This window comes from Lepisma saccharinum, chromosome 6 (genome assembly GCF_977018435.1).
Source record: "Lepisma saccharinum chromosome 6, izLepSacc3.1, whole genome shotgun sequence".
In the NCBI taxonomy this organism is placed as follows: domain Eukaryota; kingdom Metazoa; phylum Arthropoda; class Insecta; order Zygentoma; family Lepismatidae; genus Lepisma; species Lepisma saccharinum.
The window spans coordinates 32,219,850-32,291,938 of record NC_139234.1 but is presented as its reverse complement, the minus strand read 5'-3'; positions in this window follow the sequence as shown (position 1 = coordinate 32,291,938).

Here is a 72,089-nt window from a genome sequence, read left to right as displayed (position 1 = left end):
TCACCACAAGATGTTGGTGAACTCCCCAACCTGCACTACTGATCATATATGTGTTTGGGCTGAGGTTTCGTATCTACCTGCAACATTATTTTTTTTCTTTTTTCTTGTTATCTGCTTTCTATATTTAACATTAGAAACAACACATTCCCATTAACAATATTTCATGTTATGCAAAACATTTAAGTTTATACACCATCAGGGTGTGGGATTGCAACAACATTACCACTACATCATCCGACAAAAAGCCAGAATCGGTATTGTTATATTTTATTGCTCAGGTCATTTCATTTTTTAATATGTATAGCTATAGTGAACATACTAACTTAAGCCCTCAGACTCGTAAACCAACAAAAATACACCTCTCTCATTTCATTTTTTAATATGTATAGCTATGGTGAACATACTAACTTAAGCCCTCAGACTCGTAAACCAACAAAAAATACACCTCTGTTAACTGTCTTGTATTTGGGGAGGGAGTAGCTGTTGGTGCAATACATTTTGAAGTTTTTGTTTTCTAAGTGCCACACATCAATTTCATCATAATTATCATTATTCATCCTCATCGTTGTTATTAGCTAAAATTGCCTCTTCTTTTTTACAAATTTTCGTACTGATATCGTCTTCGCATATTCAAATACACACCAGTGAAGGGAGTTTATGTCTCATTAGTGATTTTAAATTTGTATTTTTGGGACCATGCACACACTTCCTAACATTGTTGCTTTGTAGTCGATGAGTTGTGCGGGTACAGATGTGAAGTAGTTAATAAGACCCCACACAGACAAGCCCCCCACCATTATTTCCGACATAGTTGTTGTTTTGTTACTAGAAAATTGTTATGATTACAGTACACCTGTATCAGTATAGAATAACATAGTGCCATTTTCTGTTTCTGTTGCCAGCAAAAGCAAATCTGCAGGTCACAGGTTCGAGAAACAAGATATTTTTTAAAAATTCTCCTGCGGATAATATGGACCACCTATAGCGATGATATAATATAGATAACATAACCCTACAGCTCTACAGCACCATGGCGAGCCTTGGCTTACCTACCGACTGCTGGTCTCCCTCCCACACTGTTCCGCCGTCACCTGTTATAGCGTGGAGGTCTCAGACCAGTGTTGGGGTGACGAGTGATCAGCCCGACGAACCCCCAGCCGTTATTGTAGGTCTTCTTGACCAGGTTACGCTCACTCACTCGGAGCTTCCCAATTTCCTCACGATGGTGGGTTGCCACCGGCCCTATACGTAGGCCGAATAAATTCCAACCAGAGCCGGATTCGAACCTACGCCGTCCCGCAGCGAACGATCTCAAGACGAGTGAACGCCTTAACCCGCTCAACTACGGAGGAGGACATATAATATAGATCGTATTAACAAATATACTTCAAAGTTATGTAATAAAATTTTGGTTTAGTATTTAATCACAGCAGCAAAACAAACTCTCCATTCGCTTCACAACTGAAGTTAAGTGCATTTTGCATACATGCAGAAACATAAATTTACGCCCCCCGAGGTGGTTGTTGGAAGACTATATACAATAAAACACACCGTTTTATTCTTTACAATAATAAAAATATTGAATAAGTAAGCAGTAAAATAAAATCCTTTGTTTCATTTTGATGTGAACAAAAATTATAGTTGATCTGAACCCCCTTGTCCAAATAAAAAATAAGCTCCGGTCCCATCTGGAGACTGCAAAACTGATATGTATGTCTATTCATAAAACCCAAAAGTTTTAACATCCATGCACATTACCGTACTGTGGCTGTTGCGCCCCACACCCATGTGTAATGTTTTATTTCTCTTGTTGGCTGAACGCGAAGATGCTCGAGACTGCTTTCAAAAATTATTTTCGGCCTCGCTTCACAATACAGCCGTATGCATGTAAAACTAGTATATCACACACAGGCAGAGGGTAACATAGCAAAAATAACATTATTCTTTCCCTCGCTTTTGCCCATCTTCCAGTGTTCGTCTAGATAGCGTGACTAGCAAAAATATTGAAATCGAAATAAGAATTATCCGTTATGGTCTCCCTCCCTTCTTTGCATGCATGTTGCGCTGACATGTAAGTAAGCGCTATGCTTTAATAAAAAAACAACCATTGTACAACTGTATAGGTCCTCGTTCATCTCATGCCAGGGACTGGGTATATCTTGTGTACAGTTTATAGTGGCATCATATTCCTTCACCAGATATCAAACTCGAGAAACTTGCAAGACAGCTCAGGTTATAACTTACTACGAGGTCTGTTTCTTTAAAAAATAATAATCGTCAGTCCATATGACAATGCTTGCTGTTTAACTAACAGTATTCGAATCTCTGAGGGGGCCGGGGCATTCCACATTTACCTTTGCTAGAAAACGCAGTGCAATAAATGTTCTTTTTAAGTTATGCAATAATTTTGACATTATATTCATGTCCATTCCCCAAGACTAGATTTATATACACAACCAACTCTGATGCGACATTGTGAAAGGTTCTCGTATGTTCGCGAAACAGGAAATACACGTCATAGCTTCCGTGAATCGAAAGCAAGGTTACTGGGGCACGCAAAATACCGTAAGAAGAATTATATATTCCAAATGCAGGCATCATCATTTTTCTCTTGCACAAATAGAATAATCGGGCTGAATTTCCAGTCTAAAACCACCATGTTCTGGCAGCAAGTATCAAAAACCTGTGGTAATTTTATTATATGACAGGAGGTGAGTGAAATGGTTGTTGCAAGTTACCTTTTAAACCCAGTACGTGTGTAGGAAAAACTGCGTATAAGCTGTATCACACTCTCTCTCTGTCTGTGTGTCAGGTGGTCGTGTCGATCGCTAGTTGTATGTCACAGCTTAACCCGTACTAGGTAATATTTTTACATGAGGTAAGTTGGCATACTCTGGTTTCAAGCCTCTAGCTGTAGAGCCTATTTGCAAAAAGTAAGTTTGGTAACACTACTCGTCGAAAGCAGCTCAAACAGTGTTGCTAGCTGTGGGTTAATTTTCCCCGTTATACAATTGCAAGAGGTGAGTTGCTTATAGCCTATCTGGAAGGCTTGGTGTGTGTGTGTCCATGGCTTATGTCGTAGGTTAATAAAATTTGCAATAGATCTTGTGTGTGTTGGCAACCGTCAGCATGTGACATGTGATATAGCAGTTTTACTTATTGTAAGACATAGTGTGTATGTATGAGTGGGGGAGGTTAGTTTAGTTCACGATAGATCGACCTGTCACGCTATGACCAATTTCTGCTTTTGAGTCACCTGTAAGGCTATATGTGGGTGGGTGAGGGAGCTTAGTTTAATTCACGATAGATCACATTTTAAATTTGTTAGGTTAGTTTTTGTAGAGCTCTCTTTTTACATCTTTCCTCTATACAGTAAAGACACAATTAGCTAACCTAGCATACAACACACCTTCCTAATTAATATGGATATTGTCACACATTCCTCTTATTTTATACTGTTGTAAATAGAAAAGATTATGTACGGTAAATGTTTTGTACATTATAGGAAAAAAATGCAAAATATCCTCCAATTTTAATTCGAATTTTATCGAATTTTTACATATTTCCACGCCGCCACATATTGTCCTATTTGCTTCTTTTACTTGCCTGGCTTAATTAACTCTCGCTAATTAGCATTTTTTTGGAAGAAGTCAACTAGAAGAACATATGGCGGTATGAGAAATATGCAAATCAAAGAACATTTTAGCAATATATGGGCCCTAGCAATTAGCTTTATCGACTAAGAGTACTCTTTCAAACGTCTTCTGCTGATCGTATTACTAAACGACGACGTTTAAAATTTTTGGGTGTTGAAAAAGTTTGACCCTACTTTTTTATTTCTATTGTTTGCTAATAGATGGCGCTAATAGTACCCCCTCCCCTCCCCTCTCCCCTCTTCTCCTCTGCTGTATGACAAATAGCACAAACATAAAAATCAAGATTTTGGAGAGCAAAACATAAAATTTGCATGCATCTGATGTCGAACCGGGAACTTTTATCTTTCGGGGAGTCAACATTATTTTTTACTCAGTCGTCATATAACATGAACACACGCAAAGATTCACATGTGCTTTTATTATTTTGTGTTCGGTAAGTACAAGTATATTCTTACATAAATTATTGTTTAATTTAATAAATTATTGTTTAATTTAATAAATTGTAAACTCGGAACCTGCTAAACTAACACTCCTTCTGTGTTTCATTAAACTATTGAAAGCGAATGTTGCGTGCGCGCGAAAATAGCACAGAAAAAAAAACCGGATGGAAGCAATTTAAAATCACTGGGGCAAGGTCAGTATTACGAGAGCGTAAGAACACGTGCTTCCATTCAAGTTCGAAAAATAAGAATGAATGTGTGCATACAGAACACATATGCTTTCTTTTCACAGTTGTAAAATCATATAAATTGCGCATGAAGTAAGTTGCGGGAAGGCTCTCTTTTTTATGTCTGTGTATATGTTGTACAATTAGGTACAAGTATTGTACAATTAGGTACAAATTGTTGTACAATTATTTTCCCCAGTTGTCCAGTTGGAGTTGGGGGGGGGGCACAACACTGGTATTATTTGTAATCACAGTGCTTATTCATGTATTTTGTTTAATATTTTATTTCAAATTCACTGTCAGAAACTAGTGTTGTTAGTTTCTGCATGTAGGTTTATTTACTCTGTTGGTTGTCACTGTCAAGTTTTTAGTATTCGTACAGCATAAAAAGTTATAACCCCCCCCCTCTCAAAATATATACATTGTATACGCCAAGATGTCCAATAGCCTGGCAACACATCATGAAAAAACATGCCAAGAAGACCCAGTGGGTTTATAAGTCAGTGCTGCCAATTCCTATTTGTAGGTTAGCTTAGCCAGTGAAAGATCATATAGTAGAATTTTTGTAGAGTGGGTGTTTGCGAGTTCCACGACGCGCTGCCCGAGGATACCCTATGCAGCGTCATCCTGATTGCAGAGAAGTCCTTCGTCCACGACGTGAAGAACGAGAGGGTGACGGAACAGTTTTAAATTCATAAAAAATTGCCACATACTAAAAAATCAACATCCAACACATTTTAGGTTATATAAAATTTGTGAAAACCTTATAATACTGAAATATTAAAACAAACGGAGTCCCCCTTGTAGGTTAGTTCGGTGCGTAAATAAAAAAATGATAGGTTAAGTTATATCACTTAGGATCGTAAGAAAATTAAAAAAATCGTAAAAAAAAAGATAGGTTAAGTTGTATCACGTAAGATCGTGATATACCTACCAAGTACGAGTGGGGGAAAAAATGAGTGCAGTGAAAATTTGTACTAAAACATCGCTAAACGCTATAACATCGACAAAAAATTGTCAAAATATGTCAAAAACTTATATTCGATTGATAAAAAAAAATACCTACAAAATATGATCCTCAAATAATAACGTTCAAACAGTACCTAAATAAAAAAAATGATAGGTTAAGTTATATCACTTAGGATCGTAAAAAAATTAAATAATCGTAAAAAAAGGATAGGTTAAGTTGTATCACGTAACATCATAATATACCTACCAAGTACGAGTGGGGGAAAAATGAGTATAGTGAAAATTTGTACTAAAACATCGCTAAACGCTAAAACATCGACAAAAAATTGTCAAAGTATGTCAAAAAGTGATATTCAATTGGTAAAAAAAAGGCATACCTACTAAGTACTACTTTGAAACAACCCAATAGCACTACTCACAAGCATTCACAACTTATTCTTTTTTAAATACTAACGTAATAAAACGTTGAAATCTACTTTTCTAATGGTGTTCATTTCAGTCATAGACATTGGAAAGCAAAAACTTGTTACAACAAGTAGCTCAGGTTATTGTTTATTAAATAAAATTATTATTATTAAAGGCTTTCATTTTTGTGTTACAAATTGTTATGGTTGCTATAAAAAGTCTAATGTCAAAATATTATTATTGAACTGACATCACAAGTTAGCTTGAATGAAGCGGTGTCTGATCACTCATTTTGATAATATCGTTGCATGTAAAGCATGGAAACTACAACGATTCCTTGAACAACCCTCAAACAAATCGCATGTAACACCACCGAAAAAAGTAATTAGGATGAAATATCATGTTGGTTTGATAGTAAACATACAAGTGAATCATATTTGCTGTAAATAATTTAGAAATTTATTTTAATTTGTAAATCAGATTATTTCGAAACATCAACTTTCAATATCTCGAAACCATGTTTTAAACCCGAGCTCTTCAATTAATATTTTAAAAAAGGCTTTTTTTTTTAAAAAAAAAAATCTAGTAGGGACGCACAATTGATAGTTGCGGGTGGACGCAGAGCGTTTTAGTTACGCTACTGGTCCCTTCATAAATTTAATCGTAATGTAAGGTATGAAAATACAGTACAATGCAAAAAGTTTGCCCAAGTTTTTTTTGTCCACTTCATGCTCATCCTCAAAGTCGCGATCAGCCAAAAGTGGCAGAAAAGTGACTCTAAATAACAAGAATCGAATAAGAAAATCAAATCCTTCTGCTAATAACAAGAAATCGTGTCCTCCCCATCCTCTTGACGATCTAACTCCTGCTACAACATTTCCTGGAACGGTACTCAAGATTACGAGTACTGTCAGTTGCAATTGAAACTAAATTAGTTGTCATTTTGCGGGCTGAATGAAGTGGCATCACAGTATGCCTCATTCATCAATCTGCACTTCGTTACAGGCAATGGAGGGAGGAAATCGGATCGTTTTTACTCCAGGGAGCAAGAACACACAAAATCAGGGTTTCCAAGCCAAGGAAAATTCCCCTGCACTAGAAAATTCAGTTACATATTTTCATGGAAATGCTATGCAAAATCTGAATAGCTTTATTACACAGAAATTATACAGTACTGCAATCTGGTCATAGTAAGATGTATTCATTTCTGTAATTTTGAATAATTTTATAATTTTAGTGGTGGTTTGGCACATTGAGTGATAGATCAAGAATTGATCATTCCAAAGCTCTGTGTTTGAATCTCGGTCAGGGCATTGTGTTCGCTCTTCCTTCTCTTTCACATGGCCAACGCTCAGCCTCATAGTCTCGATTAACCGAAATAGATTGATAATTAACAGTTAAATAAACAAAATACAAACATGGACAGTAATTATTAGACGATATTATTTTAACCTTCATCTACACAAGTGAGTAATATTTAACAACTTCACATTGATCAGAAGGCATTTCATCATTGAACAATGGCATTCTATATGATGAAAAAAAATACGCTTTCATTAATTTTAGAAGGATTATAATAACAGAAATAGAATGTACAGTCAACGGCAAAGATAATGGTAGGCCAATTGTCCATCCCTATTTTAATTACATTTTATTCTACAGTCTGTGTTATTTTAAGGAATGAAACTATGTTGGTTCGAAACAGGCATTGTTCTCTGCTTATGGACGCCATTATTTCAATTCATTGTCATCACGTGTAATACAGACCGAATTAAAATGGTGGTACTACTGTTTCTTTCGCCGTTGGGTGTACTAGATTAGTAAGATAAAATACAGTAAACTTTCGTCAATCCGAACTTGAGCGTGTTATTGGATGTACGAGATTAATCTTTAACATTCTGTATAACTTATAATGTAAGGTATAAAAATACAGTACAATGCAAAAAGTTTGTCAAAGTTGTTTTTTTTAAGTCCACTTCATGCTCATACAGCGTAATTGGGACTGGACCTGCAGTTTAAATTGGGATTTAAACTATTGTGCCAACCCTGGACCCTTTGATTACAAAGTAACATCTGTAAGCCTGTAACATCTGTAAACCCGCACCCACCCCAAAATATTTCAGGCTAATTAAAATTTACAATTTAAGGGGTACTTTTGTTAACCTCCTGGAATCTGAGGTTCACGTTCTGACCCCTCCTTTCACAATTTACGCTGATCAGCATTATCGCTACGCTGTCGGGAAAGTCCTGTATGTGTTGTGTTGCTTACACAAACACAGTGTATGTTTTATTGTGTTAATACTATTTTATTTATGTGAGATACGATTTATCATTGCCTCTTCATGAAAAACATTCACTGTATTTTAATGGAAAAACTCAATTTTTCTTAACTGTTTCCTTCTACCTCTGGAGTAATTGTAAAGTACAATTCCCAGTAGTTGCGTATGTAGAATGTGTTTAGGTGATATAGAGGTGTCACCAAGTTTATGGCAGTTCCTTTTTAGGATAGTCATATGTAAGGACACAGCGTTGCAAAGAGAAGTTTGATTCCAGAACTTTTGGGAGGGGTCAAATTTCGTATGTTGAGGCGGATAGAGAAGGGAAATATTTTTGTAGCAAAAGGTTTTTTTTAAAACTCACACCATGGCAACACTTGCTATTGAAGCTTGACAAGAAACTAGACCCGAGGATGTCATTTGGGTCCTCGATGAAACACGACTCCAAGACAAGCGTAACACTACCACCGACGAGGCAAGGGACGGGACGGACGTCTTTGCCTGTGTCACCCCTGGCAGGGGAAGTGACTGGGAGATTAGCATCACTCAACTGGGAATTCTAAGACACTGAAAGATATGGAGTGAGAGATCGGATATCTAAAACCCAGCTTAACTGTTGGGAAGACAAATAACCTTCTCGGCCTGGACTTAAACCTTTGCTTCCACAATAGTTCACATGCTAGAGTGTATTGTGAAGATACCTGGCATACTTTTATTCTACCTTGCAAGCTGACGTTTTCTAAAGATACTTTCACTACTCTGATCGGATTGTACATCATGCAAGAATTAATCCGATGAAATATTCAAATTCTTGTGAACACATAATGTAGCAGTACGAAAATGAATCGTGGCATGAGGAAATTCCATGATTTTAAGCCATACAAAAGGATATTTGTTAGAGCCTTTCTCAAAAATTTTTGTGAGCTGTTGAGGTAAGCCCTTAAGTCCTCCTTTATTTCGCTATAGTTCTTTATGAAATTTATTTACGTTTGTCTTCAATTACATTTAATTTCGTGGTTTAATAAAATATTTAGTGCCTTGTAAAAAAGTTTCGAGAATCGCAGCTTTAAGACCGCTCATTTTTACTGCCATCTATCAACCTGAAAAATGACCATATCCGTTTTAAAAGTATGAATTGTATTTCTACGAGTATTTTTGTTATTGCTGTGAAACGGTCCCTTACAATAAAATATAAAAATAAGTTAAAAGTATTTGAAAATAAAATCCTTAGGAAAATATTTGAACCTAAAACGAATGAGGAGACAGGTGAGTGGAGAAGGTTACATAATTTACAACTGCACAATTTGTATTGCTGTCCAGACATTATTAGAATAAATAAATCAAGAAGACTTACTGGGCAGGCCATATGGCACGAATTGGAGAGGAAAGAGGAGTTTACAGGATTCTTGTTGGTAAGAGACCTGTGGGAAAGCCAAGACGAGGGATAATGTTGAGATGGACATAGAGGAAATCGGTAAGGATAGATTGACCTTGCCCAGCATAGGGCACATGGAAGGCTTGTGTTGCTGCAGTCATAAACCTTCGGGTTAGAGAAGGCTAGAGAGTTAATTACCAGTAGTTTTTTAACGTGGCTCTTCTGCCAATTTTGGCTAATCATGACGACAAGGATAAGTGAGGTTTAGATGAAATTCGTGAAGAACAAAAGATTGGTCGTGCCCAAGCAGGAATCGAACCCGGAAACTTCGATGCTAAAATCGAATGTCGAGTCACTTAATCAGCCCGGTCACCTGCCAGTATTGTATTAAGAGGCATTACATAGTTAACCTAACTAATGCAATTTTTATGCTTCAGATTTCAAATGTATATTTATGTTGCACGCAACTGCAATTTATAATCCATTATCTATATTCATGCAAAATAATCGAATTTAAAACTGAAAATATTTTAATTGTACTCAGTACTGTACTATAGGCCAGTGTGTGTGTGTGTGTGTGTGTGTGTGTGTGTGTGTGTGTGTGTGTGTGTGTGTGTGTGTGTGTGTGTGTGTGTGTGTGTGTGTGTATGTATATATAACAGGTAAGAGTGTGTGTCTGTACAGTAAAACCTCGTTAATCCGGGGCCGCGATAAGCAGGACTTCGCTTAATCCGGACAGGCAAAAAAAAAAAAAATGAGTGCAGAATGCAAGGTTTTAAAAGGCTAGGAGTCAACCAGAGAACTTCCCAAAGAAAAGGCAGTCAACCACTGATGAAATTCTGTTTCTGCAGACTTTGTACTGTACTGTATAGTGTATTTAGGCTTATGCCCTTTAAATACACCATAATAAACGTGTTTTGTTGCTATAAACGGAGTTTTAATGCACTTTCTATTGTTCTTTTAGGTTATTTCAGTTAATACGGACTTTCGTTAAACCGGTCAACTTATCCCCCCCCCCCATTAGTCCGGATTAACGAGGTTTTGCTGTATTTCATATTATAAGCGGTTACCGACACCATGTTTATTTCTCGTTCTAAGAACAGCACATAGGTGGCGGTATGGATATATCGGGGCCCACGAAGAAAGGTTAACTCGCAGATACTAAAATTTTAATGTTAGGATATTGAAGAATTTACAAAGATTTTCAGCAGTGTTGTTCACTGTAGATCTGTTTTTGAAAAAATAGTTTGGGACAATAATGTCAATATTCAAAATAGAGCTTTTAGGTGTTCGTGTATGAAAAAGTTATTAACAAAATGGAAAAATATTTGAAAGCCAGGGGGATTTTATTTAATGAAAAAGAATTATAACTTTATACTTTTAAAAATTCATGGAACCATTTATGCATTTAGTCATTGAATTTCCCGTGGGGCAACATCCCGTAAGAGCCAGTTCGTACCTACCAACTGGCGGCCTCACTCCCACATGCCTCAGCAGAGGTTGGCGATCATCCAACCAGTTGCTGGGTGACGTGTGGTCAGCACGACGAACCGCCAGTTGTTTTTGGTTTCTTTATTATTTGGATTATGAGTTTGAATTTTGGAAATATGAGGTTCTCATCTGAATTCTGCATTGTGAACTCAAATTTTCGATCTAACCTCGCATATTTAGTATAGCTCTTTTATTTAAATACTAATAAATCAACGAATCTTTGATTTCTTAATTTGAGCGCAGGCAACGGACTTGTTCCATCCGCTCTTGAGACGGCCATGGGCGCTCTGGTCATGGAGAATTTTCAATAAACATGTTTTCCTTAAATTCGTGTTCAATTTTAGTCTCCAACCAGGTACGTACCAAACTATTCGATGTGAATCTCCATAGAGGTTTTCCGCACCCATTTACTGCAATGCCCTCCCTCGAGCACATCCTTTTTTGTGGTCGGTAATTCCCTCCATCAGAGAGTTCCCGAAGATTGACCGGTTCCTTTGTCCATCCTCAGTACCGAACAATGGCGCGTTGGATATCGGCACGGAGGCTCCAGACAGACAATCAGGATTCATTCTTTCCTCTGCTTTGTCCGGCTTTGTTACATATTCGCATCGAACACCCTTCCTCGCAAATTGCGAGAGAAGGGCCTTGTCTTCGGTAATTGGTCCCGCTCCTTGCATTGTGTGCAACAAGGTGCTTCTGAATAACCCGGCTTTGATCTCCCAGAGGGACTGGCACGAAACGGCATGTGCAAGGTTAATTAGTAGTACAAGGGTCCATTATGTTTCGTAATGATACAAATTACGTGTGTCAGAGAATGTGTGCTCTCTTGGGAGAGTTATATATTTAAGGAACATGTTTACTAAGGGCTTCCTAAATAATATATTGTAATTTAAACATGCAATCTTAGTTGGTATTGTCTTTGTGTCTCACCCTATTTTATTCTCTTTTTTTTACATCACGTTCCGCGACCGTCTATTCTATCATCGTGATGTCGCTACACGGAAAAAACTGGTTTGTTTGGAATTACCAAAAAAGTTTGGTTGAGCTGTTTGGTTATGATTTTTGTTTCCAATAACTAAATGTTGCTTGTAATTACTAAATAACTTTGTTTAAGAATACCAAAAAATTTGGTCAGACGAAATATGGTACTCGTAAACAAAATGATACATATGTAAGTAAAGAGAAAGAAAAAGTTTGGTTAAATTTACTATATGTGCGTGAGCGTGCTTCCGAATTTGAAATAACGATTGTCCCGTTTCGTCGAATGTAGTATGAAAATCTCTTGTCGAAAATTGAAACTCATGTAGATAGATTATTACTCGAAGCGAGTCTTTACGTTGTTGTGTAACCTAATATTCTGAAAAAAATGCTCAGAATATACTTAGTTTATACTGAGTTTCCTACACCGGCCGCTAGATGGTTCTGTCGAAATGTATAGAAGAAACATAAGTTTTTGTGCAACAAATAATGGTACATACATTTCAATGTAATCATAGTGAAAAATTGTGCTTTAACACTCTTCGAAAGATATGTGAAAATTAAAGCTACAAATTAAATAAGAAAATACACTGCAGTGAATAAAAATTAATCTCCCATGAGCAACCTTTTTGATTCTGGACGATATAAGTAAAAGCTATGTGTGGCGCAGAAAAACATACACGATCCAAAAATGGTTATTTCATGTGAACTTTCTATTCTGAATGTGTATTATGAGATCAGTTAGTTTCTACAAACTATCTAGTATCATCCGTAGCTAAAATTAGCCACATAACAATTAATTATGAATAAATTATTTAACAAATCGTTTGGTAATTTTGACTAAATTATTTGGTTTTGCTAAACAAATGGACTACATTTTGTTAGATTTACCACAATAATATTTGGTTTTGGTAACCAAAAAATTGTTTACGACAAACAAATAGAACTTGACCAAATCTTTTGGTACTGGTGAACTATTGTTTGGTTGATGTCTATTTAAGCAAACTATTTGTTCACCACTACCATTTTTTTGGTTAATCCAAACAAACATTTTTCTCTGTGTAGGAAATTTTCTAAGTGGGGAAGGGGTTACATGGTGAAAAAATTATTTTCGGTACAGATATAAATAGGCGAGGGGATCATAATGATTCGAAATTAAAACTGAAATTACAGAAGGATCAGTATACGCTCGAAGCCCAGTAGTGCATGGATAACCATAATTTGTCTGGTAATGGTTTCTCAAATATGGATCGTCAGATGAAAGACGAGTGAAATTAACACTTAAGTGAACATAGTCATCATCTCCATGTTAAAATGTAGTTTGCTCTAACCTGCCAATACAGTAATATACAGGGACGTCGGAACCGGGGGGGGGGGCAGTAGGGCGACTTGTCCCCCTACTCATCATCTAGGGGGGCAAAATAGTATTTTTGCCCCTCCGGTCGCGTGCTAAAAACGAGACTATATTTTTCCAACTTTTGTTTCGTTTTGAAAAAAAGTAAGGGACAGATAACAATCGCAGCCACGTCTCTGCAAATTAAGTGTAAGGTGGAATTATCCCCTTAGAAATTCGCCGCTTCGATTTTAGTGATAGATGCGGTAGGTGTGAAACAATAAACCCCGCGTACTCCGATGGGAAGGGGGCAGAGAGCAGCCTAATTTTAAATCTCTTCTTTTCCATCTGCAACTACAGTCCATGGGTGCAAGGGCTCCGAACCAGAGGGCAGGTGGAGCTTGAGCCTTCTAGGTAAACAGGTGAAGGTGGGAAAAATTCGAGACGAATGCCCTATCCCCACACCCCTTAAATGTGCCTACATGGAACGGTGCTATTAGCACGGGTTAAAAAACAAAATCACCCGTGAACATAAGAATGAACGGTGTTACCTCTCTCTGAGGTCTAAAACTAAGCCATCAGCCCTGAAAGTTTAAAACAAACAGTAAACTTTTAATAAATCTAAATGGCCAAGAAATGAAAGTTCCTCCTCTACCCACAAGTGCTTTCAGTATTGCCTGATGTTAAGATGCCACAGAGGAGGGGCAAGATTGTCTTTTTGCTCCCCCTCCCCCCAGTCGCACCCTGAAAAATGAGACTACATATATTTCAACTTATCTTGGTTGTGAAGAATATTTGGAAAAATATTTTTGCACTATAGATTTGCGAAAGAGCACTCAAGTTTCCGTTAACAACAAGAAGCAAGTGACATCGAAGTCAGGTCTCTGCAAATCAAGTGTCCCCGTATGAATTCTCTGATCCTGTTTCCAGTTTTGCTTTGAAGCCTGCCAGGTTTTGTACCTACAAGTGCGCTCGCATATAACAATGCACCGGGGAGGAGCACAGAGGACATTTTAACTTTAAATCTTCCGGTGCTCTTTTCGAACACAAGCTTTCTTTAGGGACCCCTTGCTGTCAAAAAGGTCATCGGACATGAGAAAAAGTGCACCTTGTAAGTTCTTGGAAATTGAAGCCTAGGGTAATCTCCCCCTCCCTTTCCAAATTTAGACTTGGTTAGACGACCCGGTCATTGTTCAGAGTAGAATAACTGCAGAAGGCGTGTTTCGGCATTTACTCTGCAAATTGTAGTGATGAGTTTGGATTTCCTTCCACACCAAGCGATATAACTGTGCATATATAGTTTATATACATTTAAATCATGTGCAGAAAGTAGACCGACTGCCAAGGTCGCGCATCAGTGCACTGCAATTAGTCGCCTGATATAGAATCAAGAGATTGGTAAGTGTTACTTCTCTCCTTACGTTTTCTTTACTAATTTATATTTTCTGTGTGAGAGGACATAAAAAGACGAGACTAGAGACAGACAAGAATCGTTCCGATACACCATCAGTTCTCTGCCCTTTCGGGCTTCAACGCTGCAAGCTTTGGAGTGTATGAACCATCTCCTCTCGTGGGAAGGCGGGGAACTTTTATTTCTTGGTCATTTTGACTTATTAAAAGTTTACTGTTTTATTTTAAGCGTCATGTTTAGGGCTGATGGCTTAGTTTTAGAGCTCAGAGAAAGGTAACACCGTTCATTCTTACGTTCACGGGTGATTTATTTTTACGTTGGGGGGTTCGTTTTAGGTGGCAAGGTCGGGTCATGATCGATATTTTAGACTTCTCGGGGTGGGGGGTAGTGGGGGGGGACGCCTTCAGTCTTAGGTTCTTCTCTCAAATCTGAAACATCTAAGATGGGCTATTGATCTGAAAAGACATGTAAAGCTCAGACTGATTTCATTCAAACGCAATACCAAGTACCTACCTGCTTTGATAATTACAGATCAAAATATCTAATTTTAAAGCTGTTGGCGTAGCGTGGCGACTTGCCCCATATTTGACACCTCGGCCCTCTTCAACCATGCACTATATTTGAAAGCCTTCGTTGCAAAACTTTAGCCTAGAAATAATCTAAAATTTCTGATTGTTTCATTTCTTAATCTTAATCTCTGAATAGCAGTTTGGGATTTGAAAATATCAGTAAAAGGTTTTGTTACGCCATTTTAGAATGAGAAATGTTTTATATGTTGAAATATGAAAAATATAGCGCTTACCAAATAAAATATACCATATTGCCCCAATCTCATCGACTGCCTTTGCGATCAGCCAAAAATGGTAGAAAAGTGAAGTAAAATAAACTATAATTAAATTATTTCCTTTTAACTCTTTCATTCACGTAATTCTTCTTTAGTATGCGACGTTTTTGTTAAAATTATACTAAGATTTATAAGATGACGAAATGAGAACACGGCCACGGGAAACTTTGTTTTTAACACATCGATCAGAAAGCTTCAGAAACATGGATTTTCTCAATACGTTTGCACGTGTACTTCGCACCCTCTTAAAAGTAGTGCGTTTTCTGTTATGTTACTAATCATTAAAGGAATGGCTCAATACCATCATGCTTCACTGCATGCGAAGATCGAGTACCAGGCAGGGGCGGAATTTTGCTGTAATTATCGTAAGACCTAAAATTTCGGTTTTCATGTATTAAGCGCCGTTTAAAGGAATTATAAGTAATATAACATTCCGTAACAGAGGTCTCTGGGCCTTCTCTTATCTCTTATGAGGCTTCATCACTGTGGATCAGGAGCGTATATTCTAGGCTAGCAAGGCTATCTTCGAAGCCTGAAGTCTAGAGAATAAAATACAGGAGTAAAATCGATCAGGAATTGTAAATAATCTTATTCATATCAGTGAGATGATGATGCTGATTCTGGAGTTGGCAACCTGATTTCTTATGAGTTGGTAACCTGATTTCCTATGAGTTGGCAACCTCTTTTCTTATGAGTTGGCAACCTGATTTCTTATGAGTTGGAAACCTGATTTCTTATGAGTTGGAAACCTGATTTCTTATGAGTTGGCAACCTGTTTTCTTAGGAGTTGGTAAATTTATTTCTATTCATAGCCTAGGACCACGTGACATAGTGAGATAGCCCAGATATTGGATTTAATAATTTAATAATAATTACTATATGGGGGGATGAGAATGTAAAAACTGATTGATAGATTTGAAAACCTACCCCCCCCCCCTACTCCAAAATACGTTCCGACGTTCCTGGTGATATATGAAAATGAAACAGATGATTGTAGGCTGAAACTACTAAGGTGGATATTTTATGTGTCTACGATTATTGTCACATTAAAATGATATTTTCATGAAACGCACCATAACTGGTGATGAGACATGGGTGTATGAGTATGACATGAAAACAGGTTAACAATCTTCAGAATGGCGCTTCGAAAATGAACCAAAACCCAAGAAACCACGCCAAAGTCGCTCAAAAATTAAGGTCATGCTCATTGTTTTCTTTGATTATCGTGGTGTTGTGCACTCAGAATTCCTTCCAGCGGGACAAACTGTGAATAAAGAGTTTTATGTGACCGTTATGAGGCGTCTGCGCGAGAATGTTCGCCGGAAAAGATCAGAGTTATGAAAAACAATTCTTGGATTTTGCACCACCATAATGCACACGTCGACTCTTGTTCGCTGGCCAAAAACTCAACACATGTCCTCGCCCAAGCCCCATATTCTCCAGATATGGTTTCGTGTGATTTTTTTCTCTTCTCGCGACTCAAGTTACCACTTAAGTGTTTTGAAGACTGGGTTAAGCGTTGGCATACAGTTGCATCTGATGGGGCCTATTTTGAAGGCGACAAAATAATTGTTGATGATTAACCACGTATTTTCTGTTTTATTCACAAATTCCGGGTACTTTTTATACGTAGTAGTAAATGCTCGAGCGTGGAAGACTTGGAAGAGTGAGAAAAAAGTGCTTCCATGCGCCACTCTAGTATTTTGTTTCCGGATTGAAAAGCAGATGTTAGTGGAAACTTTGCTGCGTGGTTGCATACATACAGGATATCAATTGCCATTTTTCAAAGGTTGTGGCATCAAAAGTAGGTTTCAATGTGTAAAACAAAGCATCTTGCAAGAATAGTTTTTCTGTGTATCTTTTACGATATGTGGAAGTTTCACCAGTGTGGATCTGTCTTGCCATGACAGAGGACTTGGCAACACGAACAGAATTCGCCCTCCTGTTCATTGCTTATTATTTTTTTTAATTTCCAGGGGGGGCTCACGGGTTATCAGGGGCGGGGGGCTTTATCAACCAAGTCCATTTTTTAGGAAATTAACAGTATTAAATTAAGGTAAATTATGTGTGGGGGGGGGGGCAATAAGTTATATAAAATTTATAAATATCACAAATACTACATCCTTCTACATCATTTAAAACATCTCTTGAAGTGTTCATTGACTGATACTGAAGTCATCCCATGCACACTCCATACTACGTACTTTAGATGATACATATATTTATATCACACAAAAAATGCACAATATTCAATCACAGTACGTACAGTACACCCCCACCCCCCCTGCCGAAGCAATGAAACTCCCCTTCGTTCCCAAAACTTGGGAGCTGTTGACCTTTGATGCAGATGCGAAAGGAATTTGCATGATCACATCAATGTCACAGATTTCTGTCTAAACGTGAGGTCGCAACAGGGGCAGTGATATTACAGTCCCCTATGAAAGAACAAAGTCTAGATAATCTTCTAAATACTTGCAGCTACTTAGACTTCTGCTCATAAACAAGATGAGCGAATGTAATAGCTGCTCTTCATGTTCTGTGGATTTATCCTTAAAGTTTTGAGCTGTTTACATTTTCACTCTTCACTGCAAACAAATTGCACAAAATAATTTTACCTAATGTAAAGGGGGGCTGATGGCAGTTCCAGGGGGGATGATGGCAGTTCCAGAAGGGAATGAGCCCCCCTTGCCCCTGCCTGGATACGGGCTGCGTATTAACAAACCCTATAATGCTGCAGAACCTCTAGCGATATGTGGCTCTTGATTGGCTGTTATTCCGGAAGTTAATACAGTGTTCCTTGAAGGTAACGCTAGATGGCAGGGATCAAATTGACAATATTGATTTCAGATATCCATCCCAACAAGATAAGAAACCCCTTCAAACTGAGATTAATTTTGAGCACATTTTTTAGAATTAAGGTTTTGAAAGAAAGAAAATCAGAATTCTTCTTGAAGTGAATGGTTTTCTTATTTAACGTCACATCAGTACAAACATTGTAACTACTTATTGTATATTTAAGATGTCACGTCAATGGTTGATTATACAGAAATGGATTTATTTCGTAGGCTGATTTATTTGCTAGGCTAAATTCCGAGATTTGAAATTTCTCCTTCAATGTAGTTATCACTTCATATATGTTACAAGTGCTTTTAGAGATATCAACCTTATTATTCACGATGGCTTCATATTGATTTTTATCACCCGAAGACGATTCAAAAACATTATTAACAGTTTCTTTTCCACTTCCGGTTCGCACAGCCAATAAGAGAGCGTTATATACATCTGGTTCTGTAGCACTCTAGGGTTTCTAAATACGGGCCTGCTTAGGGACCTGGCGTCTGGAGTTGCATCTCGAAGCCAACTACAGCGCCTTGAATGAATAACGTAGTGTGGAAAACGACCCAAGAAACTGGTTCCCGAGGCGGATGACAACATAGATGGCAGTTCGATCAGTACGGTTGCTAATTTTCTTATGAAAGTAATGCGGCTTAGTTAGTTTTTTGAATACCGGTTGGCCAGAATTAAAGTTCCCCAACTCAGAGCCCTTGTCGCAATCTCCCTAAAGCAAGACACTCATTGCATCACGCATGCGCGAACAACAAGCCAAGGCAACACATTGCAAGCGACACACAAGGGATAAAGCGACACGTGCGGCTTATCGTGTCGTCTAGATCTGTTGTTGTAACGTGCGGTTTATCGTGTCGCCTAGATCTGTTGTTCGCACAATTAGCAGCTAATACACTGAAGGCACCATGTCGCTTGTCACTTAGTTGGGAACTCCCCCTGTCGCGCGTCGCTTCGGTCTGAGCACCTTTCTTTTAAGGAGCTTTCTGACTCAAGTAACAAGTAGCACGCGAATACGACATATGAAAGTGTCGTTTGCTGTTTGGACCCGCATGCTCAATGAATGCTATTAAAAATCTGGAAGTGTCTGTGTCACTAGTCACATCAGTGTAAACATCCCGTGCCGCATGTCCCATTGGTCTGAAAGTTTCCTTAGACTCATGTCGATGGCACTAAGAAAGTTTTGTGGGTTTCCCCTTGTCGTTTCATTCAATCATCATTATCATCATCGCCGCGATTAATTTAAAGCGGAAGAAAAGATACCAAAAATACAAGTGCTTCAGTGTGTATAGGCTATCTTTAAAATAAATGATGATGATGATAACAGTAATAAACCTAATTCATACACAAAAAATTAGTTACGAAGAGCATTCCACGCGTATTTTTTCTTCCGTATTATTAATGAAAGTATAACGATAACAGGACGTGAACGACTGTCTAGAATGTTCGTTAATATCTTCACGACCACTGTACCAAATATCATAGCAATTATGACATTCATAGAAATAATTTATGTAAAAGAATCAGACGTTGCAGCGAAAACTCCATTTACTTCCATTATAAGCAGACCAATACCATGCAGCGATACCGACACCAGCGCCTCTAGCGGTATCATATTCGAGTAGAACCAGCCCGAGAGCCCAGAACAGTGTCGTTTTCCACACTACGTTATTCAAGGCGATGTAAAGCCAACCAATACAATCCTTTATGGGAATGTGTGTTGCCCTCTCTCTCTCTTGTCTTCCTGTGTACTGAATGTAGCTTACATCCTTCGATTTTTTATATATCGCCTGGTGACTTGGTTTTTTGATGTTTTTGTAAGGATTTCAGTTCCTATCAGCTGAAAACTGGTTTTAGTCTTTCACTGTGCATGATAAACATTCATGTTTTTTTAAGGTTAATAATTTTATTATTGGTAGTGTATGGTGTAACGCTCATTCTTCCAATTCGTTATTTAAAAATGTAACTCATATGTTCCTTTTTTATAATATAGTGAAGGTACTAGAGTCGTTTTCACGTTCAGAAGTCACAACGGCGCTTATGAAGAAACCGCACAGTGTTACCAATACAGCGCTAGCTCATGTCGCCGGGAAATGATGACCTTCCTTCACAATGAAGGTGTTACATATTTTTACATATAATGATAATTATATGTAAATATTAATATTAATATTATACTGTGAACGTTACAGTTACCCTTTTTACTATGATCCATTGCGATCACTACACACGCGAGTGAAATGCACGAATATGACACTTCAGAAATCACTTAAAAAAGTAAAAATCACTGAGAGCTCACACAACTGAAAACACTTTTTCGGGAGAGGGGAAAAGTCTAAACAGACCAAAGTAGATCTCTCACTCAAGTAAGGGGAACCTGGCACATGGGTTAAATTCAAGTTGCAACCCAAACAAACAAATGAGTTATGGCCCACGTGAACTGATAATACGTGAATGACTCAAGCAAGGCATGTCATATTTCTATCTTGAAGCCCCATATTTTGTCACGTGTTGGAAAGCCTTTCAAAGGTTAATATGGTGTCTATGAATTTATGTGTACTTTGGAAACTGAAAGGTGATCTTCATTTCAGTATTAATGTCGACAGTAATGTAAACGAAAACAACGTGTATTTGCGACAGCACTAATGTTGCTCACAACAGCAGCATTGGAAATAATTGTCAATTATTAAATTCAACTAATTTCAATTCTATTATAACAAACTGCATGAAGTTCATATTTTTACTGAATGGAAATAAAATAACAACTCGAAAACTTGGTGGTGATAGCCGGAATGCTGCGGTGAGTCGGCTCAAGATAGCCAGACAACGTCTCCTTACTTCGCGCGCGGTTCGGGTTAAAAAGAAACTCCAAATGCATGGAAGTAATATTTCTGGGAACCTTTGAGTGGTTATAAAAAATAATTTCATTATTTTCTCCACAACTTTGTCGCTGGAAGTTTTTACTTGGAATTACAGAACAAAAAATGGCCAGCGACGACATTTTCTACTGCACGAATATAAAAAATCTCCACATACTTTAGGTATTTGAATATTTTTTAATGCGAATATGCTTTAAAGTATTGATAAATTCTGAGTACCACCATCACCTATGACAATTAAAAAACAGTGTCAATTTTTTTAATAATGAATGCTTCAATTTTACGGCATGTTTCAACGTTAGGAATGAAAACAATGTAAAAATTGTGTTTTTACGGAAAATTTGCGTTTTTAATTTATCTAAAATTATGTAAGCAAGTTACCAGTTTTTTGTGTTCACCATCGTATTCTCTACAAAATTTCCTGCAAAACTGCAGGTACCGATTTTACTTAAGCTAAATTTGTAAATCCAGAAATTTCACAACAGCGCGCTCGTATTTCCCATAAGAAAAGCATTGCCCATAAGAGCCCATTGTGTCTTCTGAACGTGAAAACGACTTTTGTTTTTTTTCTAGTATAAATAGGCCTGTCATTTTCATTTGTCTCGGACAGATGTCACTGCTGCTTCATTTATTTCAACCAGAACCGTCGATAACTTGTGTAAAGTTTTTTTTAGTACAACAGTGTTAACATTGGTTCAATAAAATAACTGTTAGTTTCCTTAAATGTTTAAATTTCCTGTTATTCTTGTTAAACCTAACCGCCTTATAATCATGCTCACTCAAGGATGTAACGTTTACTTGCAAGTATGTTTAGAAGGTGTTAAACAAAAATGTTACGGAGCCCCCATGGCAGAGTGGTTAGCACATCGCGCCATGACGCCAGGGGTCCCGGGTTCGAATCCTGGCCTGGGCATGGATTTTTGGGAGTGTCCATTCTTCAATTTCATCATATCATCACTCATCCCCATCTTCACAAATTAGCCAAAAGTGACACAAAAGCGATGTAAAATAAATCAAGTCAATCAATTAACAAAGAAGTTACTTCCGAAAAACAGCGTAGAATCTCCCATTAGCAAACAATTCAACTACACGCAAACAAGAACTGACATTAACATACAATCGCAGGTCGTGTTCCGTCTTTTGGCTGTGTCTTTTCCAAGAACTAATTTATCGTGGCGCATGCTGGGGGCAGTGAGGAACCGCCGAGTCACTGCCTGAACGTCATAACCCTCCGCACTTGTGGCAGGATGTGACAAGGCAGTTTCACGGGAGACATATTAGCCAGCGAAACTGACACAAAGTTTCTCATGGTTACGCAGGCGGTCATTGAGAAACGACAATGCAATGCACGTGGATCTGCTTAGCCAGTTGGTCATTTTTTAGGAGTTTGCAAATGTCCAGAAAAGAATGCAGATGGATTAACATTTAAAGATAGAACGACTTTCCCCATGAGCTCAGAACTACCCCCATCTGTCGGCACCTTCAAAGCCAAATTCAACATGTTCTTTAGAGTTCCGTTTATGGTGTAACTGTGAAATGCTTCATAGTTATTATGTTATATCCGCATTTAATTGGATATACCTTCTTTATCCAACTCTCTGATAGGTTAATTTATATCATGTTAATTTCCGAATCACTGTTTTATTTAGCAAAGGGCAGTAATGTTAGTAACAAAACGAACAATAACAGTAAGCATTATCCATTACAACTAATAATATAATTTGATTTTTATGGAGACAAATGTCGATAATAGACTAAATTGATTGTCACGTGCCAGTTCCGATGACACAATGAAAATCACAAGGAAGAAATGTTTCCCGAAAGCGACGATAGATGGCAGCACGCCATATAAAGAGGAGCAGAGCCAATTGTAGAAACTAGGAGCGGAGAAGAGCGATTATATATATTATAGTAAATGAAAAATATATAAAGGAAGAGTATAAAAATTATAGAAGGAGTAAATAAAATGTTGCGATCCTGGGCTATTCCCCTTTTGGTCGTTACATAGGAGGTGGCGCTATTGTCAGTTTAGACGCCCCTAATCTTTCTATAAGTATAGATTGTGAAGCGGGGAAGGCGAGGGCATATATGTAATAAATAAGATTACGCTTTGAAAGGAAAGACAATAAATTAGAAGAAAGAAAAGAAGAATAAGCCTTCTCAAAAATTAGAAAGAAGAAAAGAAGAAGAAGCATTTTCTTAAATATAAAGAAGAAAGGAAGAAGAAATCTTTTCCAAAAATAGAAGGAAGAAAAGAAGAAGAAGCCTTTTCCCAAATCAAAGATAGGAAGGAAGAAGAAGCCTTTTCCAGAAATTACGAGAAGAAAGAAGAAGAAGATTTCCTTTCAAGAAGAATATAACAGACGTAAATTTGGAATCAGCATATATTTCAATGTATATACAAGCTTCGCTATATATTTTCCCTGTATTGTGTATAGTTTTTCAGAATATAGATCCGCATTTAACTATATCCTCTTGGCTATAAAACGCTTTCTTATTTGGAATTCTCGAATAAAGAACCTATCCCCCTGAGATTAAGATATCTGTAGCCGTGGTAAATAACGTTTAAGTACGTACCCCCAAAGGGCGTAGCATGATGCAAAATTAGTTAGTTTGATTTGGTTATTTAGTTAGCTGCGGGAAACGGTAAAGCATATTGTAATGTGTTTGTGCATTTTTTATTTTGCGTCGCATTTCTTCCACTTTTGGCTAATCGCGACGATGAATATGAGTGATGATTAGATGAAATCGATGAAGGGACACTCACAAAGAACACACACGCCCATTCGGAACCGAGTCCGGAAATTTCGGTAGCGAGACAGAAAGTCGACAACGAATCGGCGATGTTTCCAATGAAACTGGGTTCAAAAATTAAATTTATTACAAGCCATATTCAACATATAACATGATGAAACACATTCTAAAGCAGCACTGGTCAACCCTCTGTGATTGCTGAAGCACACGTGGACTGCGAAGCGACCAGCTGTACTAGAACGATGTAAGTTGGTCGGATAGAAAGTCGTTGGACACTTGCGAAATGTGTCCCAAAACTAATTATTTTATAAATATGGTGTGCTGAAAGAAATTCCCAAGAGTTCCCTAGAGTCAACATAACAGCAGCTTCATATTCTTGACAAAATAAAATAATAGGTTAGGTTAGGTTACTTAAAAAAAAAACTTCCTTGCTCTGATCTGAAATTTATTTGCTAAAATAATGGCCTGATTCGTTAGCAAACCAGTAGGAAAAATTGATATCTTTGCATCGGAGCTACTTTAAATTATTTTCAGTGAGTTATCACTTTTCGTAATGTATGCTGAACAATAAATTAAGAGTTTCTGGATTATTTGCTGATAACCATCGCAAGCACACACTTCCCAGCTATTCCACCAATAACTAATTGAATGTTTGCCAGTTACGGATCTTTTTTCGCAACTCGTAGCCATGCAGAGCAATAACTTTTCCATATCTCTGTTTCACGTTGAAGGCTGCTCTAGATTCCGATCAGTTTTCCATTAAAATTCTGCTTGAACTCGATATATTTATAATCCTACATGTGTATATATTTTGATTCTTCACCATGCGCAACTACGGTTAGTTGCACTACAAAGAAAAAACCAAAGTACGTGATTTTGTCTTGAGTGTTACTTATTAGTTTCGAATCTTTATTCCGCTTGTAAGTTTGTAGGAATCTTAATGAAGAAGAACCTGCAATTCCAAGATTGTTGGCGCCACAGTTAATAACTTTATCACAGGCAGTATGGGGTACTCGAAAATGGCGCAGTGGTAATCAAGGTGTCCATGGTTTGATCTCCGGCAGTTGTAATCCCTTTCTTCTCTTGTGTCCCAAGCACTAAAAAGAGTGAGAAGGGGTTCAAATTATCGGTGCAGTGGAAGAACAATATACTAGACAGTAAATCAGATCGACCCAGATGAAATACGTCAGGTGTTCAAGTTATGGCTTTCATTCTATGCCCACAATTTATTAACAATCCTGCAGAAACAGCGCAATATTTATATATCACGATCTTCTTAATATATTCTTATCTATCATAAAAATAAGATAACAACCAGAAATGCACCTTAAATACAACAGAAACAGTTTACCTGTTGAATTATCCCATTAAGTTGACATTCATTTGTCAGTCTTAAGTCAATTGTACGTATTATGAAAGGTAGTTAGATACCAAGGAATATAGAGATTAGGTAAAGCCATCCGAAGATTGCCGATCTTGCACGAACGCGTGACCGCCGAAGAAGCAGTGAGCTCGGCTGAAGCAGACGGCCCCTAGCATTTATATGGGAGATTCAGACTGCGAAAGTATATTATTACTTCTAGGAGGGGGAAAATCATAATTGTCATCCTCCAAGATGGTATTGAGGCATCCTTTTAATGATTAGTAACATAATTGAAAACGCGCTACTTTTAAAAGGGGGCAAAGTACATGTGAAAAAATGTATTTTGAAAATCCATATTCCTGAAACTTTCTGACCGATGCGCTACAAAGAAATTTGCGTGTTCTCCTTTAGAATTTCGTCATTTTACAAATCGTAATATAATTTTAACAAAAACGTGGCATGCTAAAGAACAATTAAAGAGTTTAAAAAAATAATTGATTAATAGACTTAGTTTATTTTACTTCGCTTATCTGTTACATATGGCTAATCGCAAAGATGAGGATGCGTGATGATATGATGAAATTGAAGAAAGGAAAGTAGACCCTTGGCCGGGCGGGGATTCGAACCTGGGGGCCCTTGGCATCGTAAAGCGTTGTGCTAACCACTTCGCCACGGAGGTCAGCATTACAAGGAAATAAACAGAAATTGGCATCTATGTTTTAATATGCGAGAAACATTTGCGAGGAGGTTATTGAAGTAACAAATAATTATTACAAGACGTTGTGAGGAAATTTTTTAATATATCTGAAATATCGAGAGTTGACCTTGCAGTTTCTAAATGTACTTTTAGGGTTACGCAAAACCTTAACTCAAAATTGATAGTGTAAATTTATAAGCTATTAAAATTTAAAACTTATTCCTGTTCGAAAAGAGAAACTGCCAAGTCAAATTAATATTTCGTAGAAATACATATATTTTTCTTTCATGAGGCCAAGAGAGTATTTGGAGGGGACGGTGGCTTGGGAAGGCTATAGCCCCGGATCTCGATCTGCAAAGGGGCTTCCAGTGGGAAAACATTGCTATGAAATAGTCCAGAAGAATGGGCGAAATGATTTTTTTTAAAATGGCTCAAGAATACAAAGATATAAGTGGATATTTGACAAGCTTAGTCTAAAACTTACAACTGAAGTCGTACGTGTGTGTGTGGGGGGGGGGGGAGTGGCTACGTGAGGTAACACAGTGGAATATGATTCACAATACTAAAATTAAAATAAATATGTGGGAACAATAGAAATCAAAATATGTTGTAGCTAGTGACAGCGCAATAGTAAAGATGGAGGGGTAAATCATATTTTCCCGGGGCAATCATTTTTATTATTCCGTCGTTTTACTGGGGGCAGATAAAAGAGAGAGAGAAATTGTCGAACGAGAATTGGGGGCCGTTCCTGTCCTCCCCCCCCCCCCCGTAGTGTGGTCACTGCCTATGGCTATGCTGGAGAAGAATGCACCAATTAACACGCTATTAAGTAAAATAGATACTTTTAAAACTTCTAATCAAATTATTTGTGAACTATGATTTAAATTTAGAGAGAGCACATACCTGTTTCATTTAATTTGGATGAGTTAACTTCTGAAGCCTGCCATTTCCGAGCCTTCTTCCGGTGTAACTACACTGCCCTTTGAGCCGTAGCTGCTGCGTTCAGGTGGCGGAACGAGCAGAATGCTAATTAAAACAAATATGTGACAAATATATATATAAAAAAAACTACGTGTTGAAGCTATTGACGGCGCCAAAGACAAGACAGAAGAAGAAGAACGTGGAGAGTGCAGTGATATTTTACGGGAAGCAACAGGCACGTATCCAGGAATTCCTTTCGGGGCGGCGGCTGAACACCATTTTTTAAAGGGGTATCACAATTGTATGTTTAAGGCCAGTGGTGGCACTTGGGTTCCAAAATGTGTGTGTGTGGGGGGGGGGGGGGGGTGGACAAGGAGACAAGCATTAAGAGGCCATAGTGTGATAGTGTGGAGGCAAAAGAATGGGGAGCAACTATCTCCTAAATCGTCGCCACTGTTTAAGGCTGTCATTTTAATCAGAACGTGAAATCGGGACATTTTCTACCACTCAACTCCTCTGTTTCCATGCATTAATATTGTGTGCCGGAACCATCTCAGTATATATGTTTGTCCATTTCTTCTCATCAGGCATCAAAACATCTATGTACCAGAAGTGTTTTTACGAAGCTATTACACATGCACGGAATGCACAATACACTCGACAACGCAAGATTCAAACTGTGTGCTGGGAACTGGAATCAGACAGTTCACGAATATTTCTCTCTCATTCGAGCCTGAACACCACTAATGTGTCTTGTCCTCCCATGTATGCAGCTCTTATAAAAGCCGAAACCCATCAAATTGTTCATATTCATGCCTAAGCACTCGCAAGTGTCCAAAATTGCCTGTTGACTGTGTGTCGAACCCAGTAGCCTTAAACAAAAGTATTTTTTTATGCCATGAATTTCTCGGACTGCATACACAAAATTTAATCCTGGTACAGTCATGTTCAAAAAATCTGTCGCCTGGATTTTTTCTAAGTCCAGCGTCTTACGAAATTATGTTGGTAGCTCTGAAACAAGGATGTGTTGTGAAATATACGATCCTCCAATCAGAGTGAAGTTCGATTCGGAGGAGCAGGAGGCGTGACTCACGGTCTTGTCCACAGGAAGTTCAACCAATGCAGCATTTCCAAATATGAGATAACGTCCCCATTGGTTAAATATTGTTTCAATAATGCGAATCGGCAGAAAGATTGCGCAAAAGTTTACTTTTTCGTTTTAATTGCCTTCAATCGTTTCAAATTAGTATTAAATTGTCCCAATTATAGTTCACGAGCTTAATATAATGTATTCATGTATGTGTTTGACAATCATATATCACTCATTAGAACAATTTTCACATTGTTTTCACTACGTGAGATGACATTTCATTTACATTTACGATGAAATAGTGGTTTGGGTGTAATAACAGTTTTCATTAATTAATTTAGAGATGCATTTTTATTTGTTGAGTTAATGATTAGGTTAATTCGTTATTTCTGCGAAAAAAGGGAACCACAGCTGAAAGAAAATACACAACTTGTATTATTGAGGTCAAGAGTTCCTTTTAACATCACTTTTTGCACACATAGGCTAATCACGACTCGGGATACATTTAAATTGGAATCTGAAACATTATGCGACCTGACTGGAACTCGGAAAAGGACACACTGATTACAAGACGTTGATACATTACCACTTGGTCTGGCGAAGGCCAATAATAATGAGGGGTTGTGGGAGTGGGAGAGGGGTGACGGAAAGTAGAAAATAAATAGTATTTTTGGGGGTATTTAATGTTATATTTATACACATACAAACCTAAGAAAATATTTATTTTGATACATGTGTGTGGGGGGGAAGGGGGAAAAGAGAGGGACAGAAAGATATTGGGAGAGATGGGACGAAGAGGTGATTGTGGAAAATGTTTTATTTGACGTTCAGTAATAAAAACAATCAAATCAATGATGATTATCTTATAAATACCATATTTAATGTAAATTTGTTTCAAAAATGGGGGCGGGGAGCTGTTGTTTTACGTTCAGTGCAGGATAACAAGTGGAGACACATAGTGGTTCGTATCTCACTTTAAACTGTAGGTCCAGGTCCCATTAGCCTATCTGTGTATAACGTGGATTTAGAATTCAGTAGAAAATAACGTCGATCTAGTATTTTGGATTTTAGACGCGTTGAGACCACTAAAATGTCCAATTCTTATAATAAGAAACCTGTCCTCATATTACCATTTTGTATAATCTTTCGTTGTTAGTTTCAAAGAAGACTAATTCAAATAGTAACAATGGGAACGAAAAAAGCTTACGAAAAGTTTTTGCCACCGTGGGGATTTGAACCTACGACCATTAGAGTGACAACCCAGTGCGATAACCACTACCCCACGAATACGTTACTTCTTACGGCATGATTATGAGTTAAGACCAATTCGTTCAATATGCATTAGAAATATAATCCCCACCCGCCTCTTTATAAACAACACACCCAAACGCTCCTTTGTAGCAAATGAAATAAAGGTGGTATGAATGTCACAAAACATTTAAGCAAAATCTACTATATTTATGACGCAATCGTTTTACATGGAGAGGCTACAGCTTCGAAAATTTAGGTTGTGACGTGGCTTCTTGTAGTGGTAGGATAGATATTCGAATGGCAAGGTTCCAGCGTGCACTAGCCAATAATTTTCGAAAAAAAACTGCAATTTTTTTTTATGATGGTAAATTGGTTCGGTGATAGGCTATCAGTATTACACGCCGAAGATTATAGGTTTGACTTCTGTTCGATTACCCCTATTATTATTATTATTATTATATATAGCAACTAAGTATTGTATTTAATTAATAATTTAAAGAAATAAAAATGTTATATATATTTTGTAAAAAATAACACTCCTTTCTAATGATTTTTCAATGTTAGTTTTGAAAATAATTTTTCAGAATATGTTTTTGAATTTCTCATCATTTTACTAGGATTTGCATAAAAATGATACATGTGTCATATTCGACGAAATATCATTTACAGCGAAAGTTATACATTTTTATTTTAGGGAAAAGTATCAAGAAACAAAACAAATAAATACTATTGACATCCTTTTGTGAATAGTATTTATTTTACATTATATTTTGTTCAACATGCATAGTTGTATTCTTGTAATAAGCATGAAAAACAATATATTCTCTACATTTCGCAAAGCAAATAATATACGAATTTTCGTAATAAGTAAAACGCAATAAATAATTTTTCGGTTTAATAAGAAATAAAAATCGCAGAGTTAACCGAACGGTGAATCGAACTCAGAATTTTACAACCCATAAAATGCCTTGTAGCCTTTGCAATGAAGTGATGTAGATTCAAGTAATAAAATTTCATGCAAAATCGCACGTTATAAGATTGTTCAAATATATTAAATCAATGTGTCCATAAGTTATTATACTGTCAGCCATTTTGCACATCTCATTACAAAATCTCAGTACATCACCATTCACTAGTTAATCGAATTGAATATTGATTCACTTCACAGTTCAATGTGCAACAATAGTTTCGACTCATATCACGTGAGATGTAAACTCAATTCAATTCTCTCATTGTACGTAACTTGTATGTTGGGCTCATGTAGAAATATCAATTATGAGTTCTAAGCTAAATTTGACGCTACAATAGCTTGATCAACTCTTGCGTCTCGCTGCCAGACATTCTACGTTCCTGTTCGCTCCAGGTCGCTTCTGCATTTCAGTATCATTGTTTTTACCTCTGTTTCATTCTCATCGTCGTTATAAACCTACGTAATTTCTACTGTTTACAGTAGACAGAATCTACTGTTATCAATTGTAGTAATCTACTGTGTCTCTCGGAAATCTACTCAAAATCAATGATTTCCTACTGAACACTTTCAGTGGGCCTAATGTGTAATTACAGTTGAGAAACTACAAGTGAAATCTTCAGTACTACATGTAATATTGCATGTAGTATATTTGAATTTGAATTCAAAATTTTGGGTGCATCAGCACTTAGGCTATTTTGCACCTGTCACTTTATACGGGGTCCAGCCCCTTACCAGAACTAAAATAACATAACTGTAACGTCGTGTTGTAACTAACATATTAAAATATTCTGAATTCTGTTAAAAGCTGAGGCTGTAAAGAGGCCCTCAGCACCCACAAGGACCAAACACAGGACAACACAGAAAATTATACTGGCCATGGGGCCAGTCGCCAGAACCTCGTTCGTCTGCAAACTAAAGTCCAGGGTGTACTACGTGGAAGCAACAATTGGGTGTACATACTTCGTGGAAGGTCATCACTTACACCCTTGTAGTGTGTTTAGCTCAGCATGTTAGCTGTAAATATAACTTTTTATTCCTCCTCACTAACAATTTGTTTTTATATCTATTTAAAATTTAAACCAACCTCACTTCCATGTAGTACACCCTGAACTGCATTTTGCAGACTAACGAGGCTCTGGTGACTGGACCTACTGTTAGTATAATCTTTGTAGGACTGCGTGTGTGTTGTCCTTGTTTGTGCTGACTGTCTGTCGCTTTACAGGCTCAGCTTTTAACCCAGGTAAGGATATTTTAGTTTTCAGACACGCTTTTATTTTTGTCATGATAAGGGACTGGACCCCGTATAGCGTGACGGGTGTAAAATACCCTCAGTTTTCAGGCACACAAATTGTAATTCAAATTTAAAAAATCTTAACATAGATGTTTCAAAACACCTATTGATCTACTGAAACCAGTACAGTAGAGAAACTGCAAGTGAAATTAATTTATTCAGTATAGTGTAAAATATGTTAAGTTTAATATTTTGGCTGTAAATATTAATTTCATACCCCCTTATTATTATTTTTATTTATATCTTTTTGAAAATCTGAACACAGTAGATGTTTCAAAACACCTATTGATCTACTGAAAACAGTAGACAAAAGTTTCATTGGACTAAGTAGAAAAGAGTCATGAAATAATACCCAAAGAAGTCAACCATTATGAATTAATGTTACATACTTTCTTTTATTTCACTTTCCAAAACCTAGGAGCTCGAAATAATACATGGCATGCGATTTACTAGACAGTCTGCTTTTCTGTGATTGATTCGTCGTGCCCAGTCGGGGATTACTTCCGTTCAAGGTAAAAGGGGAAGGGGAAGAAATCCACCACAGTACCATGACGTATGAAGTAACATGTTCACAGGCATCCAATACAACTGATAAGGGTTCACCTGACCTTGGAAGTGTGGGAAACACGTTTCACACTGGTTTCCAGAATGCTGTGGCTAAATCTGGAACTAACGGTAGAATAAGAAATAGTTTGTAACATTTAACAATGACATTTCGCATTTACAAAATATGAGATATGTAGACTTTGATTTATTTATTATAGTAGACGGTAGAGAATTACTTACCACGAAAGTCAAGTTCTAAATTGCAGACATCAAAATCTACTCCAGGTTGTAAAATACATTTGTGATAGACAGCAGATAGGTTAATAAGGTTTACAAGATTGCTAACGACTCTTAAGACAAACGTTCAACGAAGGTTATTGAGTGAGAAAATGGGAAATTGTTAAAAATAGCGGCCTAGTTGAGTGAAGATCGAAGGTTCGAATCTCTTATAGAACCGGCTATTTTTTTACACTAATTTTTGGTGCATAATATATTTAATGTATTGCTGACATTTATAAGAAACAAAATATGAAAACTCTCTTCCTCCGTAACGGTGCGGTCTAAGACTCTGTGCTTTGGACTCCGACTGCAGCGGGACGGCATGGATTCGAGTCGTCCTGGGTTCTCGGCCTGTTATCTGTATAGGACCGGTGGCAACCCACCATCGTGAGGAAATTGGGGAGCTACGAGTGACTGGTGTAACCTGGTTTCAGATATCTTCTATGACGGCTGAGGGTTCGACATGCTCAGTGGCGGCTGCTTAATACGTGCTACCGTGCTATAGCACGTTGCTAAATTTGTTAAAATGAAAAGAAGAAAAAAGCAAATCTCACAGATGCAAGAAGTTTAATGAAGCCCCAAAGTGAAATGAAACTTCTCATGTTAAGAGCCTCAACATTTACCAGCGGCGCCACGTATTTCCCTCACGCTGGCTATAAGGAATAGCGTACCGTGCTAAAATCTCAACAGCACGTTTTCGCCCCTTTTTCATCCCTCCGCGCATGAATACTGTTCAGCCCCACTCCTCGATTTGTACGGGGGATAGTGTCCCGGCTCTAGAAAAATCGTCTGCTAGCGTGCTACAGGAGGAATCAGCACGGTAAGTGTGCCATCTCAGGATAAGAAGAAAGTCTACGACAACCTATTGCCTCTGTCAGAACAACGTTTCTTAATGTAATTTTCAAACGTTCTGTACGTTATCAGTGTAGAGTTATGTAATGTTTGTAGCATGTCGTATACATTTGCAGCACCTGCAAAAAAGTTGGAACGCGAATTGACACTACCACTTAGCCTTTAATCTATTTCGGTGGTAAGTTGTAAAGATTGCAATTCTGAAACTATAGTCCGTGCCTTTTTTGCTTCCGAAAGTGGATTCTGCTACGTAATTTATGTTCAGGAAATTCTAATTTTATATTTTATCTAAATTGCCTGTTTTTAAATGCTACATATTTCCTTGTGTTTATGTAGCACTTCAATAGTCAAGAAACAAGCTTCCAGAGTACCGTCATTTTTCCCCGGCTTCCAGATCCGAAAATTTTCCGCGCGGTTCATTGTGTTAAAATCGCGTGGCGCGTGAAGTGGTGGTCATTGTTATGAAGGATTAGCTTTTTGTTGTTGTTAGAAGTGAAAGTGAGTGTGTGTGTAGGTGTGTGTTAGTGTACCATGACTTCTGTGGATTCTTTGTTGCAGCGACCTTTCTCTTCAAGAACACTTGAAGAAAAGTTGGAAATAAAAGCGTTAGGACGGCCGTTGCCAGATTTGGATCTATCGCAAAATGCAAAGGGAGGTAAGAACGCTACGCATAAAAGGCGATTTAATAGAAAACTGTAATATAGTGAACCATGGCTTTGTGGGTGTCAAATTCGAAATGCATTATTCTGTTTTCCTTGCATACTTTTTGGAAGTAATGATTCGTGGTCTGAAGGAGGGGTAAAAGATCTAGGACATTTATGTGAATATATGAGAAAGCACAGTGAAAGCAAAAAGCACATGAATAATGAGTTAAATTTTGTCTCTCTCGGAACTGTCAACATAGCAACGCAGTTAAGCCACGTTTATCTAGAATCTCATAATGAACAAGTTGAAAAAAATCGCCACGTCTTGTCAAAAATCATAGACTGCATCACTGTGGAGCTTTTGAGTTGTCCCTGCGTGGCCGGCCACGATGAAACAGATTCCTCCGCAAAACCTGGGGTATTTTTAGGGCTCCTTGATTTTGTCAGCAGTTTAGACAATGCTGTTAAAGAACATCTTGACAACAGCACTGTATTTAAAGGCACTCGATCTCGCCATCGAAGTTCCGGGTTGAAGTCTCGGCCCGGGTATGGGTATTCTTTGTAATACTTTGTAATAATGAAATTAATGAAGGGGCATTCACAAACAATACCCATACCCTGGCCGAGACTCCAACCCGGAACTTCGATAGCGAGATCGAAAGTCGACCACTTAACGTTCGTGGCCACAGAGCCGGCACGTATATGTGGGTGGGTGGGGGGGGGGGGTACGGGGCATTATAAGTACATGAAAAACAGCATCAGTTGTAGCACGCATCTTTGAAAAGTCACGAGCCGCCGCTGGACATGCTGACCAACGTTACGTCGTTGCCAGTTGAAGATAACTCTAGTTAGGATTGTGGAAGGGAGACTGACAGTCGGGAGATAACCCATGGCCCTTCGAGGTTTTAAAATATGAAAACTATTCCTTCCGTAAATCTAATTTCTCGTCATTGTCACGTGAGATTTCTTTTCAGTATGACTCCTGCAATACTAATTAGTTCCTAAGTAGGATAATGAGATGGACAGAGAGATATTAAATTATGAGTTCACTGTTTAAAAAATTAGCATTAACACATTTTTATATTCACATACCTCTTTACAAATTCCTGAGCACGTCACTACAAATGAACAAATCTAGTGCACACTAGAGCCTTAGCTTATCGATATGGGGTATCCTACAATTACAGTCAAACCACAACCTCAATTCTCGAAGCTGTAGCCTCTCCATGTAAAACGATTGCGTCGTAAATATAGTAGATTTTGCTTAAATGTTTTGTGACATTCATACCACCTTTATTTCATTTGCTACAAAGGAGCGTTTGGGTGTGTTGTTTATAAAGAGGCGGGTGGGGATTATATTTCTAATGCATATTGAACGAATTGGTCTTAACTCATAATCATGCCGTAAGAAGTAACGTATTCGTGGGGTAGTGGTTATCGCACTGGGTTGTCACTCTAATGGTCGTAGGTTCAAATCCCCACGGTGGCAAAAACTTTTCGTAAGCTTTTTTCGTTCCCATTGTTACTATTTGAATTAGTCTTCTTTGAAACTAACAACGAAAGATTATACAAAATGGTAATATGAGGACAGGTTTCTTATTATAAGAATTGGAAATTTTAGTGGTCTCAACGCGTCTAAAATCCAAAATACTAGATCGACGTTATTTTCTACTGAATTCTAAATCCACGTTATACACAGATAGGCTAATGGGACCTGGACCTACAGTTTAAAGTGAGATACGAACCACTATGTGTCTCCACTTGTTATCCTGCACTGAACGTAAAACAACAGCTCCCCGCCCCCATTTTTGAAACAAATTTACATTAAATATGGTATTTATAAGATAATCATCATTGATTTGATTGTTTTTATTACTGAACGTCAAATAAAACATTTTCCACAATCACCTCTTCGTCCCATCTCTCCCAATATCTTTCTGTCCCTCTCTTTTCCCCCTTCCCCCCCACACACATGTATCAAAATAAATATTTTCTTAGGTTTGTATGTGTATAAATATAACATTAAATACCCCCAAAAATACTATTTATTTTCTACTTTCCGTCACCCCTCTCCCACTCCCACAACCCCTCATTATTATTGGCCTTCGCCAGACCAAGTGGTAATGTATCAACGTCTTGTAATCAGTGTGTCCTTTTCCGAGTTCCAGTCAGGTCGCATAATGTTTCAGATTCCAATTTAAATGTATCCCGAGTCGTGATTAGCCTATGTGTGCAAAAAGTGATGTTAAAAGGAACTCTTGACCTCAATAATACAAGTTGTGTATTTTCTTTCAGCTGTGGTTCCCTTTTTTCGCAGAAATAACGAATTAACCTAATCATTAACTCAACAAATAAAAATGCATCTCTAAATTAATTAATGAAAACTGTTATTACACCCAAACCACTATTTCATCGTAAATGTAAATGAAATGTCATCTCACGTAGTGAAAACAATGTGAAAATTGTTCTAATGAGTGATATATGATTGTCAAACACATACATGAATACATTATATTAAGCTCGTGAACTATAATTGGGACAATTTAATACTAATTTGAAACGATTAAAGGCAATTAAAACGAAAAAGTAAACTTTTGCGCAATCTTTCTGCCGATTCGCATTATTGAAACAATATTTAACCAATGGGGACGTTATCTCATATTTGGAAATGTTGCATTGGTTGAACTTCCTGTGGACAAGACCGTGAGTCACGCCTCCTGCTCCTCCGAATCGAACTTCACTCTGATTGGAGGATCGTATATTTCACAACACATCCTTGTTTCAGAGCTACCAACATAATTTCGTAAGACGCTGGACTTAGAAAAAATCCAGGCGACAGATTTTTTGAACATGACTGTACAACCAAATCATCACTCAAAACTTTGATTTTCAGTTGATCTGTGCAACTTATTTATTTTTTAATAAATCGCTCCAATGCCCAGCCCGATACTGCCGAAATATTCACTTTAGAGAGAGAGACCTTCGATCTCTTCGTCTTTCGACCCGAACTACTCGTAGCACTACTCGAAGTTCCGCTGTCGTCAATGTTTTTAGCTTTGGGACCGAACTGGAACTAGTGGTAGACTTCGTTACTTTACGGTATTTAGTCCATTTCATTTTCGAATCACTAGATCTTATAAAGCTACCAATGGACACTGACTGATCACTAATCGACTGTATGAATTGTCACACTTACCTCTGAAGTCTCCACCTATTCTGTTGTACAGATCAACCGGGAAATTGAAGCCGCGTATTAATATCCTCATTATATTCTAGAACGTTTCGCAGATATCACGATTCGTAAATATTGCCAGTAGTTCGACTCCTCTTTTTCAAGAACGTTCCCTCTCGCGCTTTCCAGAGATTAAAAAATTACAATGAATCCGAATCGCCCTACCTGCGGCGCTACCTTTGTTGTGCAGCTTCCAAATGCTGACAAGTCTCTTCTACATAGTGTTCAAATTCGCTACAACAACACCGAAAGCGTAAGAAAAGTTTACGTGCAATATTATCAACAACAGGGTTATAGAACATTCTCCGTCTTGCCTTGATAAGTATTTCTCTCATAAAATTATCGTCACATTATTCAAGAAGACAAGAACCTAATTTTATCTAGTGTAAACTGAAAAATTTCCTTGGGGAGCGGGGGACGGGCCTCGAACCACCTGATCCCTACCTTGGATACGCGCTATTAACAATAACAGGCTTATAGAACATTCTCCGTCTTGCCTAGATAATTATCTCTCTCAAATTATCACCATATTATTCAAGAAGCCAAAAACCTAATTTTATCTAGCGTAAACTGAAAATTTTCTGAAGGGGGGCCTGAGCCCCCTGATTCCCACCTTGGATACGAGCTGTTACCAATAATAGGGTTATAGAATATTCTCCGTCTTGCCTCGATAATTATTTCTCTCCTTAAATTAACGTCACATTATTTTATTTGACACCCCAAGAAACAAAAAATCTCATTTTATCTAGTGTAAACCTAAAACTTTCGGGGTGGGGCTTGAGCCCCCTAAGCCCCCCCTTGGATACGTGCCTGGGAAGCAGTCACGTTTATTACACCCTTACATTTACATACAATATTATAAAGTTCTGCTTTTAGATCTCGCCCAATGCCTTTTTCACAAAAATGGGCAATCTCGCATTTTTTATATCAATCAAGCTGTGATATTTTAGATTTCTTCCGTTAGTTTTCTGATAATAGTTTTCACAGCTTTCCATAGCATTTAGGCATGATTTCAGTTGACAAGAACAAAATAATATTATTTCAAAACATAGAGCAAAGAGAAATCCAACGCGCTTAAGTTAAAAACTCCCTTACATTGGAAGCCTGGAGAGAACAAAACAGGGGTTCCTTCGTAACATGATTTCTTGAAAACAATTTTACACATTTGAATCAACTTTGTGATAAATTGATTAGAAAGGATGAATCTTAACAGTAAAAGTTGTAACTTTTCTCTTGCTACTATATTTTAGAAGATATTCGTTGTCAAATGTCTCAATATTTGCATAAGGAACCAGCCTTTTCCGTGCCGAGTGTTTCGATGGTGACGTCATGCATCCACGGACAACTGCGCATACGATCTGCGCCGCCGAACGAGCACCCCCTGGTTAGATACCTCTTATCAGAAGGGGCTTTCTTGAGTATAATGTACGCTAGCATAGATAAGGATGACCCATGTGTCCCGGCACCAATCATAGACTAACTCACATACACAACCTTAAACAATAATAGAAATATTAACGATATAAAAATAATTAGAGGCAAATCATTATCAGACCACGTAGGTCCCAACGGAATTACACCAAGCTACAGTACACACATCCTGTGTAAGTTGTACATTCTGTATGTATCTCTGTCGAAAGTTGGTAAGTTTCTGCCTCCCGTGGAGCTTGGCTATCTATGCAATGACGGGACCTCGGTTTAGTCATCTGACATTACCCACACACAAGGACGTATTCAGGGGGGGGGGATCCTAGGCAAGGATTATATTAGGATCATACGACTTTGAATGACAGTACCAACCAAATTTTACCGACCTTTACAACGTGCTGTTATATCACTATTGTTATACCGCCTTTTTATCTATTCATGTAATAAAAATATAATATTAATTAGTTTGAATATTTTAATTAATCCTATTTTAATGAATCTAATATAATTATACTTATTTTAATTTAACATTATTAATATTAGTATTTTGAGACATCAGGTTAGGACCCACCGAAATATATTTCTAGATACGTGCCTGCCACACGCAACTCAACTTGACGTCATTATCAGAACCTTGTCCCACAATATGATTATAAAGTGACATTTCTATTTAAAATGTTATTGGCTAATTCGTACATAAATTCGATAACTGATAGTCACGATTTCTTTGTTTTTCAGGTAAGCTCTACTTTATTGATGTACGGGTCGAGTGATGCAGGTGAGTAAATTTGGAACTATTTTACCAACTTCTATGATCAGTGTATGAATTGAACCAATTATAGAGTGGGAGAAACTCAGAAATATACATTTTTCACATTTACGTGTTATATGTATCTTTAATGCGTTATTATTATTATTATTATTATTATTATTATTATTATTAAAGTAGGGTTACAATTAAGCTTACAATTTTCTATACATTGATTCTGAACTACAAAAACAGCTTTTTTCCCTACATGAATTAATATACAGTTATGCTATTTGTTTATAAGTATACATAAAATGAAATATTATAAATTTATATAATTGAAAAATATAAGGAATATAATAAAATAAACATTTTTGCAGCTACGGTATATGAAGGAGACAATGAGGTAGAATGGGCACAGTGTCAGTATTCATAGATTAATGTCCTAATCTCTTGTTTAAATTTGGCCAAATTTCTCTCCTTTCTGCAATTTACAGGCAGTTGATTCCACGCTTTACTTTCCAGAGATGACAGGGATTTTGATCCGTGTCTTGCCTTTTTACATTTTGGTACTCGGATACTGTTGGTGTTGTTGGATCGCAGATTGGGATAATGTATATTACTAGATATCATTACTTTGTCCTTTAATAAGTGGTGGTGCTTGTTAATTGCCTGGTGAATTTTCTGTAGAAATGCATATTTTCGCCTGGATTCCAGCGTGGGTAATTGGAGCTCTTCTCTGCTTGCACGTGAGGTCGTGTGCGCCGTATTTCTTATGCTACGAATAGCCCAATTTTGCATTTTCTCTAGTTTCGTGGTGTTATTTCTATTAATACCATAAAGTACAGAGGAACAGTATTCAAGTAACGGCCTAATAAATGCTTTGTAGAACGCTAATTTGTGGGTAAGGTGTACATATTTGCAGACAAATTGAAACTGCTTGATTCTAGGTACTGCGCACGAGCACATTTTTTCACGTGTTTGTGAAAAGGATAAATTCTTATCTAGGTGCATACCGAGATATTTTAGAGATTCACATGGTTTTACATTGGAATTTCCTATTTCAATGTTGTCAATTAGTGTATTGTTATTGTTTTCACTGGATAGTATTAATACTTGCGTCCTTGACTACCTAATAGAGCTATATTCAAACTGTGCCATTGCAATAACAATAGTAGCTAAGTACATTATCCATTACGCATATATTTAGGACCTCCCCAATGCCATAATACTAGCGCTACCGTTTTGTAATCAATGGGTTCCGAGTTCAGTCTCCGTTGAGGCATATTGCACAGTGCATCGGATTTTACTATAAACTGTAGTCCATTTTACTTTAAAGAAGGGAGAGACATTTAACTTTAAACTGTAGGTTCCGTACGGATTAGCCTATCTGAGTATAAAGTACACTTTATACTTTTAAACAAGCAAAAAATTTAGGCAGGATACGAAAATGTGTATGTAGTAAAATTATGTACAATTCAACTGGCAACACTGAGCCAGCCAGGCCACTGTGTCCGGAAAAGAAGTTGAAAGAAGGGATAGAAATGGTTCAGGTTGGAGGCTAGAAGTTTGGTCTTGAACCACCTCTACTCAATGCGGAAGAGTCCTCCACGATGACGCAGTGGTAATCCCGTTGCCTTCTAATCGAGTTCGATCCCTGTCGTGGTTCGAATCCCACTTTAAACTGTAGGTCTAGCCCACATTAGCCTGCCTGAGTATAAATTATACTGACCAGAAGAAAACCAAAATTAACGTACAGTAGCTATATTAGTAAGAGCTCCAAATAACATTCATATTAAAACAATCAATTTTGTATGCTTCTAGTTCCTAGGTTTCCATTCTTTTTACAAATATTAGACATGCAAGATGTGCAATTGTCAACTTTCTCAATTAAAAATTAAGTTCTAATACTGTAATATTGAAAATATTGATGAATAATTAGCAAACAACGTTTTGATGATTCGGAGCAATGTTTAGCGATATTCAACCGTAATAAAATTGCTTCCCCATCCACCATATTCTCCAGATCTGGCCCCCAGTGACTTTTTCCTGTTTGCAGACCTTAAAAGAATGCTCGCTGGAAAGAAATTTAGCACTGATGAAGAGGTAATCGCCGAAACTGAGGCCTATTTTGAGGCTAAAGAGAAATCGTACTATAAAAATGGCATCGAAAAATTGTATGACCGCTATAATCGTTGTATCGCCCTCGAAGGCAACTATATTGAATAATAAAATCGAATTTTGTCAAAAAAATATTTTTTAGTATGTTAGCCTACGAACTTTTCAGCCCAACTGTTAAATTATGATAGGTACTGAACAAAATGTAGAAATATTGGACGTGGTGCTGAATCTGGACTCTGGTACCAGTAAACTATTGTATATTCTCAGAGGGAGGAAATTTTCTTTTCTCGCTTGGGGAAAACAACTTAGAAATGTAAAGACTGGAAAGGAAATACAAAAGGAGAAGTTTCCCTGTTCCCCTTTAATTCCTATGACAATAGCTAAGGGTTTCGACATATTTTTAAACAGAGATTTTTTCTGACATCACTTCCTTTTTAGAAGTATGTTCAGAGAATTATGTATTTAAATTTATTTTTAGAAATTGAAGAGAAAAGCTACAATAAATCAATAACAAAGCCTGCAGGATTGGGATATTTCTATTTACAATAAAACTCTCATCTAATACTACTTTTATTGGAAATTCGAAACGATACGAAAGAAGAATTAAAAATTTATGTTTAATTTTCTTTCCGTGGACTAAAAAGAATTATCGCTGTAGTAACTGACCATCAGGTAGTTTTTTTTTCTACACGTAGGAAATACAGAATCTAAAAGTTATAGGGGCAAGTTGTTACATCAAATTTTCTTTCCGAGTTTACAGAATGAAGCGCCATCTCGTGACTATTGGATGAAAGTCTTGAGTGAAAAATTGCTGTTTTTTCCCTTTCTCTGAAGAGTTACCGTTTAAAAGATGTAGTTTTATAACAATATTTGTTCATTTTAAGGTGTTTGTGATTTCATACATTACGAGATAAGTTTTGTCCTTCAACGTGCTTTAAAACTATTTTGTCTGTGTATTTCGTGTATAACAAATTTGCTCGTACGTATTGATAAGATGTGGCGGCGAAATAATATCCTACATGTGTCAGCACAAGGCATTGACAAACATACATACTTACTTATTTACTTCAACCATTGAAAGTTTCCCGATTATTCGGGATCCCAGAAATCGAAATGCATTTACACGTGCAGTCAGCTATTTCCGTGACGCAAGAAATTGAAAAAAAATCGATTTAATTATTCTGATAGAAAGAGGTAGAGTTGACGAGCTGTATCTTTGCGGGTGGCCTTGGCTACTCCGCGCAGAGTGTCAGAGAGATACGTTTATGTAGTTGCCACCTACTCGCTCTGTGGATGGTCGAGAGCAAGGACAAAACGCAAGGTAATGACGCGCAGCCGGTAGCTCCTCTCCCTTGCTACTGCGCAGCCGGGCTTGGGCAGGGTTCACCCGCAAAGATACAGCTCGTCAACTCTAGTCAATGAAAAATAATTTTACATGATTTAGACTTAGTACTACTGTACTATTTCGAAGGTATTTCTGGAGGATTGAAAACAAAACGTCCTTTCTCTGCACGCCTTTGATGCAGGTACACGTTGCTTAGCACTCGAGTCACGTGTACAGGATACAGGACAGAAAACGAACCGTGAAGGGAATTATATTGTCTGTGGGATTATACAGCTGAGCCTCGTAAGCCTCTGTGGAGCAGAAATTGTTATTTCAGTTCTTTATGTAAAGGTCACCTATTATACAGTGCACCTCAACTAGACAACCATTTCAGTTGATGTTGAACCATGCTTGCAAGAACCGTCCATATCAAGCACACGTCATAAGCCAACCGATTCATCTACTACCAAAACTCTTTGAGCTGCGTGTCATCAGTCTCATCAGATTACAATGCAAAATCTTCATCTTCTGGAACAGTGGAAATCACTGTATTTCGGAGAGGGGCTATGAAAACTAGAAAACACCTAATTATACCCTAATTTTCCATATATAGAACTTTTATGTTTACGAGTGCCCTGGAGGCTTGACTCAACAGCTGACCAGCCGTCGTTAGACAAAGGTATCGCACTGTTACCCCTGAGTAATGTTCCCCGTTGATTCGTAGAACGTGTTGTATGCACGAATTGAAACGGTCTGTTATTCACTGATGACCATTAGATAAGAAAATTCAAATAAACATTTATTCTGGAACAGATTTCTGGTGACAAGTGTACATACGAACATAAAATTTTATTTCAATATTAAAAAATAATTTCGTTCATGACTGTTCAAATATACAGAAAAGTAGGCGTTAATTCCGTTAATAATTACTTGAAATGTAACTGAATTTCGGTTTGCTCGTTTTAAAAAGTAACTACTGGTCTACCGGTGGTGGAGTGATAACGTCGTCGCCTTTTAATCAAAGTGGAGGCACATAGTGTCACGGATCCTACTTTAAACTGTAGGTCCAGTCTCGATTAGACTTTATGTGTATAAAATATTGACCCTGATTCGCACATTATGTGTGTCCTCAGGCAATTAATGAAACATTCGTATTGGTATATTATTTTGTATACCGTATTGATAAATTCTATCTTTCTTGTCCTGTTTTGAATTTTTAATTTGTACTACAGTAAAACCTCGTTAATCCGGAATTATGGGCGGGATAAGTTGACCGGTTTAACGAAAGTCCGGATTAACTGAAATAACCTAAAAGAACAGTAGAAAGTGCATTAAAACTACGTTTATAACAACAAAACACGTTTATTATGATGTATTTAAAGGGCATAGGCCTAAATACACTATACAGTACAGTACAAAGTCTGCGGGGAAACAAAATTTCATCAGTGGTTGACTGCCTTTTCTTTGGAAAGTTCTCTTCTTGAATTCTAGCCACATTTAAAACCTTGCAGTCTCCTTTTTTTTTTTTTTTTTTTTGCCTGTCCGGATTAAGCGAAGTCCGGCTTATCGGGGTCGGGCTTAACGAGGTTATAATGTAATTCCAACTTCACTTTCCCCAAGAAAGATAGCCTCCTCAGGTTTTACCCTTCAAAACTTTTCGGCAGTAATAGCGTCAGACGTTAAATAGTTTGGGAGGAGATTTTCTCGATCGTAATGGAGGTTCCTTTTCAGGGGAGCAAATATCGATAAACGGCCCGAGGTGTCTAATTTTTAAGTCCGAGCGTGGCCGAGGATAACCCTTCAGATTCCCAGCCATTGATGGTCGTATTAATAGTAGATCGCATGAACAGCTGTTGACGCAGTTAGTTCCTGTTACAACTTGCAATCAAAAGACTCCTTTAATGGCCCATTCGCACGACATCCCGTTCGAGGAAGCAGCAATATTGAACTTAACAGCTTCTGACCACCTCGTGCCGTGTGAAGCAAACGGATGTGTAACCGATGAAGAGACCGTGGTTTAAAGTTCTGCCGCGCCAAGACGTAAAAGCAACGAATCCCTTTAACGTCCGACGGTAAATCCCTTGCGAGTTTCCGTCCACGTTCATAAAGAAGGTCTCGAAGGTATCCCCACACCTATAACCATCAAGGTACTTCTCATATTATGGCGAATAAACTCAAATAGTGCTGGCCTGTCTGTTCGGACGTCATGACGTGACTGCTAAGCTACGTTTCGATAAAAACGACAAACGTTACCCAAGGTAAATGATTGTTGTGCTTTGAAAAATCGAATTCATTCGGAAACGGTTGAGCCAGCAGGCGTTGTGGAGTACTTAATGGTTGCCAAAATTTTGGTGGACCAAATCTTGAATGATAAACATATGCTGACATTCATATTGTTATTACGTGATCCAAACAAGAATTTAGTAACCAATAATCCAAATGTAGGATTGCAAATGCGTTAACTTTTGGGTCTGCTCATATTACATAACTTGATATACAATAATAAAAAATAAAAGTTATAAATTAATTACGAATACAACGTCTTAATGGGAAATAGGATAAAAGTACTGTAATGATTATTTAAACGATCCAGTTCATTTGTTAGTAGAGCGCCCTCTGAAGCTACACATTGGTTGGTTCCTATCATATTTATTTATTTATTTATTGAACTCAACATACCTAATTACAGAGCCCATATGAAGGATACATGGTCATTACAATTACATATACTTCTGTAATATAGAGATATAAATTTATATATATACACACATATATATATAAAATATATTATAAAAATTAAAAATATGTATTATATATATATATATATATATATATATACTTTATCACACAATTTCAATACGAACTTATGTGTTTAAGCTTAGGCTTAGCTTAATAGTGGCTTTACTGAAGTCCCTTAGGTTCATAGAAAAGATGTCAATTGTGTTATTCTTGATTAGCAAGTTATTGTAACTGGTGCACATTCTCCACAATGGAGATTTCTTTTTAATTTCGGATCTAGCCTTCTTTATAAGAAAAACTTCATTCTTTAGTCTGGTTTTCGACGACGGGATTCGAAAATTAATCTGGCAGAGTAGATGTTCAGCATCTATTTCGTGATTTAACAATTTCCACAAGAATACTATTTCATGTAACCTCCTTCTGTGACACAGCTTTGTAAACCGACATTCATATATTAGGTTGCCGTAGTGTTCAAGTATGGGGTAAACTCATTATTATCTATATACTTTCATGTTATTTTTACCACGATGTTTGCCTAATACATTTTAATAGTGTTATTTCTGTCTGTCCATCTTTCTCTCTTCCCCTTCTTTGTTTCTTTCTTCCTTTCCTCTATTTATAATTTATTGTCCTTATTTATGTCTGTCATTTTCTCTCTATAACTGCGAACACAATTATTTGCAAAATCAAATTTAAGTGCCGGAATAAGTGGGAAAGGGGCAAACTTGATCATGATTAAACGCGAGAAAACCTACAACACCTAAACAAGCGAGAGAGAAACGAAAGCGAAAAGAATTAAACGTGAGCAGAGTTTCCGTGAACAGTGGTGTTTCAAAGGGAGGGGTTACATACACTTTTTTTCAGGAGGGGGGGGGCGGGTTCCTCGGCGAAAGAAAGAAAGATACACAAACCATGAACCAAATTAAGCGCGAAATTTCATCTAATTGGTTAATCCGTTTCGCTGATATTCAGGCGAGCACATCTTTGATTAAGGAAGATAAGTCAGATATTCAGTTGATGGCTAATCTGAATGATCCGCATGAAAATCATGTTGAAGCGTCCCGCGAAAGAGAGATGACATGATGTTCGCCAAACGCATGTGTGACGAACAGCGAACTGCCCATTCGTCTTTGAGTCAACGGTCGGCGGAACATGCCTGATAGCAGCGGGAGTCCGGCGCCTGCCTGTCATTGTTGCAGCCCGGAAACGTCACGAGTAACAATGAACAACACTGGCCACACCACGAAGCTTCGCACAAACCGTTACCGCAAGAACATTCGTGAACTTTGACACCAACAGTGCGTGATTATCTATCGACAGGCATTTTGGCGAAAGCGACGCGTCCCCTCTTCCATAGTTCTTAATGGTCTTTTTCCGTACGTAGAATTCTTTATTAAACTGCGTAATTATGGATGGTACAGAGACGAGGCCAGACCCTTCTAAACATGTCGTGGCAAGATCGAAAACGAGACGAACCTACTTAGTATAGGCAAATTTTGGAAACCTAATTTTTGTTTTATTACATTCCTTGGGACCCCCTGTAACTCCTGAGAATAATCACCGAAAATTGGAGATGAGGAACATACATAAATTTTGAAAAATGTCCGTCATTATGAAAATTTTGAAAAATAGCGTTTGGGTGATAACGGTGAGCCACAAAATGATGCTGCTTACTCTATTTTACTTTAAATGCTTTCAAAAACCTAAAATATATAACAGAAAGCACAAATGATTGAAATTTTGAAAATATTTTTTTTTTTTCTAAATTTGATCCAAATACATGATGATATCGAGTATTTTGATAGCCTACGGCAACCCATTTACTCTGATCAATTTTCAAGTCAGATGAATGAAGAAATAAGTTCCAATTCCTATGTTCACGTGATTTTCGATTAATACACGATTATTAGAAGACTTTGCGCCGCCCATCATTGCGCATGCGCAGACAAGAACGGCGCATGTTCCGCCTTGTCCTTTCTCCGCTCGTCTGAATTGCAGTCTCAACGCCCGCATACGCATGGTTCTGGCGATGTTTTGTCTGCGATCCTGCCCATGCGTGTTGTTTTGTGAAGCAATTCAATGTATGCATGAAACGCCTTAAGTCCTTGGTTGCATAAAAAGTGGACTTAAAACAAAATTCATTCATTCATTAAGTCCTGTATTATTGGTTTCCAAGCATGGTGTGAATTTTCTTTTGCGTCTTGGCAAACATTTTTTTAAATTTATATATGTTCCCCACCACCGATTTTCGGTGATTTTTCTCAGGCGTTACAGGGAAAGGGGTCCCAAGGAATGTAATTAAAAAACAAAAATTAGTTTTCCAAATTTTTTTTCCGTCTCGGCCCAAATAAAACTAACTAACTAACTAACTAACTAACTCTCTAGCCTTCTTAAACCCGAAGGTTCATGGCTGCAGCAACACAGGCCTTCCATCTGTCCCTATCTTGAGCAAGATCTATATACTCTTTTCCATCCCTACCGATTTCCCTTAGGTCCATCTCAACGTTGTCCCTCCATCTTCGTCTTGGCTTTCCTACAGGTCTCTTACCATCAGGTTTCCCAACAAGAATCCTGTAAACTCCTCTTTCCTCTCCCATTCGTGCCACATGGACTGCCCACCTAAGTCTTCTTGATTTAATTATTCTAATAATATCTGGACTTGAATACAAATTATGTAGTTCTAAATTATGTAACCTTCTCCACTCACCTGTCTCCTCATCCCTTTTAGGTCCAAAGATTTTCCTAAGGATCTTATTTTCAAATACTCTCAATTTATGTTCCTCTTTCAATGTAAGGGACCAAGTTTCACACCCATATAATACTACAGGCAAAATTACGGTTTTGTATATTTTAACTTTTAGTTTCTTAGATATTAAAGGAGAAGACAAAAGTTTATGAAGAGAGAAGTAACATGTATTTCCTGAATTAAGCCTACTTTTTATTTCCTCTTTAATATAATTTTCATTTGTTAATATTACTCCTAAGTATTTGAATTTGGAAACTGGTTCAAACGAGTTGTTATCAATAATTAGATTTTCATTATTACCTAACACTTGGTTTCGGCCTGTAAGCATGTATTTAGTTTTCTCTTTGTTAACTTCCAAACCTATCTCTTTAGCAGTTTTGAAAAATATTTTAGCATTATTCTTAATTGTATTCACATCATCCCCCAGTAAGTCTACATCATCTGCGTATGCTAACAACTGAGTCACACCATTTAATTTTTGTCCTTCGTTAGTTTCTTTTACCTTCCTAACAGCATATTCTAAGGCAAAATTAAAGAGCAATGGAGATAATGCATCTCCTTGTTTTAACCCATCATGAATTGTAAATTTGTCAGACATATTAATACCCACACGAATTTTACTTTCTGTTTCACTGGTGCATATTTTTATCATACTAACAAGCTTCTTAGGTATTCCAAACTCTACTAATATATTATATAATTTATCTCTTTTGACCGAATCATATGCTTTTTTGAAATCAATGAATAGCTGATGGACATTTTGATTATATTCCCACTTTTTTTCAAGTGTCTGTCTGATGTGAAAAATTTGATCTGTAGTTGATCTGTTTCCTTTAAATCCACATTGATAATCACCTATAATTTCATTAGCTAATGGTGTTAGTCTTGTTAAAAGAATGTTAGACAATATTTAGAGTAGAGAAATTCCACGGTAATTATTGCAGTTCATTTTATCACCTTCTTTAAACACAGGAACAATTATGGATTCTTTCCACTGTTGAGGGATTTCTTCTTTATTCCATATTAAACAAATTAATTTATGAATTTGACATATTAATGAATTTCCACCATATTTAATTAACTCAGCTGGTATTAAATCAATGCCAGGTGCTTTGTTATTCTTTAGCCTTTTAATAGCATCTTTAACTTCAATAAAGTTAGGTTCTGGAACTAAAGGTTCTGCTGTGTGTACTTCATTTACTTCTGATTTATCTCCTACATGGACATTTAAAAGGTCATTAAAGTAGTTCTTCCATCTATTTAGAATATCGCTTGGGTCAGCTAGAAAATCACCGTCTTTATCTTTTATCAAGTTTACTTTAGGTTGCCACCCCTTTCTAAACTCATTTACACATTTATATAAATCTCTGATATTTTTATTTTTGCTGTTTGTTTCAATTTCGTTAATTTTGCTTTTCAAGTAATCTCTTTTTTTACTTCTAAACGTGCGTTTAACTTCTCGCTTTATTCTATTATAATTGTTTAGATTTGTATCATCAGAGTTATTTATTTAACCACCTAAGTCTAGCCTGATTTCTTATTTCTATTAGATTATGACATTCATTATCAAACTATGGCTTACTTTTTCTTGGTTTATGGTATCCTATACTTTCTTTAGCTGCTGATTCTATTGCATTACGTATGTGCTCCCAATTCTTATTTACGTCTGTTTCATTTATATTTCCATCCTGCAAAACATCAAATCTATTTGACAGTTTAATTTGGTAATCTTTTTTAATTCTTTCATCAGGAAACTTTCCTGTATCTAATTTTAGAACTTTTAGATTTTGTTGCTTATGATTTATCACTGAGAGTCTTTCTCTTAATTTAGCAATTACTAAATAATGGTCACTGGCACAGTCAGCACCTCTATGTGTACGAACGTCAATTATACTAGTATGCCTTCTCTTATCAATGAGAATATGACCTATCTGATTTTGAGTTTTACCATCTGGAGAAGACCAGGTATATTTATGGATATCTTTATGTTTAAAAGTAGTACTTTTCACAATTAAATTCTTTGAGGTTGCAAAAGTAATCAATCTTATACCATTATCATTACTTAATTCATGAAGACTTTCTTTACCAATCGTGGGTTTAAATGTCTGTTCTTTGCCAATCTGTGCATTACAGTCACCTAACAGAATTTTCATATCATACTGAGAAAATTTATCAAAGACCTGTTCTAACTCTGTATAAAAATCATCTTTAGTATTATCATCTTTATCTTCCGTTGGTGCATGTATGTTTATTAAAATAATTTTACACCACCTACCCTGCAAAACTGCATATGATATCCTATCATTAATAAATACTACTGTTTTAAGAGCCGAGATAATTCTATTATTTATGAAAAAGCCTGTTCCAAAATTATGATTTTCAGTACCACCATAGAAAAAAAGTATAATTTTTAGTTTTACAATTCCCTTCTTCTGGCTTCCTAACTTCCTGGACAGCTACTACATCTAATTTATACTTAACTATCTCATTAACTGTACACTGAAATGCCCCAGGCCGGTAAAGGCTCAGAACATTCCAGGTGCCTAATTTAATATCCTTATTCCTAACGTAGATCTTATCCTTAGTCCAGGGACCTCCCAAAGTAGTCCCCACCCGGAGATCCGAACGGGGGACTATTTTACCTCCGGAATATTTTACCTTGGGAACATCCATGGCCTTATATTGCTGATTCTTGACATGGCTTTTTTACAGTGCAGAGTTGTCAGCTCTACGCCTAACCCCCAATATGAATGGAGGAACTACTACAGAAGACGAACACAAACATATTAGACACCACAACTACTACACAAGACAAACCCAAACACACTACACAGCACAACTACTGCACAATACACCCAAACACATAACAACCTCTACACAAGAAAAAAACATAAACGCACAACTACTACTACATTTATATTTCATAATCACTTACCAATAAAACACTAGAACATTGAATACTAACGTTGGCCCAAATAAAGCATTACTTTCCTTTCATAACGAGACGAGACGAAAGTGAATGTCTGAAACCATGGTCTGATACTCTACAGTGAATCTCGCTGGAGACTTGTTGAACTATAGTGAATAGGGAATTGATTTTAAGGTGCAAAATTCTGTTCGGGAAAAGGGGGGGGGGTTCTGAAAATATTTTCAAAAAGTTCTGGTAAAATGCCTTTATTATATTTAGGGCCTACCCGATGGAGCAGTGGTAGCGTCGTCCCAGTTTCCATACCCGGTGACATAGAGGTTCGGACCCAACTTTAGACTGTTGGCCCAGTCCCGATTAGCTTTACTGTGCATAAAGTGGACTTAGAACACCAACTCAATCAATAAATCAAAATACTTTTATTCAGGTCTACATTAGCATTCTTTATTCAACACTTTAGCAAACAATATAATTAGTAAAACAAATTAATCTGCACCACGCCCCTGGCGGCATTTACCCCTCAGAGTTTCCTCCAGGTACCCACTTTATACGACGATGGGTGGGCGCCAGAGCTGCTTCAACACGTGAAAAAAAATCCCGGTTCTCCCCCGCCGGGGATCGAACCCGGGTCTCTCGCACGGTAGTCAGACGCCTAACGCCATTATATCATTTTGTAGCCATCGTTCTGCTCTACCAAAATGAGACTATAGGATTTTATGTAGCTGCTCAAGAAGAGTGAAAATAGTTTATTTTCTCTCCAATTTTTTAACAAATATAACCATATGCAAGGTGTACATGAAAGAAGAGGAAGGGAAATGGTGGTGAAGCATTAAAGAGAGAGTAAAAATGTGCAAATCTCACGAAAGGGTGCAACAAAGTGTGTTCGTTTTATTTGATTTCATGTCCTAAAATACATATCTCAAACATGGACGTCCGCAGGATTTTTTCCAGGGAGAGACAAGGAAGGTATTTTATTCCAAGGGGGCAAACAAAGCACATTTTCCCCCAAAATAGTGTTGTTCCCTAAAAAAAACATTGCTTAATTTTGAATTTATGGTGTTCATACAATAATTAACACATATTATTGTGGATAGAATGCAATTATATGTGTGAGATACAAAATTTATGGTAGACTTTCATTTTCCAGGGGGGCCACGGCCCCCCTTGCTCCCCCTTGCCCCCCCTTTCGGACACCCATGATCTCAAACGATCGGTATAAAAACTACTAGTATATTTGCAATGCACCTAAATATCCGTTGCCTAATAATGAACGATTCGAAAAGTTTTCAGCGAAAAATGAGGACTTGACCAGAATTCAAACCCGCGTCTCTGGCGTACCGTTGCTATATCACTTGAACCAGTGCTGGTTTCCTCTGATATGTCGCTTCCTTTGTTTTTACGTGCGTGAAATTATCTCTGTTAATGTTATTATTACGGGATCTGTTACCTTTCGAACACTGATAATGTCGACGTTGGAGTTGCATATTGCTAGGTTCCAGTCCTGGTAGTTTTTGATAGTTTTCCACCCTTTTTCTTGTTTTTCTACGGTCTTTCTTATCTTACTGGATGTGTTCAGTGTAGGGATTGATAGGTAGACCCACAGCAATCATTAAAAAAGGCCATTGGAAATATCCGAGACGAAACCGAGACTTAGTTTTCCACATTCCTGTCTCCTTCAGGACTTTAGTACATTAGATTGTGCGGCATTTCAATCAAAATTGCTATTGCTTTCAGACACGTTTTGATTATGAAAGTAAAACTTTATGTGGATAAGCTTGTTTTATATTTATTGAGCTATTATTTCGAAATTTGAGACTCTTTCCTTCGAGAGACATTGGGAAATCGAGATGAGACCGAGGACGAACATGCACAAGTGTCGTGTAATCTCGTCACACGCGGTGACGAGACGAGATTTCTCCTTAAACATGATCTCAGATAGGAGAGAAACTGCTCCTGTTCAGGTCACAATTGTGTCCCGTTTTTTTAAATAGAATGGAAGGTAAGAATGGAAATAATGGAAGGGAAAATGAAAGAGTGGCAGAAAAATTGGAGAAAAATTGTGCGTGAGAATGAGAAGAGAGAATTAAAGGGGAAAGGGAAGGGAATGAAAACGAAGAAAATGCAAATACTGAAAAAGAGAGAAAGATGGTGAAGATAGGTGATAATGAGAAGACAGACAAGGATGGAAATAGAACGTTAGAGGAAAAGAATGAAACAGGAAAGAAGAGAAGCAAAGAGAGATAGGGAGAAATAAAGTGATAGGAGAGAACGGAAAGCAAGAAAAGGGGGAGAAGGAAAGACAAAGAAGAGAAAGAAGTTAAATAAATGAAAGGTAGAAGAGGAGCAGAATAGATTCAAAGGCAAAGTATGAACTAAGCAGAAAAAATATAACAGTTTTGTTTCTTATTCTTCACTTTTTATTGTGCACTCTGAGAATGACGTCGTTTGGCAAGGCTTACAAAAATGACCCTTCATCATCGAACGATTTTTGATGCGTCTTATTTGGAGGCTGAGACAAGTACGTCGTCATGACTGCAGTAAAATCCGTTCTCTTGGAATGTTGCCTTCGGATTCCCTGACATAGCGAACAGGCCGTTTAATGGAGCTGCTAATGTATCGGCTGGATTTAATGGCTTTGTGGGTAGATCGGGAGGGTGTGTCTGACAGTGATCACAGGCAACTCTTCAATTGCCTTTAACGAAGCAAAGCACTTCAGTGCAAATGGCAGGCAATATAAATTAATATATATTGGTAAATAACTTTTGGAAGTTATTCGTAACTATACCAAAGTTACTTATTAATCCTAGCTTCCCCGTGTCGTACAAGAAACTTACTTACCAGATCGGCGGGGGTGGGTGGGGGGTCACAGCCCCTCCATTTTTTAACACTAAAATTCAAGAAACAAATTTGTTATTGAACCACTGCTTTCTTTGTTGTTTATATTGATTGATTTTTGATTGATTGATTTGGTTTACTTTACTTCGCATTTCTGCCACCCTTGGCTAATCGCGATTATGAGAATGAGGGGACATTCACAAGCATACCCATGTCCAGGCCGGGATTCAAACTCGGGACATTTGTTGTTTATATAGGTACAGTTATGTAATAATTATAGTAGGGCAGGCCATGTGGCACGAATGGGAGAGGAAAGAGGAGTTTACAGGATTCTTGTTGGGAAACCTGATGGTAAGAGACCTGTAGGAAGGCCAAAACGAAGATGGAGGGACAACGTTGAGATGGACCTAAAGGAAATCGGTAGGGATGGAAAAGAGTATATATAACTTGCTCAAGATAGGGACAGATGGAAGGCCTGTGTTGCTGCAGCCATGAACCTTCGGGTTTAAGAAGGCTAGGGACTTTTTAGTTAGTTAGTTACAAAAGAATCCATCATTAATAAAAGAAAGTAAGAACCAATAGGCTAATTGCATTAGTGGCACACCCATATTTTATCATTCACTAAACCTAAAGAACATAATGTTTTACATTAATGCTTTCTTGTCCCTATACTTGCAGTTATACAGAATGATACAAAGGTAAAGCGCTCCCCTGTGCTTTTCACCACGCCATGAAGGCGTATAGGCGGTGTGGGGTTAGGGCCCCACAGTTTCTTGATCACGGCCGAAGATGGGGTGATGTGATCAGCACCACGCCCCTGGCCGCCTTTACCCCCACATTTTCCTCCAGGTAACCACTTTATACGACGCTCGGGGATCGAACTCGGGTCTCTTGCATGGTACTTTAGACGCCCTACCGACTGAGCTACCGCGGCTCAAAATGGTAATTATAATAATTACAAATATTACCATCATTAAAGGCATGAGTAGGAACACAGATCCAAATGGATGCGGGGGCAGGTGGGGGGCGCTGATAGGCCCATCACGTGAATACGAGTATTGCCTCTATGCACGTTATGATTGTATGAACAAAAGTCATACAGAAATATTTGGAACATCTTGGAGAACAATGTAATTTATTTTAAATGTGTTATAAGAAAATTCGCAGTTAAGAAGTCGAAAAAGAAAAGGTGGTGGGCCTAGATAGGCCTACATCTGCCACTGATGTGCACAGTTCAATTCAAAGAACAACGAATGACCCTGCGTACACAATGATTGCGCTAGAAAGTTGTGAATGGTGTATTACAGCTGAAATTCCCATATCTTCTCCCGTCTTCTGCTCATGATTTGTGACATTTTCTAGCATACCGAGGGTGTTTTGTAGAATGTGCAACGGGCCAAAACGTCCCAATTTTCCTCATGCCACTTCGAAACGGTTTGTTGCGAATTGTAAGAGTCATCACAAACACAACACAGAAAGGGGTAATAAACACAACATGCGAACCCACGCAAGCGAAATACCACAGGGTAGTTTAGCGAGTGCTTCTCCCGGCATCCCCTCTCGCGTTTGGAATCGTCCTTTCCAGGCCGGACTGTAAACGCAACTCCAACTTGCGGCTGGGAAACAGCGAATCAGCAATCAGTTGAATATTCTTCGACTGAGATCGGATATTTTCGAGTCACAAGGTACCGAGCGTTGTTCGCAAGACGAAACAAATGAGCGTTGGGTCCACCACATGTTGCCAAACGTACTTTAAAGCGAGAAAGAGTTTTCTCGGTCAACATCAGAAATCAGCGGGTTCTACTGCACACGCGGTTCTGCACGTTGATGTTTCCGGAAGGACCACCCACAGGTCGGAATGCAGGCGGACACACAGTCATATAAAGACAACTGGCAAAAACAGAAGTACGCTTGGCAACGTTGCTTCGGGAGAGCGATGTGATCCCTTCGCAACTGAGTTTGTTGACACCCATCGAACCACACGCCCCCGAAAATGATTGGCGGGCAAGAAAGCGCCAGAAATAGCCATCAAGGTCAACCGCCAGTTGGAGTTGCATTCAGTATAGCCCCGGCCCGCAAACACCAACTTTTGCCATGCGTATACATTTTGCACGTGACGTGATATTATATTGGCTGCGTCGTCGCACCCCCTCTTACATCCCCAGCTACTTTTATTTAGCTTCTTGACTGAGGTAAAGATGACAATATTGTTATCCGGTAATCCCTCATTTTCGATTCATACAGCCATCGGTGGATTACTGAGATGGGTGATGCGGTCAGATCTAGACGGTGAAAACTAAGAATAGATTGTCAGCACTTTAAAGTTACCGGTAATAGCAGCAAACCCCCCCCCCCCCACCTTCTTGACAACTAAAATTACCATGGGAGCCACTTTATCCAGCCTCAGCCTTCGTAAATCTAGCTCCTTGAAAGTCAACTGTATCTCAATTTTAGGTGAAATTCAGTTCTTTTATGCGCATCAGCTTTGGCAACACTGCCAGGAGGCAGGGAAAAATGCATTACGCTTATAGGAGAATTATTCTATTCGTTTTCTTGGGGTTACAAACTTCCGGTGGCGGAAGAAATCATATGATCAGGTAGAGGATCCATTGAAGATGATATTTGTGCTAAAAAGAGTGGAAACTCACATTTGTTTAGGCGTAACTTGAATTTGAAGTTGTCTCTCCATAAGGAATGCATGGGATTCTGTAAATACTTGTTCATTATATTTTTCAAACATGGTATCTAGCTTAATAATCAACTTTAGAAACCGCTTCCACTTGCAACATGAGGAGAAATTCATACTCTCAAATTATGCGTGTATTTTCTTTACTAGCAGTGTCCACTCCGACGATATTTAAAGAAATGCATGCCTGGTGCGAAATTGTCACACCTCACCGTAAGTGTCCAGAAATGTTCGACGTCAAAATGAGACACCTAATGTGTCCAGCCGAAATCGTCATAAATTAACGTCATTATTTACAGTGGAAAGAAATGGAACTACAACGAAGTACTTAAATTCATTAATAAATCAAGTTTTAAATTCAATGAAATGCATTTATCTTCAAATTAAAGTTGCCGTACTCAGAGGCATCTGGGGCCCGTTTGAAGCAACTGATTGCGCTGAAACTTGGTAGAGAGACTATGGAGACTATTGGGAAGTGAATTCTGATGAAAAAAAAAAGTTCGATTTTTTGCCACCAGGTTGAAATGTGGTGTTGATGTAACAACAACCAGTAATTTGAGTATATTCATTTCAATATACGCCCTGTCAACGTGAATGACCCTTTGGAAGCGTAAGTCAGCGTGATCAATATTTCTTTCTTTTTGTGCGAGCCATAGGCTGTACGCACTACATATTTTTGATTTTTCTACAATATTTTGTTACATTTAGTCTTCGTTTAAGCTGTCTCTTACTTTGTTCCATATATACACATTCTTCCCCTCCCTCGACAGTTCTTCTTCCAGTCTTTCTCCTCACTTCTCTTTTCCTGCACTCTCACCAAAACACGCATACATGTTGCTTTACACACACTTACACTATAAAGATGGCTCGTCTGGAGCATGATCACTCATTTCGCTACCTTCTCTAATAGCTTTCCCCCGCCGTTCTCTTACCTCTCCCAGGTATTTCCCCACTTGCTGCGCCGCTTCCTTTATCTTTATTCTGTCGTCTACCACTTCTATCATCTCCCTGCCTGTTAAGTTTTTCATCCATTTGTCCCTTAGGTCACGTGTAGAAGGGCAGTGCAGTAGGATATGCTCGTCCGTCTCCTCCCCATCGCACAAAGGACATATCGTTTCCCCTGCTTCGTTTCTCTTTCTTAGTTGTTTCCATTCCCCTAACCTGAACCATGCCAGCGCGCCTCTTTCATTTTTTCCCACGAACTGGATATATTTCGCTTTCCCCCATTCTCTTACTCTTAGCTGTTCCCTGATTGAGGTCTTTGTTTGGCAGTCTGCTATTATTTCTTGCCTGTCTATGTCGAGTAACCTGTCCCTGATTTGATTTTCTGTTGAGATGCCCCCCCTTCCTCCCTCTTCCCATACCCAACCCATTCCGCTATTATATAAGAGATTTTTCATTTCCAGGCCCCAGCTGTAAACGTTATGCTCTCTTGTCTGTATTTCCAAACATTGTCCCCTCAGCGTAGTTTGGCCCTCTTGTGATAATCGCATCCAATATTTAACAACCCTCATCCGTGCTTGTACCGCGTCTCTGTTCAGTCCCAATTCCTTAAGAATCCCACAGTTGGCCGTGCCTCTGCTTACGCCCATTACTCTCTTATAAAATTCTGTTTGTATGCCAATTATTGTGTTGTCCCCCCTTAACCCCCATAGTTCTATTCCATAGTTTAATGTACCTAACACTACCGATGAATAGAGGTTTTGAATGACCGGGAAAGGCATTTGAGGTGCCTTATTTATTGTCCTTATGACTTGTCCTATTGCAAATTTTGTTTTAGTTTTTCTTGCCCTTATGTGGTGTGTCCAACTCCCTGTCATGGAGAGCGTTGCCCCCAGGTATGTGAAGTTTTTAACCCGCTCGATTAACTCTCCCCCGTATGTCCATGTCTCTTGTCTGCTAAATATGTAGCCATTTTTGAAAGCAATAATTTTTGTCTTTTTAATGTTTACCTTCATTTTATATTTGATGCACCCCTCATATATGCTATCTATGCCCCTTTGAAGACCCTCTATTGTCTCGGACAAGATGACTATGTCGTCTGCATACATAAGGACTGGTATACTTTGCACTCCTATACATGGGATAGAATCCTGGTCCATGTTAATTTCATGCGCTACCCAATCTATGAACAGTGAAAATAGCACTGGTGAAAGGATGCATCCTTGTTTGAGTCCCCTGAGCGAAGGCTGCAGTGCCGAGACTTGGTTTCCTTCGCATCTTACTCCGAATTCTACCCTCGCATATATTGCTTGCAGTGCTCTGATCATGCGCGCGGACATTCCCTTCTCATACAATTTTCCCCACAAAATATCCCTATGAACTTTGTCGAATGCTTTTTCAAAATCAATGAAACATGCGTATAATTTCCCCCGCTTCTGTTTTATTTTCCTCTGTACGAGAGTTTGTAATATGAATATGTTGTCTAACGTGCTGTACCCTTTCCTGAAGCCCGCTTGTAGTGGTGAAATTTTGTCGAATATTTCTGTCCATTTCTGGATCCTACGGTTTAAGATGTGTGTGTAGATTTTACTCCATATAGGTAATAAAGAAATGCCCCTGAAATTGTTTGCGTCATTTTTGTCTCCTTTCCCTTTATAAATAGGACAGATTATGGAGCTTGCCCAGTCCTTTGGAAAGTACCCCTCTTTAAAAATCTTGTCCATTAATTTGCTTTGTGCTTCCACCATATGCATGTCAGTTTCGTTGGCTTTGAAAAATTCCGCCCCAATGGAGTCAAGTCCTGCCGCTTTCCCCTTTTTCAGTTTCCTTATCGCCATTTTTATCTCGTCGACCCCTATATCTTCGTCGAGAATCGGAACGAAATCCCCTAAAAAGTATATTTCCCGCGTAACTTCTAGGCGTGGTGGCCCCCCTTCCCCCCCGACGACACGACGACAGTGTGCTTCCCAAATGTAAGGTTCAATATGTGCCCAGTTGCTCTTTTGTCCCCGTAATTTCCGTAATATGCCCCACAAAGCGGTGTTATTCTTTTCTGCCACGGCCTTTTTTATATCTTCAAAATTTCCCTGTTCCCATTTCTCCTTTTCTTCCGTTAAGATGTTATTATACGCCTTTCTGCTCGATATATAATTGTTTCTGGTTTCCATGCTATTTACGTATCTATACCCTTTTAACGCGTGATCTAGTTTCTTTTTCATCGCTTTACACTTCCCGTTGTACCACCCTGTCTTTGCAGGCCTGTCCCCCTTCCCCCCTCCCTTTACCATATTTCTTCCTGCACGTTCAAAGATATGATATCCCAACTGGACCGCTTCGTCTATATTGGATTCGTCTAAGGCTGCGCACATGCGTTCACGCATCATTTTTGTTATGTCATCCCCCATAAAACCCACGTATCGTTCCTCCCCCTCCTTTGTCCATATGTATTTACGTATATTTTTCCCCGGCTCTGTCTTGAGTTTCGTATTACTGTTATTGAAAACTGCCTTCCCGTTTATTTTGTACTGGAGGGAGAATTCGAGAGGCATATGATGCGAATGCGTTTGGGCATGTACATGAAAATCCCTGATTTCTTTCAGCAAATCGAGTGAGCATATGGTATAGTCAATTGTGCTGCTTCCCCCCTCCCCCACGTACGTAAAGTGTCCTGGTTGATCATCGAAAAATTTGCCGTTTAATATCTGCATCCTATGTATCGCACAGAGATCCAACAGCGCCCTCCCCCCCGCGTTTAAAGTTTTGTCCCTGCTTTCTCGCCTATGTCCCAAATACATTCTGTCATCCGTCATTTGGACCCCATCGATCTCTCGGTAAGTATCCCAAGGAACTTCCTCCCCCCCTATGCGAGCATTCAGGTCGCCCGTGACTACGATGCTGATTCCCGGGTGATCCTCCCCCAAACGCAGCAAATAGTTTCCAAGGTTATCGAAAAACTGTTCTGAGTAGAATTTTGACCCCGGTGGTTGCCTGTATACTGCTATTAGCATGAAGTTCAGAGACCCCCCCGAAAATTGAATCCCCAGCATCCCCTCACAATTAATATCTAGTGGTTTTATGAACTTTTTCCATTTTTGTTTAAATATGATTGCTATCCCACCCGGATGCCTGCCCCTATTAGCCCTCCTACACGTGACTTTCGAGAACCCCTCCCCCAGTGACTCTGGGACACTATTAGACCTTCCCCAAGTTTCAATATAACACTGAATGTCAAATTGCTGAACAAATTCCATAAAACTCTCATCACGCACCCTCTTCTCCAGACCCTCGATATTCCAGGTTAGGATACGCAATCTGGGGTCGTTGAGCGAGCGTTCCACATTTTGGACAAAAGAGAAAGTTCCCTCACCTGCATCTTGGAAGTGTCCAGAATCATCCTTGTATCCCTCCGGCGGTTGCACTGATTTCGGCTGCAGCTCCGAAGGCCTCTCTTCTCTGTCGCTCTGATCACCCCCTCCTGCCGCCTGCGAGTGCGATTCACGCCCTGGGCGCCGAAATCTCCGTAGCTGCAACTCTGATGTCCCCTGGGCCTCCCCCTCCTTGTCTCCGTGTGGCTCCACGCGTCAATCGGTGTCCCTTCTGGAACGCAGCCTCGGGTCTCTTCTTCCGCGGTCGACTGATTCCTGCCCCAGGGGGGGAAGTTCGAAACACACATTGTCCACACTCGCCTTCGGCATGGCGCCGTCCCTGGTCTTCTTTCCAGACGTGAAATCTCCGTTGTTATTTCTTGGTCCAGTGGTGGAATGTGCTGCCGTGTTGCCAAATCTCCCATCTTCCTTCTCGGATCTGCGGGTCTCGCATCCGTCCCGATGTTGTCCCACGCAGACGATGTCCGAGCATTCGTCGTTAGTCATATATACTTTGCCGTCCACTAATTCAGACGAAGCGTTTTCCGGGATGATGTTCACTGTGCACCAGATTCCAGCGCCACATTTCGACCTGGTGGTGAAAATTGGAACTATATATTTTTTTGTCAGCATGCGCTTCCCCTTGGTCTCCATAGCATCTGTACCAAGTTTCACTGCAACACGTTCCTTTGAACGGGCTCCAGATGGCTCTGAGTAGGGAAACTTTGTGACCACCCAGTACATGCATACATACCAGTGCACAGAGTAAGCTATTTCTTTCAGCACTGAGACGCTTTACACACTGTATTTCTTCAATAACGACATCCATCGCTATTTTAATTCTTTTTTATTGTACATTCTCTGTTGTTTTAAGGAACGGCATCCTGTTGATGCGAAGAAATGTTGTCCTCTGTTAATTGATATTTTGACTTCAATTCATGATCATTACATTGTGGAAAATAGACTGAATGAAAATGGTGCTAGACAATTCGTGTACTATTAATTTTGCCGTTGGGTGTACAACTGCCTGCTTGCGTTATAAAGTGTCAAAGTCTTCGTCCTGCATTAGCTGCTATGGAAACATGGTATGATTTTCTCTATTTTATCGTTATTGACCTTTTCACTTTGGGAGAATGTAGGAAATTATGCTCATTTTTTAACCCTAGCTTGCCCGAGGAGGGGCCTGTTGGGCCCATCAATGCTTTTTCCTTTCTAATTTTCAACTGTGAAAATGTTTATAGATATTTGAAAATAAATTACATTGTTCGCTAGGGTGTTCTTAATATTTCTATAGTGCTTTTGTTCATAAAAACATACATGTAATGCAAATAGAGGGCAAAATGCACTTGGTGGGTCTATCAGTGACAGTGTAGAATTGGCTTGTAATGATGGTAATTATTGTAGTTATTAAAATTGATAAACAATTGTACCTCAATAATCAGCACCATTGAATAATTATTATGGTATTTGTGACTTCTAGTGAATGGTAAAATATGTGAGTGATAATCATGCAATAATTGGTTGTTTTTTCTTTATTAATGATGGTAATTTTTGTAATTATTATAATTAATAAATAACTACACATGTATAATCAACAAAGGAAGCAGGGATTCAATAAGAAAATGCTTTCTTGAATTTTAGGGCCTGTGAGAGCCCCTTGCCCTTGATGTAAGTTTCTCGTACGGCACAGGTAAGCTAAGTTGTGTCATGATTTTCATAGAAGAAAATTGTTGCCACGTAAGTCAAAAATGAATTACAAATCTCGCACAGATTGTATCAATTTTGGTGTGAATCTTCCTTGAAATATCTCCTTGTTTTCTCCATCGAAGAATTGAACATTAAATTATTATTTTCAGTCTCTCCATGGTCTCAAATCGATATATCGATTCACATGGCAATAAAAAAAGCTGAACTGGGTCAATAAATTAATATAAAACAGGATATTGAGCAAGGTATTTGTACATAGAGGGTTGACATAACAGGGAATTGGAGAAGGTTATAGAATACAGAAGTGCATAATGTGTATTCGCCCGACGATGTTTTTAGAATAATTAAATCAAGAAGATTTTTTGGACGTGCATGTAGCACGCATAAAGAAATGCTTACAGGATCCTGGTTTGGAAACCTGATGTTAAGAGACCTGTGACACGTCCTTTCCCCTTGGAATAATATTTATTGTTGTTATTTTCCTACCCTATATTCACACTCTCTGTTTTATCCTGCGATTCTATTCCACTAGTCACTTGGTGTTCTATCTAACTAGCCACCTGGGGTTCCAGCTGTACAAATATTTATTGTTAATATTTTGATCTATTACTAATGATGTCACAGTATAGTGATTTCCCTGCATGTGTTACCATAGGAATTATGCACTGAGTTTTGTTTTTTGTCTTTTAGTTTTTGGTGGTGTGATAAAGAGTTGTGAAGCTGAATTGTAAGATGCTATGATTTTAAGCAAACAATTGGACTCGCACATATTTGTCTTGGTAAGAAGTAAAATATACTTAATTTTCTTAGTAAAAACTTAACTAGGATTTCATTTGAATGACAAACGAAAAAGTACCCAAGTACCCTGAGAGGCATTTAGTGAATGCCGCACGTTCTCGTGTGAAGATTTGCTTGTGTTTCAATAAGATAGTGCTATTTGGCTAAGAAAAGCTCAAGACAAGATGGAATGATGGACCTTAGGAAAATTGGTACGGATGATCAAGAGTAGATTGATCTCAACCAGGATAAAGAGACATGGAAAACTTTCATTGCGGCAGCAATGAACCTTCGGGTGTAGGAATGCCAGAATTAGTTATTCGTATATATTTCTTTATAATATGCTTAAAGAACGTACTTACGAGTGTAAATCTTCAGGTGTAACCTGCCAAACTGTAACGTGTTTCAGAAGCTAAGAAGATATTTTTTTTTACTATAGTGTCAACACTGTTTTTCCTTTAAACGGTCACTCTTATATCTGTCATCAGCTTCAATTCTGCTACATATATAGAATATAAAGTACGGCTTACCACGACTGTTTGTGAAAATATTTCACGTCTTTATGACGTGAAGAGGTCGGGATAGTGTTAGTAATATTGGAATATAATAGACTAGAAATACAACTAGCTAGAGAATGATTTGGTGGTCATAGAATGATCAGTAATGACAAGAGTTATTTACTTGCTTTAGCTGATCCCTTTCTGCAGGGAAATAAAGGATCAAACAGTGTTGTAGAGATTAGTAAGAGTTGCAGGCTTTTTTTTTTTACAAGCCAAAGCTGCCACCGAAGATAAGAGTCAGGTGATGAAATATTTACAGTCGGACGTGGTTCGGGTGATAATCAGATCGGTGATTCAATCTTTTGCTCTTTTTCTGGTCGATTGCAACGAAATAATTGGTTTGATTAATTGGATGGCTCGGCTCCACCAATCTGGCTTTGTCCTGTTTTATTCTGAAGAGTGGAACGGTCAGTGAATTCTCTCAATTTGTGGAACAAAGGAACGAGATATGGAATCTCGTAGCAAAATCTTTAAACCTGTATGCTTTTGTGCTGTCAGATGAAGATACATAACTGAAAAGCAAGCAAGAGAAATTGATCGAAATACTAACCGAAATGACTGGTCCATTCTAATAGTTTATACTTTATTTTCTTGAAGATCCTATTGAGACCAGAACCACAGCTTTATGCAAGGTAAACAAATGCTCAATATTTTAAATCCTGTTGTCAATTATAATGCAATAATTGTCATACATTCTCCATTACACATCTCTATACTTACATCATATTAAATTTTGCGGCCTGCATTCCTACCATTGTATATTTGTGTGTTTGTTTGTACAGTCACTGACAATAAAAATGGGACTCCTAGATTCAGAAATATTCGCTTCGCTGCATGGTGTTATGTGCGTCACTGTGGCGGAATTTGCCATGGAAAATTTGCTGTTAAAATCCACTTCGCCATAGAGTTAGGCAACACGTATAGCAGCGAATATTTCATGATCTAGGTGTGCAATTTGTATTGCCGGTGACTGTATATAGAGTGTGTCTTCAGTGCCGTATCGAACTGCCACTCATTCCTTGCGTCGCGATAGAGGATGGGTCTCAGAGAGCCATATGGACAGTGGTGTGCGCGGTGGCATCATTTTGTTATATCGCTTTCATTTGCGCCAGTTTGATTGAATCATGATTTAATTAATGCCACCAGAGGTCAACACAATCGTTCAAACAATGACCTCGCAGTCCTTCAGGCAGGGCATTTTGAATTCTGACATAGGGAGAGGAAGTTGTATTTTCCTCAAGGTATGTAGGTTTGAAGGTGTCCGAGCAACAACGATGTGGAGGAGAAGGCTGAGTACATTCCTATGCTGGTTTAAGTTCCCGAACTTGCACCCATCATTAACGTAATCATATTTAGTTCCTGAATTTTCTCTTCCATGCAACAAGGAGAAGTGATTTAACAGTGAATCTTCGTTATTTTGGCTATCTTTATAGGCAAGAGACTAATTTAATTTACTACTTGTTCTGTTGCATAACTATCAGTCAAACTGGCAAATGGAGATGAGGCAATATTTCTTTGCAGCGACTTTATCAAGAAATAGTTATTTATGTAGTCTTATGGTGCTTGCGCATTATGTAAATAAACTCGCCTCAACTGTGACAGTGTTGTGTCTGTGCATTCATAAAACATAACTGCTTCATACAACACCTTAATCTTTCACTGCGCGTATCTACAGGTTTGTATGCATTAAAGAAGATAGTTTAACGCGTATACATACAAACTGTGGTGTCAGGATCACCCCTACTGATGATAGGGCTTGGCATTTTAACACCATCAGCGAAACAAACCTTTGAGACATTCGCCGTGCCCTAAGTGCAGCTTTGGAAGAACTTAAATCAACGCCAAGTGTCAAGGAGAATTATTACCTCTTACTTAGAATACAGGCTTCGCTGGAATTACCTGGAACTCCTCGATCCGTGGATTGAAGAAAAATTGGGTCGCGATCAAAAGTCAGAAACTTTCATAACAGCCTTTCGTTGCCAACACAATTGACCCAAAAGATTCAGGATTCCGTTTTGCCTTCTTGTAAGAAAGAAGAGCAGTACTATGGCTGGAAGATCTGTCCGAAAATTTCACATTCTATCTATGTGACTAGTATGTCTAAATACCTTACTAATACATATTGTATTGTGATGCATTTCTAGCAAATGCTGGTTAGCTACCAATCTGGATGTTTCTATCTTGACTAACTAAAACTATCCAACTCTCTAGCTTTCTCAAACCCGAAGGTTTACTGCTGCAGCAACACAGGCCTTCCATCTGTCCCTATCTTGAGCAAGATCTATTTACTCTTTTCCATCCCTTCCGATTTCTTTTAGGTCCATCTCAACATTATTCTTCCATCTTCGTCTTGGTCTTCCTATAGGTCTCTTACCATCAGGTTTCCCAACAACAATCCTGTAAACTCTTCTTTCCTCTCCCATTCGTGCCGCATAGCCTGCCCACCTAAGTCTTCGGGATTTAATTATTCTAATAATATCTGGTCACGAATACAAATTACGCAATTCTGAATTATGTAACCTTCTCCACTCACTCACCTATCTCCTCATCCCTTTTAGGTCCAAATATTTTTCTATGGATTTTATTTTCAAATCTCGTAATTTATGTTAATCTTTCAATGTAAGGGACCAAGGTTTCCATATAATACTACAGGCAAAAATACTGTTTTGTACATTCTAACTTTGAGTTAGATATTGTTATTATATTATCATCTATCATAACAATAGTCTTTATATTTTCTGCTGCTTACATCCTGTTTGTTGTTGACAGGGGACATGATTAAATGTTATTTCACTAACTGGGTGTTACATAATTAATATTTTGCTGCTATTATGTTTTGTGCATTATGCAAGACGCCGATGCCGAACCTTTCATCAGTTCTTCCACTCAGTTGTAGAAACTTTTAATTCATTAGTATTTAAATGTGAAAATATATATCGGTGAGAACATAATAGCATGTTTATCTTGCGTACAAAAAACATTATCAGACGGTTGCGTATGTAATATTAATCGATCCTATAATTATCTCCCCTATCTCATACATTTCCACGAACGTCGTCAACTTCCTTGTGTTTGCAGACAAAAACAAAACATGACGGAGCCGCCGAAAGCACCTGCTACTGAACAGGAATCATTGAATTGGTTGGGAAATTCAAAGCCCATTGCGGAAATCGACAAAGTATTGTGTTTCCTCTACTTTTTAAAGATGAAGTTCTGGCATTGTTGTTGTAACAGCACTGCAATCATCTCCATAAGAACGTGGCACCGAGTGTGCCTGTACCTTCAACATCCATTTTCGTGCTTTCTGTGACGAAATCCTCACGGTAGGAAATGGCGGTTAGCAAGACCTTGGTGGATTAGGGCGTGTCATTTAAGGACGGAAAATTTTCTTTTGCGAATTTGCTCAATGAGGGGTTCTGAAAATATGTTATTGGACATGAGGAATCCAAATCTGCAATTATTTTTATGATTGGTTGATGATTAGCTTGGTAAATTAAGGTTTGTTTGAAATGCACTAAAAAAAGCCAAAAACTCGCATTTTAAAGCGAAGTTGAAGTTTTTAATCATTTTGTATAAGCGAAAATATAAAGAAATTTTGTTTCCAGCTGTAACAACATATCATTACTTTATCTTATAGAAGGTGTCTTCCTTGGACGTACTGAAAGGTCTCCAAATGTATTATCATTGCCACCTCTCAAATTGATCATCTTTTGAATTCCAGGTCTCCTTTCTTCCTTATTATTTGAGCGCAGCAGTGTCTGAATTAACATTTCACTAAATGCATACCAAGGTGAACGCTTAACAGTCTGCAAAACAGCATTTACTACAGCCTTGTCTTGCAGTCTAAGCTGTTGCAATTGAAAAAAACAAACGACGTGGGCCTTCTATCCACAAATGTTTTACTTTGACATTGAACCAGCACGGATAGTACACACCAACGATGAATTCCACAATCAGCCTTAAATTCTCGAGATTTTTGCCTTTTAGGCCATGTTTGGAAACCCACAAGCGACAAAGTCTGTTTGCTGTTGTAAGCCACCTTGAATGCCTCACTGGCCCAATTTCAAGAAGTGACAGATTATTGTGAAGTTTACCTGCTCTTATGGCCTGTGTAATTCTATATCCATACGCTTGATCGGTTGACAGATCCTTCACAATACTGTCACTGAGTTCAATAACAGGTACTCCAATCGACATTTTTGGAAATTTAGGATTAATATCAAGTTCTGTATCTGCAACTAACATTTTACCAATGTCACCTGTCCACTTGTTGTTTGACAAAGTCCTCCCATCAAGGGCTGTGATTAAATGGCGAAGAGGTAACTCGTTGGTGTGAAGAGCACAAACTAGCCAGTTAAGTTTGCAGCCTAGTTTGACTTCTACCCAGTGCATGGTGCCACCTTCCCAGCCTGTATTAATATTTGTTGAATCACCTCTAATTGCTTGTATTGTTTTATCAATACCTTTCTCTTTCATGAAATTCAGTAAATTGTCAGCAATTATTTCAGCTGGTTTTTCATTATTTGAGTTTTTCTCTGGTGTAAAGTGATAAAGATTATCTCCCACCTGGCTCACTACAAACTGAATAATGTTGTTCTTTCATAGGAAACTGCTCCTCTGAATTTTCAGCCTTCAGCATAACTTTAGTTGAATCTTCACGACCATCGAAAAATATGCAAATTTCTTCAAATTTTTTGTATAATGATGATGTCAATTTCTCCTGTGCTCTCTTTACTTTATTGGGGTCAACAACAAGTTTCGTTTTTTCGGTGATCAAGCCGATATCAATAAATGCAGCGGTGGTAATTGCAGCTGTGGCACGAAGACCAACACCGTATCTGATGCTCTGCATAGCAACATTAGGTATATCTAATGTATTGTACTGTTTCTCTCCATTAGAAGTTGAAGGAGCTGCTAAATCATAATTTGATTCACTTCCATCTTCTGTATCAGATTCTTCTTCCTTATTTCCAACCCCAGAGGAACTTTCGTCATGTGATGGAAGTGTAGAAGTCTGCAAGCATTCCTTTTTATATTCAGCAAGTCTTGTTGTCTCAACTTCTCCTCGCTTTTGCTTCTTTATCAGTCTGTTATGTTCTGGAAAATCTGGGAAACCAATTTGGTGTGGTCCAATTGAACCAATCTTGTTTCTCTGGCCTTTAATGAAAGCAAGTTCTTTCACTGGGATCTTCTTGTCAATTAATGTGAGCTTCTTTTGTGCAATCTGTAGCACAGCCAAATTCAGAGCACATAATGATTTCACATTTGCAATTGAGAATGTCAAAGAGCTTGTCAAGTTTTGAAGCAAAGGCTTCTTTAATATCTAAGTTGCCCCTTCCAAGAGATATGTTTTTTGCTTGCTCCCAACTTTCTTGAATCTTTGCTAATACTGTAACTCTTTAATTCACAACAGGGAAAACAAAAGAACAGTTTGCTCGTTCCCATTTTTCAAGTACTTTAGGATATATGTCTTTTGCAACACTGGCAGCTGCATAGTTTCTCATATCCTCACTACTTGGTTCTCTCAGCAACAGTCCATATCTTAACACGTCTCGCAAAGTTGGTAATTCAGAAGGCAACATGTCTCTTCCACTTCCAATAAGGTTGCTCATATGTGTGAATGTTCCCTGTCTTGTTCTCTTCTTTGTAGTCATAGTGAAGCAGTTATCACTGGTTGTAGAAAGCAAAAAAGATGTCACATATCTGCCACGCCACAGCCACACTGTCATTGACACAGTTGACACCGATTGCAACTCTCAAAATGGAAATTCTTCAGTCTCTGTTGGAAAAAAGAAAGGAGTATAATATTAATATTAATAGTACAAAATATAACATAATAATAGTAAAATATTAATAGTACATATAACTACAATACATATAGAAGAGAACTACAATAACTTGTAATGAATTTTAGGCACTTATCAACATCTGTTTTCATGAAAATTTGGGAATAACCCATATGTTTGAATGACAGAAAAAATTAAAAAATGTTAAAAAGTAGGAACGTTTCACATAGATATTTACCAAGCAAGACCTTAATATTTACAAGTAACCAAAATATATTTCAAATTACCTAATCATACCACAACTTTTTAACACCCCTCAAATCAGGATTTTTAAAGATGAAAAATTCAACACGCCCTATTGGTGGATGTGTATCTTGAACACAACTCCGATCAGACTGAAGGGACAAGCAACGTACTTGGGACGGCTGGACCACGAGAACAGGGCACGAATGAAGACCAGACGCCTTACGCTCGATTCGTCGTGGAGGACGATTCATCTGACAGCTCCCGAATATCCAAGGTGCGTCCCTCCACGTCCGATGACATCGAGGAGACGACCAGCCTGCAGGAGTCTGCCCAGAAGTGTCTGTGTGGGACAATCCTCACCTTCTACACCGACAGGCCTCAGTAGGATGTAGAGCTTCCCGTACATTGCTGTCCACCACAGCGGCGGCATTTTCATCACCTGTTTCTCGTCGTTGTGCTGGTTCTCTGTATCTACCACTGACATTGCCCACGCTCCTTCTAGTCTTGAGCACGACAATCTTTTCTGAAGTAGAAGAGTACGGGAGCCTCTAAGCTACTAACCGTCTTTTGGGCTATTTTTCTGGTGTTAGCCATGTGGCTTCCTCTGATCATGGGCTACCAGCTCCACAAAGGCGGTTGGACGTAATTGCAAACGGAAGTTTCACATCGTAGTGAAGCCAGATCCAAGTTACGTGCCTGTGTTGGACTGAGCCATGAAAAGGAAACTTTTCTGCAACGACTGCTTTGTTGACATGCTGGAGATCCCCGTGATTCCCATCCGGTACACTGCACGGAATGAAGTATTACCTTTAGGCTATGTATGTATGCATAATTGTATATATGTAATTGTACTGAGTATAAAATACTCAAAACTGTAAAAGAAATCTGCTCAATGAAAATGTTGAAAACGCATCAGCACTTACTGTTATATTCCAACTTGCAGCAGAATTCACAAATGTAAAAAGCTGTACTCCCAAGTACGTTGATTCGCCAATCTAGACTTCAAGCTAAGATCAGAATGAATGCAATGTACTCCATCAAATGCAGAAGCACTTAGTGGGGCTCATCGATCCTATACACTTTTAGTACACGTATAGCAGTTTATTATGGAAACCTTGAAAGCTAACACACAACATAACGGTCTCTTATACTACGTGGCAGCACAATGCAATATGTATTTTTTTAATGAGAATGAGCCATATAGATCATGTTACCAATTGATGTTTCTCCCATTGACTTTCCGATTAATGATAGGAAGGGTCACAGCAGTTCGCAGATCACAACGTGTTTTTTTACAAGCACTTGATGCTGCTGTCGTCGTTCTCCACTATTGTTTGCTTCAAAGCCAAAACTGTAGATTAAATAACGAGTTTAAATCACAAAATATTTTGCAAATGCACGGATCAACGTTTCCAATTAACTTGACAAAATTCAAGAGGGGCCTTTTTTATTATCCTAGCTACACCAATGGATCCCGAAATAAACTTGTGAGTACGACGTAGACGGTGAACTTCATTTTTGGTTGGGTGTAGCAGATTCCGAGGTTGTGGGATGTGATAGGCGAGGATGCTTGAGAAAACCTCCAGCTGTCACCCAAGATGCGATCTCGCAGGCAATTTACGAGGGACCAGGAAGCGGCCAGCGGTCAGCCGACTGGTCAAGGAGCCGATAAGGCCTCGTATTTATTTATGAGCGCGAGTTCGTCCGGCGATCGTTAAAGCATCTAGAGAGAGAGAGAGAGAGAGAGAGACAGGGAGTAGACATTGCGTCGTCGGACTTTGATGCAGGAAAACCTCACCTGTGAAGTTTCGGCAACAATCGTGTTTGGACTCCGTAAGAAATCTGACTCCGATATTTCTTCATGTATGCAAACGAAGGGCACTGTATAATTTCAGTTTCGTCCTCTTGTATTATGTAATCACTTTCCATAAGGTTATGTTTGTGAAAGTAAATGAGTTACTGCAGATGCAGTAATTGCCGATCCAAAAGTAAGTCAGTTACAGTCGCACGATTTGAATAGGAAACCCGGGAGAAGTTAGAATAGTTCCGAAAGTAACAAAGTTATTTTGACATTTTGTAGTGGAGAACTGTTCTTTCGCGCAACGAATTGTTTTTCGATTAATGCAAAAATATCG